Source organism: Medicago sativa, chromosome 6, assembly GCF_051527215.1.
Source record: "Medicago sativa cultivar Bolivia chromosome 6, Bolivia_mono, whole genome shotgun sequence".
Classification (NCBI taxonomy): domain Eukaryota; kingdom Viridiplantae; phylum Streptophyta; class Magnoliopsida; order Fabales; family Fabaceae; genus Medicago; species Medicago sativa.
In genome coordinates, this window is record NC_140754.1 from 26422011 (window position 1) to 26476915 (window position 54905).

The window sequence follows — 54905 nt, forward strand, 5'->3', positions numbered from 1 at the left end:
TATATATATATATATATATACATACATACATACATATATATATATATATATATATATATATAAGGAAAATTACAAAGACCTCCCCTTAGGTTTGGTTAAAAGACACATACCTCCCCTCTAGTTTCAAAAATACAATTACCTCCCCTCAATTTAACTCTGTTAACCATCCGTTAATTTAGACTTACAATACATAGTCTTGGTGCTATGAATTATCCCTCTCTATGATTGAATGCATCTACCGCTGCAACTAATTGAACCCAAAAATGTTAATCCAAATCTTTATTTCCATCTCTGTTATGACTTTCAAATTCATAAGCCCAGTAATAAATCAAGGTGTACTGTGCTAAAGCAATTAGACTCTATCGATCTTATGCCACTACTACCTGATATGGGTCCTTCTTTCTGCCATGATATAATTTTGACTAGCGGGCGAGCTCAAGTGAGTAATAACGGTTCAAATCCTTCCTTGTTTAGAGCACATTGTAATGCATATGGATGGCCATATCTCTGCCTTGGTTTATTGAAGTTATTTTCTACACCAAATCACAGTTTCCACTCCTGTTCTAAATAAATCTAAGTTGTGCATTTTCTATATATACACGACATTTACTCGATATGTTTAAGCCTCCTGCTATAGTCTGGTGTAACACCGCTTCCTTCAAGCATACTTTACATGTATCTAACATTTATTACAAGACAATAATTTTTACCATTACTCAGATAGGCTGTTAAACAAATATTGCAGTCAATGTATTTTGCATCTGTCCTATATCCTAGTTAGTAGTGTTGATGCCTTGACGTGTTTTAAGTGCATAGAAGCTGAATGGACTATCATGTCAATTTAAAATTATTCCTAACTATCTCTAAACTTTGTTAATGAACATCAACTTTCACACAAAAGAAATAAAATTTACGGTCCCCTCAAGTCAGGGCCGTTCCTAGCATTTTAGGGGCCTTAGGCATAGTTTGAGAAAAGGGCCCCTTACATAATACATCATAAACTTTTTTAGTTTCTTGTTATGATTTTATTAGCGCTTCATTTTGTTTTTTTTTCTTTGCTTTTCACTGCAAGATAAAAGTTTTTTTCAGGCAAACATCTTCAAATAAATTAAATACTCCATAGAAACCAAAACTAAACAAAATACCATAGAATTAGAGGACAATTTCTCTTGCGAAGTAGATTGAAATTTTTCTATTAGGCCCATTTTCTACTAAAATATAATTTGTTTAGTTGTGAAGATTCTCTCAATTTTCTAGATAATAAATATCACAAATATTTTTAATATTAGTAAGACACATTATTAGGAACAAAGGGCCCCAAAAAAATATCACAAATTTCTTGGCACATTATTAGGAACAAAGGGTCCAATTTTTTATTTGGGAGGGTGTAAATAGTAAGATTTGCTTTATATGGGGTATATATAACAAATTGTATCAAAAGGGCCAAAACAATAACAGACTTCAGCCCAGCCTTTAATGTCAATGTTTCTGGCCTGTCTGTAGATATATTTTACTATATAAACCCCCCTAAATCCAGTTCTTGCTATATATATACCCCAACGGATAAATTTTTTTTTTAGGGCCCCCTACAGGCATGGGCCCTAGGCCGTCACACTCCCGGCCTATGCCTAGGGCCGGCCCTGCCTCAAGTATTTATAGGGTTACCACCGATGGCTACCAATTAAGTTAGGGATTTATTTTTGATATGTTTTAGTTTTTTGTGTGTGTTTAAATTGGCTTGTATACCTCTACCGCATGGTGAAGGCGTGACGCTTTGTTTCATACCCACGGAAACATAATTGCCATGATGGAGAAGTTGCTTGGTTCGTTACCGTGACAGATATTGAACGGAATTAATTGGGAGTAGGGTATATTCAAAATAAGAAAAACACTTGAATGGTCAAAGATTGTGAATTTCAATTTTCAGCTTCAAGTCGATTTGCATTTTAACATAAAGATAACAGTGTTAAACAGAGAAGGGAGGTATCAATCTATTTAACGAAAATTTAAGGGAGCTTAGTGTTGATTTTAAAACTAGAGGGGATGTCTTTGTAATTTAAAGAAAACTTAAGGGAGGTGACTGTAATTTTCCCATATATATATATAATTTTTTTTGAATGAACCATATATATATATAATTAAAATGTAAAAAAATATAATTCTAAATCTAAGCTTCGAATAACAAAAATGTTTTTACAACCGTGTCTTAACTACCTCGTTTATGTTATTTTGTAGAGTATTAGTCCATGTGTCCAAATAATAACTACCATCGTTTTATATACAATGTATGTTTCGTTTTTTCAACTTGTTTACTTTGCTGAATGATACCTCATATAAATCAATGAGAAAATGACACTAAAATAATATAATTTTTCGTTTTTTTCTTCCCAAAATTTGGCTTAAAAGACTCTAACATAATAAAAAGAGCATAAAGACTAATACATGTTTGTCCGTCTTTTCTCTAGTATATATAAAAAGAGTGAAACAATGTACAAGAAAGAAGGATCATCATAAGTGACCCATAACATCCAAGAAAACAGAAAAAAAAACACATGCAACACCACGCAATCAAAAACTAAAACACTAACAACAACACTAACAAACACATAAGAAACCTCTCCCTCTTAATGCCCAAAAAAAACAAGAATAGATCAAGTCTACACCACCAGAAAGATGTGGCACATGGACCGAAGAAAACACACATAAAACCCCACTCAAAGGCACCCAAACAGACCCTTACACAAAAAAACTACCGACTCCAGCAAAGAACGGGTTTCACCATCCGCTCATAGTGTGAACAAGAGAAACCCGAGTGCACCCAAAAAACCAATATTACAAAAAGAATTGGATCTTATGGACCAATTCCTTAGCATCTAAAACCTTATCATAAAACACAAGATAACTCTTCAATGTGGTTCTGCAGACTGAAAATAAGACCAATATTCTTTTACAAGGTTTCCAAACAACGATCTTTCTCTCTTCATCAACTTCATTGACTCATCATACTCACCCAATTTTCCTGTAAACACAATCATACATTTATTTATTTTTTATAATAGAAAACACAAATAATCATGTTATTTTTTCCTATTGTTTATCTAATGAGTTTTTTTTGGATGGTGGCCGGGGTTTGAACCCTAGACCTTGCATATATTATGCATTGTCTCTCTCAACTGAGTTAAGCTCACGAGGACTTATCTTAAGAGTTTAAATCTGACATATAATGCTCACATTTTGTGCCAAAAAACTATTCTTTATGTAAGTATGATTACTTAATTATCCACATACTAGAAAAAGATTATGGAATAGTATGGAAAAACAGTCTATTCAATTAAATTACTAAATGCATTCAATTAATAAAAAATCAAATGAATACCTAAAAAACATATTATCAATCAAATTAATTCTTAATAATTGAAATTATGCTCAAAACTCTTGAATGTGTAGTTTGTAATTCACATTAATCTTCCCATTAGGTACCTCTAGGATTAATTTGACGATCTAAAAATGATAATTTTCATTCATTCAAGAACTTTGAACATTTTTTGAAAGAAAAATTATATGCATATATTTCTAATTACTCAAGAATGCAAAACTAAAATGCCAGTATTGTTTAAGGATTAATCATTACTCGACATTCAATAAAAACGTACCATCGCTAATGATAAGAACCATATTGCAATCCATCACAGTTGGTATCCTGTGTGCTACCGTGATCACAGTACAATCTGCAAACTCAGTTCTAATGGTTTTTTGAAGAATCATATCAGTTGAATTATCAATTGATGCAGTTGCTTCATCCAACACTAATATCCTACTTCGCCTCAAAAGAGCACGCCCCAAACAGAATAGTTGCCTTTGTCCGATGCTCCAATTTGATCCATCTTCAACAACTGCATAACATTTTAATACATACTCAAAAGATGTTCTTATGAAAAATTAAATCGTAGCATTGAAATGTTGAACAAGAAAACGGATCTGGATTGCATGCGATCAAAATTTCATCTGACGGTCTGATTTTCAACCGACGGTCACAAATCGTGTGATTGTAGGACTACATGCAATTCAGATCCTCTCAAAATATGTTCCTAACAAAATTAAGATGCAAAATTGAAATGTTGAAGTAGAAACATTATACCTGATGAATCTAAGCCTTCTTTATCTTTGACAATTTCTCGTAAATGACACTTTTGAAGAACCTTCACACGCAAGTTACAATGTCAAGCTCTTGCCATTAAACTGACACTTCATAGACTACTAATCCATATGAAAATCAAATATAACTAGAATGTAGAAGTTATAATTACCTCCCATATTTCTTGATCAGAATGTTGAGATAAAGGATCCAAGTTATATCTAACTGTCCCAATAAAAAGGGTAGGATCTTGAGGTATAATACTTAAACTTGACCTCAAGTCATGAAGACCAATAGACGATATGTTTATTCCATCAATTATAATTCTGCCTCCCTCCGGCTCCACAAGACGAAACAAAGCACCTATCAGAGTTGATTTCCCGCTGCCCGTTCTTCCAACAATACCAATCTTGTGCCCTCCTTCGAATGTGCAATTGATACCATGAAGTACAAGCGGTCCAGTAGGCCTATATCGTATCTGACATCGTATAAAAACAAACAAAATATTTGGTTCATTTTATCTCACATTTATTTCTAAACATGATGATGCAAATTTTAAAATACTAACAAATACCTGCAAGTCGTGTATTTCTACTTTGCCTATAGTTGGCCAATTAACCGGAGGACGATTTCCTTCAATCACTTGCTGGGCCTCACTTGGTATATGAGTGTATTGATTTATCCTCTCAACAGATACTATATAATTTGCTACAATGCATTGGCTTTGAATTGAGTATACTAAGGAACCGTTTAGTGAAAGGCCATAGGAAAGGACCATACCGATGAATCCTGAAAAGGTGAAGGTTGGAAATAAGAAACTTGCATAAGAGAGATAATCCTATTGTTTGAAGATAAAACCATACTATTTTTTGTACAAAAATAAATCATATTAAAATCCATTTGCGAGTTTCTTTTGTTTGAATGTTAATGTCTTACCAGATGTTAAAGTCCCAAAAGGAAGCATAGCAATGCAAAGTGCCGCAGAAGCAAGAACAACTGCATATGCTGTTTCTACCCATTGGATCAACCACTCATTTGATGCAAAACTGTGGAAGAAAGCACTCGCATTGACATCAATTAAATTAAGATTCTTGTTGAAAAAACGATCTTCTTCCTCGAAAGCCCTTATTGTAATAGCTCCAGCAGCACTTTCAGCTACATGATTAGCTATAGATGATTTTGTTGTGCCAATCAGCCGCACAAGTTCTTTTGCACACGCGTAGTAGTGTCTCTATTAAACAAAACAAACATTATTCACATGTTCACTTTCACTGTATACTCATGTTAAGAAATTTGATCCTTGGCACTTTTGAAAACTATTTTTTATAAAGAAAAACACATAGAATAATAGGTTTGTGTATTGTTCAAACTTAAGCTTTGGAAGATTGATTCATGACATAAACCAATAATATTATAAATTCTAAGTCCATTACCTGTAATTGTATAATAACATAAGCCATTGGTATAGAGACAAACAAGACTTGCCATTTGACCGATGTTAAAATTATGAGATCCATGTAGCAATTTATAGTTGATCCAACGGCATAAGCGAGATTAAATGAAACATCAAGATCCACAATGCTCATATCAGATGAAACCTAAATAAGGAAATTGATCGTTCATATATTCAAACTTATTTTATAAAAAGAATGATAACTTTATATTAAGGGTAAAAAATGTTTAATATGCTTACCCTACTAAGTATCCTTCCCAATGGTCTAGAGTCATAAAACGACATCGGTGCGCGAAAAAGGGAGTTCATTAATTGTGAAAATAAAGTCATAATATGCTTTTTGTTCTATCATAATAGTTTTATCACTTATTTTCTATATGACAAAATTTGAGTTGCTAATTGTAATTTGTGTTGGTGCGTTGTTTTACTCTTGTTCAACGCTGCAAATCTTATTACCTCCTGTATCCAAAACCTCTATTATATATTAGTAGAAGATAAGCTTCTAAGCAATTTATTTTTGTTGAATGCATTTGTCAAATTTTCATCTAGAACTGTTTATAACATAATGACATGTACTAATGTGAAGCAGTGATCTTGTATAACTTTGCCTGTTACCTAAATTACCTGTGTTTTCAGATCAATCATTTTTTTATCAATAGATTTTCTACAAAGTCTGTTGCGCACACTGGCAATATTTTTTGATAAGATCATTAGTTTATAGTTATTCTGATTTCCTAATTTGACCAATAATTTGATGAACATAATAGACCACGGATTGTCCTCTTGTAGTGATTTTCCCCTGGAACATTACCTTTTTGTTCTTTAGTAACTTCTGTTATCAACATGCTGCGTTTCTAATTGAGTTTGATTTAATGGGTAATGAAAAGGTCAATTTCATTTTTGAATAGTTGAATTGGCTCTCGTTGGCCACTATATTGTTGTTAACCATTTTGAAACTAACTTGGGCAACATGCCTGTTCTGTTTATACATAAAACCAAATTGAACCAAACTGAAATCAAAAAACAGTTTTGATGAAATGAACCTAACTGTTTTAAACTTATGAGAAGTGTTTTCTTTTCTCAATATATTTTGTGATGGCCTGAGCATAAGAATACATTTTGTGATGGTCTGAGCATAAGAATACATTTTGTCATGCTTTACTATAACTGTTTTTTTATTTTATGGTTAATTCAGGCAGAATTTATCGCAACACTTGGGTTTTCTTCGCCATTATTCTCGAAAGCCCGGTACCTACTATGAACATGAGGTAATTTTGAATAAGATTTCATATTTGTAGAATAAATTTTGAATTTTATTTTACAATTACTTATAATTGAATGGATAATCGAACAGGTGGATTGGCACCGTAGCGGAGCAATCACACCGGTGCTTGACCAGCGTCAGTTGGGTGGGTTATTTTTAAGTTTTACTTGCGTTTATAAATTTACAAGTGAAGCTACTATTTGTGCTTGTGACGTGTGTTTGGCACAATTTCTCTCTTCTGGCCTACTCCAACAAAATATGCCATTTCCAGTTTTTTACCCATCCAACAAAAGAATCAATTTCACGTCTCTCTCTCTCTCTCTCTCTCTCTCTCTCTCTCTCTCTCTCACTCTCTCTTTCTCTCTTTCTCTCTCTCTACAAATTGATTTATGAAGCTGCAGCTTCTGTTACAAATTCATAAGTTCCTTAAGCTGCAACTTCTATTAAATTGATTTTTAATCCTAGTGTTCGCACTGATTATGTTTTAGCGTTATGAGTGGTTTGTTCTTTTTGTGTGTGTATTGTTACTGGAAAAGCTTTAATTAGCTATTGCACAACAAGTTTGACTTTGTGGATATGTCAATTCTTTTGGGAAACAGGTATTTGCTATTCTGTTGCTTCCATTGGAACTGTTGAAGCGGCAAACAAGATTGCCACGGGAAAGCAGTTGACTTTGTCTTTACAGGAACCCATCGACTGTGACCGAGGCTTATCTGATATCCGCCATGGCTGTCACGTATCGGTGTTTAGATACGTAAAAAAGAATGGAGTAGCTCTTGCCAAATACTATCCATTGGTTTATAAGAAACAACATTGCTACTCAAAGATGATCCGTTATAAACCAAGGGTCTTCATCAACAAATTCAAGGTTTTGAAAGGGCTTGGACTTTTGGGTGAAGAGCAGCCCAAAAAGGCAATCTCTATGCGACCTGTGGTGGTCATTTTGAGGGTTGGATATGAGTTTGACAAGTATAAGGGGGTGAGTAATTTGATAGCATGTTTATTATAATTTGATTCTCTTAATATTTATATACACTTGATCATTATTTTTCATTTTTTCAGGGCATTTTTAGAACTGAAACGAAGGATCCCAAGTGGGAATATCATGCCTTGCAGGCAGTTGGGTATGGTTCGTCAAGTCAAGGTGGTTATTACCTTTTGAAGAATAGTTATGGTGCCAATTGGGGAATTAATGGATATATGCTGTTAGAGCGCAACAACGGTCTTCCTTTTGGTAGATGCGGTATCTTGGAAAGGGCAGCATATCCTATTATTGACTAGATATATTGATCTGTGTTGGAACTTATAAACCCTTAACTTATTCATGTCATTTACTGTAATGAATTCTGTTGAAACTTATTGAGAATTTTGTTTGAATGATTTTGTTCTAACCAATCTTGCTAAGTAATGTTTATTAACGAGTCTTTTGAATTTGGATTATCCTGATCTGAGAAATAGTTAGATTGTTGAGAACGAAACCACACCCTGGCAATATAACTACAGATCATAAAAGTATGTGTAGTTGTTTCAACTTAAGAGTTACACCTGTGACATAGCATGCGACAGTTTATCAAATAAACCCTTATTATATCATACTGGCTTATCAAATAGAAGATTGAGATCCCTCTTTATAAGTTTGAGATTGAATACGATAGACTATCCCATTACTTCTCTCTTATATTGGTCATCAAATCGGTAATGAGCAGTTATCAAAATAAAGGTATTTTGATACTATTTATCGATTTTTATTTTAGGAAGATACTATCTATCGATTTAATAACAGGTTTAAGTTTTGTTCAAAAAAAAAATATAACAGGTTTAAGTCCTTTCAATTGTTAAAATAATTAAGAAAACTATGTAAGTTTTTTTACTATTAAAATGCATTCAACTTTACAATTTATAAAAATTATAAATGAACTCCAATATATTTAAATGGTGACACCATTCATGCAATCCACACTCCATTTTTTTTCAACAATTGTTGAGAGATCAAAATTCCAAATCAAAGGTGTGACCAAAAAGGGTTTGAGTGTGCAATATAGTAAATGTGGTAGTGGAGATTTGCTATAAGAATTCCGTCAAGAATCTATCTATCTTTAATAAACGCTCAACACTACCGATTACCTTTCTCATTCTATTTGCTAGTAATTTTGCCAATATTTTATAAAGACTACTCTGTGTGCATGGTTGTGTGTGAAACCAGTGTTTGATTTATGAGGCTGAGTGCTTTCTATTTTGTTAGGGCGGTCTCTTGATCTTATGTTGACCAATTTGCCATCCGTTTCGCATGCAAAGTTCTGAATTGCAAATATAGCAGACCCATCAAAATCTCATTGATTTTTTTTTTCCCTCCCCTCAGGATCCAATGCAGCTGAATCTGACACCAGACTTAAACAAAACTTACATAACCATCGTGGGAAATACCGGTAAGATGGGATATCATAGTAATTTTTTATGTTAGAAATAATGTAAGGTATTATGTGTATTTATTTAGTAAATAAGGAAATTTTGACCTTTGGGTTTGCTGTGGTTATATATAGACTCAATCCTAAAAAAATAGGGAAATAACAAATAGTAATAATGAATAATATGAAAAATAATCCTAATAATCTAAGATTATTATATAATCCTAGAAGAGTAAAATACTCTAAAATTTTTAGTCCCTGCTAAAATAAATCTTGTTTAATTATCCTTAAACTCTTAAATTTTTTAACGATTCTTTTTATACAAGTTTAGAACACTATGAAAGGTTCATTTACTAAAATCTATAATTTTTTAACATGAAATAAATTAAATACGACTTTTTTAAAACGACAAAAGTTTAAGATATAAGTAACAAAAATATGGACGTAGAAATCAAATTTTTGCAATATTTTTTTCGGAGGACCTTTTAATAACGTTCTTAACACGCCTGTAAAAAATTGTTGAAAAACTTAAGAGTTTAAGCATAAATTAAACAAATTTGGATTGAGTAAGGACTAATATTGAGTGCATAAATTTTTTGTAGGGATTAAAAAAGCTATTAAAATTAAGTAAGGACTAAACTTACAAGGTCGCAATTTTGTAGGGATCAAAAACATAATAAACCCAATATTTTATCATAAACTCGTAAATGAAGCATTGGTTTGTTTGAGAAAAGGAGAGTCTCATCTTGATTAATTGAGTTGGTCGAATTTGGGGGAGTAGTCCACCATTAATCTCACCCTTAATGAGTGTAAAGCACAACATGGTATGGAGCTAGATAATCTAAGTGAAGGCCATTTTGAGATATCTAAAGAAATAGGAATATATGTAAGTCGGGTACATGGAAACTGGACTTGTTGTTCTTACTATGTTGTTGAATTTGCTTGCAATATTGAATGGAAACTTGTCAATTTCTGTACAATAACTATAAATAAAGTATACCAACAAGAGGCCTATAAATTTCTGCACAAAAGAACAACATGGATGCAGAAGTAATGTCTATATGGATACAAATTACTCCAAATTAAAGAGCAGGGGCATTTAGATCAACTAATGTCTATATGGCTGCAAAAGACCAACTAGCGTGAGTTAACTCACGCAGGGGCATTTTGATATTTTGAGTTGGGAGGGAGCAAGAATTCAAATTTTGATACTAAACCAAATTAAATCCAAACAAATGAATTGGAAATTGCTCCTTAAAAAAATTTATACTAAACCAAACTTTTAAAGAACCTTGGAAAGGTCATTCATAAATTTAGAAAGTCATAAAAAGCAAATACCTTAACTCCAAAAGTACTAGAGACATAAAATAGATTAAGAGTACTACAAAACTTAATTATTAAATATTGCCCACCAATAACTAAGACTTTGTTGTCCAACTCTTCACACAAGTTCTGCATCTGTGAAGTTCCTATGCTCACAGTTCTCTCCATAAGCTTTGCCGCAATCCCAGCATTTCTCACTACCATATGTGTATTGGATGTTCATGAGATCATTTTCAAAATCTTCTTCGGAAAAGTATACCTTCTTGGATATCTCCTCCTCTTTAAATGTGGCATCAAGATATCTTTGGTTGGTAATTCCAGATCTCTCCAAATGAAATGTATGCCAGGATGACTGAAAAAAGAAATATATATATGTATATATATATATATATCAAAGAGTGAGATATGGATTAATTCTTTGATTGAAGAACATTATGATATTTCACTATTTTACTATATCATTAATTCTTGATTGAAGGACATAGTTGGGTTGCGGAAGTGAGTTTAAACCAGCAACTTAATAGCAGACATAAAACTAATCTAAGGTTTTCATTCAATATGTGTTACAGATTGCGGATAGCGAAAAAACTGCTATGGAACATATAAAATTAACAAGAGTTGGGCAATTAAACAACATCAGCAATGTCATATTTCTATTTAAAACTGTGATGAGTACTTTGCAAATATCATATAATTATAATTTATCATTGGCAGGTGGGCAACAGCAAACATAATTTATCATTGGCAGGTGGGCAACAGCAAACACAATCAACATAACAAGCAAAAACATATCATCTGATTGTTCTATTCGACTTAACTATACTATGTAATTCCAGGGGCAGGGCTGGAAGCACATCAAATTGAATGGAAATCTTTAATCTTTTCCATTCATTTTTTTCTCCTTTATCAATCACTTCTTCCGTTATGTCTCTATGGGGTTTTATGAAGGATTTTGCAAAGAAGTTTTGAAATGAACACTGTGCTGATAATCAAGGGGTGAGAAATCGTGATGGGAAGTGAAAATCATAATTCAAATGAAGTATCAGATTTTTTCCCTTCCGCTATGTCTCTATGGGGTTTTATGAAAGTTTATTTGTATGAAAATTCATTCTGAAACCAAAACCCTACAGATCAGATCTGAAACCAAAACCATGTTAAACACAACATAAAATAAAAAATCAAATAAAACAACCAGACACGAATGAAAAACCTGTTTTCGTTGTTGTCGGTACTTTCTGTACTCAGCAAGCTTGTTGCATTGACGCATGACGCTTCTATGACTTGCTCTATACGAAGCAGATAAGATCATTCTCTCCTGATTCGCGGTGGAGCGAGCAAGAGCGAGGAGGGGATTTGCGGCGGATTTCAAAAGGTGTGAGAGACCCATCGTGTGATTGTGAAAGAGCAGCGACCAGACAACAAATATTTAATATTATATATAGAAAATGCCCCAACACAACGTGAGTTAGCTTGTTATACACCTGCGTGAGTTAATTCACGCTGCGGGTCCTTTTAAAGGTCCGACAACAACTTATTTCCTCTTTTTTTTTTATCTCAAATCTCCAAAAACTCTTTATGTTTATATCTCTCTTATTCCCCTCTAGCTAACCTCAACTCTAATTTTACCCTAATTTTTATCCTCCGTTTGCCACACACTAAATGCTCCTAAACTCACATCATCATCCATAATCACGTTTGACCTTCTCATTTAAAAGCAAATGTGTCTCTTAAATCAACATTAAAGCGTTTAATGCTGGGCTCCCACTCAATTTCATTTTTCCACCTTGACTCTTTATTTCTCCATACAAATTAAAACTCGCCTAAATGCACATCTCTAATTGCTTTCCCCTTCATACAGTAGGTGCATACCTGACATTTGATTCAACCATGGATGATCGTGTTGTAGAAGTCTTGTTCTCATATCACTGCCTAACCGGTATATATATTATTCAATATAGTTTCTCAGCTTGACACTTTATTTTGACGTTTTCTAACAGAATCTTTGTACTGTTTGCGTGTAGCACCATTGATCCGAACCCAATGAGGTTGAAGTATAGGACATACACAGTAGACTAAACTCTATTGGAATTGATGACGTCAAATTTGCACAAGCATCTGTTACGCAGCCAACAAAGATGGTGCGTGTGAAGATTAAACTTAAGGACAAGTAATCATGAGTCACCCAAGGAAAATGTTTTCATAAGTATTTTTGTTTCTATGTCTGATGTTTGGGAAATGTTTTGACGGCTACTTTTGCTTTGTCCTGTTATTAAGTGTTTTTTTTTTGTTTGGCTACTTTCAATAACGAATTGTTTACAGTCTCCTCTCAATATTCATAATGCAATGAAAAATCAGTGTTTTGTGTTGTCGTTAACTAAGATTATGTCGTTATTAGTTGTTTCAATCGTTTTTAGTCGTGATAATTTTGCACTTTACGTGATTGGTTGTTTGCTTCGATTGATTTTAAATAAGAAATTCAAAGGATTAGTGCCAGAAAAGAATGTAACAAACCATATTAAATTATATAATCCTCTAATAAGGCTTCCTTGGTCACCTCAGATCTCCCACACTCGGCCTGGAGCCAACGCCAACATCTTTCTTCCTTCCCTTATCCTTTCCATAAGGCTTCCTACGATCATTATCTCTACCTTTCTTCTCATTCACCGCCTTATAATGTTGGAACAAAATGTTTAACATTGTCACCTTAAGTTTTGATGATAACAAGGTATTAAAAGTTCAATTGAATATGCTAATATTTGTTCAAGTGTGCAGGATCATAGACTAAAATTTATAAATCTTAAAACAAGGTATTGGTTCTGGAAGAACAAATGAGAGCAATGGAATTTACAAAGGAATCTTATGTTGCAAGTCTAAGTCTGAAGACCATCAGTGTCTTGTTAGTTTTGTTACTAATTCAAGTTTAGTTTAGTGATAATCATGTTTAGGTGATTAATCACAGTTTGTTTTAGTTTGTTTTAAAATTTGTTACAAGTTTGTTAGAGTGTAGCCAATAAGAGGTTAGGGTTTGTTACATTGCTTGTGCTTCAAGCTACCTAACTAGTTGTGTATATAAGCTACAACTCATTGTACATATTTCAGATCAATCAATAAAAACTTTACTTTCATCAATTCATAATCTTTCTCTTCTCTCTATCTGTCTCTAACAAACTCACAAAACCCTTAAAACCAGAAACTGCTTCTGGTTACTGCTTCTGAAGTAGAAAACTGCTTCTGATAGAAAACTGCTTCTGATTTTCTGATTGCTTGTTCAACAAGCTTGCTGCGCTAACAAATTGGCATCAAGAGCCTGTGGTTTCGATCAAAGGGGTTAAAAAGGATCTTCAATCACGCAATTGCAGAAAGAAACGCTGAAGGAATCACCATGAACGGTAGCAGCAGTTTCAATACGCATCTTCCAATTCTTGAAGCACGTAATTGGGAACGATGGAGTGCAGTGATGAAGAATCTGTTTGGAGCACAAGATTTGCTTGAAATTGTGCAGAATGGTGTAGCTGATTTAGCAACGAATGCGACAGAAGTGCAAAGGAACGCACACAGAGATCTGAAGAAGAAAGATTGCAAGGCTCTGTTCTTGATTCAACAAAGTCTTGATGAAGCCAACTTTGAAAGAATCTCAAAAACGGTTAGTTTCAAGGAAGCTTCGGATATTCTTTCAAAGTACCATGAAGGTGATGAAAAAGTAAAGTTGATTAAGCTTCAATCACTGAGGAGAAAGTTTGAGTTGATGCAGATGGATGATGATCAGAAAATTTCTGAATACATCTCCAAACTCATCAATCTTGTGAATCAGATGAAGGCTTGTGGAGAAGTCATGACAGATCAACAGATTGTTGAGAAGATCATGAGGACTTTATCTCCAAGATTTGATTTCATTGTGGTGGCAATTCAGGAATCAAAAGATGTGAAGACATTGAAGATCGAGGAGTTGCAGAGTTCTTTAGAAGCTCATGAATTGATGGTTTCAGAAAGGAGCAATGAAAGATCAATTCAACAAGCCTTGCAAGTTCAAACTACCAAGAAGGATGAAAATGATAGAAATAATTCCAAGAAAGGGAGGAAAAATTCTAAGGGAGGAAATGGATCTAAAGGCAAGAACAATGGATCTGAAAAAGGTGAATCTTCAAAGGAAGGAAATTCTAATCAGAAGAAGAAAACTGATAAGAGGAAGATTCAATGCTTCAAATGTGAGAAATTTGGGCACTATGCTTCAGAGTGTTGGTTTGGTAAAGGAAAACAATCAAAGAATGATGAAGAGGAAGCAAAAATTGCACAAGATGATTCAGATTCAGAGTCATTATTCATGATGGTTACAACAACCAGTAATGAGAGCTGCAATTCAGAAAGTTGGTTCTTAGATACTGGTTGTTCTAATCACATGACTGGTAACAAGACATGGTTAAGACAAGTGGATCCTAGAAGGAATACAAAAGTGAAGCTTGCAGATCATAGAGTCTTGATTGCAGAAGGAATGGGGAATATTGCTATTGAAGGGAAGAATGGAAAAAGGGCAATAATTGAAGAAGTTCTCTATGTTCCTGGAATGCAGTGCAATTTACTGAGTGTTGGTCAATTCATTCAGAAGGGATACTCAGTGGTTATGAAGGACAACATCTTCAAGCTGTTTGATAAAGATCAAAGGCTAGTATTGAAGACCCCTCTTGCAAAGAATAGAACTTTTCAGACCAATATGAAAGCTGTGGAACTGAATTGCTTATCAGCTATGGTGAAAGATGAAGATAGCTGGCTCTGGCATTATAGGTATGGTCATCTCAATTTTAGAGGTCTTAATCATTTGGTTGATAAAGAAATGATACTTGGTGTACCTAAAATTGAAATACCAAACACTGTCTGTGATACTTGCTTATTGGGAAAGCAACCCAGAAATGCATTCAGTTCTAGTATGGCTAGTAGATCAAAGGAACCACTTAATGTTGTGTATTCAGATGTTTGTGGTCCTTTAGAGGTTCCTTCATTAGGAGGCAACAAATACTTCATCAGTTTTGTTGATGAGTTCAGCAGAAAACTCTGGTTATATCTGATCAAGGCCAAAAGTGAAGCATTTGAAATGTTTCAGAAGTTTAAAATCTTGGTAGAAAAGCAAAGTGGAAAGTCTGTTAAGATTTTAAGAACTAGTGGTGGTGGAGAGTATACCTCAAAAGTGTTTGAGAAGTTTTGTGAAGACAATGGTATTGTGAATGAAGTCACTACTCCATACACTCCACAACATAATGGCTTGGCTGAGAGAAGGAATAGAAGTCTGCTTGACATGACCAGAAGCATGCTCAAGCTGAAGAAGATGCCTAACACTTTCTGGGGAGAAGCAGTAAGAACTGCAGCTTACATCTTGAACAGATGCCCCACTAAGAGACTTGATCAGATTCCTGAAGAGATCTGGACTGGTTGCAAGCAGTCAGCAAAACACTTAAGAGTGTTTGGTTCATTATGCTATATGCATATCCCTGATGCAAAGAGAAGAAAGCTGGGGGACAAGAGTGAGCCTATGATATTGGTTGGTTATCATGAAACTGGTGCATACAGGTTATATCATCCTCTAAATCATTCAATAGTGATTAGAAGAGATGTTAAAATCTGTGAAAATGAAGCATGGGATTGGAATAGGAAAGAGAAGAATTCCAGTCATACAATTCCCACTGCAATTGTAGAAGATGATCAAGCTGAACAAGTTCAACTTGATACTGAAGTTCAACCTGAAGTGCAAGTTGAAGAAAATCCAGTCATCAGAACTTCAACTAGACAGAGATTTGCTTCAACTAGATTAGCTGGACATGAAGTCACTCCAGATAATTTAGTTAATGAAGAAGGGGAATTTGTATACTTTGCACTATTAGCAGATGCTGAACCAATCAATTATGAAGAGGCACTGAATGAAAATGTGTGGAAAGGTGCAATGATTGAAGAGTTGAATTCAATCAACAGAAACAACACATGGGAACTCACTGAACTGCCTGCAAGCAAGAAACCAATAGATGTGAAGTGGGTTTTCAAGTTGAAATTGAAGCCAAATGGTGAAGTAGCCAAGCACAAAGCAAGACTAGTGGCTAGGGGATTCATGCAGAAGGCTGGTATGGATTACTTTGAAGTATATGCTCCAGTAGCAAGACTGGAGACTGTGAGATTGATAGTTGCTATAGCTTGTGGCAAGAACTGGCCAATGCATCATCTTGATGTAAAATCTACTTTTCTAAATGGTCCCTTAGATGAATAAGTATATGTGACACAGCCCCCAGGTTTCAAAATCAAAGGGAAGGAGAATATGGTGTATAGATTACACAAGGCTCTCTATGGATTGAAACAGGCACCAAGAGCTTGGAACAAGAGAATTGACAGTTTTCTTGTGCAGCAAGAATTTGTCAAATACAAGTCTGAATATGGTGTTTATGTGAAGAAGGGAACTGAAGGTAATCAACTACTCATTTGTCTATAAGTTGATGACTTGATAGTGACTGGTAGTGATGTGAATGAGATAGAAGCATTCAAAACTCAGATGTGAATGAGTTTGAAATGTCAGATTTAGGAAAATTGACATATTTTCTAGGCATGGAATTTACTGAAGTTGAAGAGGGTCTGGTTATGCATCAAAAGAAATATGCTTCTGATATATTGAAAAGGTTCAATATGATTGACTGCAATCCATCATCATCACCTGCTGAGACAAATGTAAAGCTGGTAATGAATGAGGATGAAGAACTGGTGGATCCTACATTGTTCAAACAAATTGTAGGGTCATTGAGGTATCTATGCAATAGTAGGCCTGATATTGCATATGCAGTTGGTATAGTCAGTAGATTCATGAGTGAACCAAGAGTATCTCATCTGCTAGCAGCCAAAAGGGTAATGAGATACATCAAAGGAACACTACAGTATGGTATTCTATTTCCTAAGTGTTTGAATGAAAGTTCTATGGAACTGATAGCATATTCTGATGCTGACTGGTGTGGAGACAAGCAGGATAGAAAGAGCACTTCAGGGTACCTATTCAAGTTCTTAAATGCTCCAATTTCATGGTGTGCTAAGAAGCAACCAATTGTAGCATTGTCAACCTGTGAATCTGAGTACATTGCAGGATGTATGGCAGCATGTCAGGCAGTCTGGCTGGAGAATGTACTCCAGGAAATGGAGATAGAGGTTAGCAGACCTATATCATTGTTCATAGACAACAAATCTGCTATAAGCTTAGCAAGAAACCCAGTTCTGCATGGGAGAAGCAAGCATATAGAGGCTAAGTTCCATTTTCTAAGGGAGCAAGTAAACAAAGGAGCACTGCAGATTGTTCACTGCTCCACTAAGCTGCAGCTTGCAGACATATTCACTAAAGCTTTGAAGGTTGACAGATTCATCAAGCTCAGAAGCTTGATTGGAATGAAGGAAGTGGAAACTTGAATTAAGGGAGGATGTTAGTTTTGTTACTAATTCAAGTTTAGTTTAGTGATAATCTTGTTTAGATGATTAATCACAGTTTGTTTTAAAATTTGTTACAAGTTTGTTAGAGTGTAGCCAATAAGAGGTTAGGGTTTGTTACATTGCTTGTGCTTTAAGCTACCTAACTAGTTGTGTATATAAGCTACAACTCATTGTACATATTTCAGATCAATCAATAAAAACTTTACTTTCATCAATTCATAATCTTTCTCTTCTCTCTATCTGTCTCTAACAAACTCACAAAACCCTTAAAACCAGAAACTGCTTCTGGTTACTGCTTCTGAAGTAGAAAACTGCTTCTGATTTTCTGATTGCTTGTTCAACAAGCTTGCTGCGCTAACATGTCTGACGTCACCAAGAGTCTGAAGTTCATCAGAGTTTGAAGTTAAGAACCTGGAGTTAGTTAAATTTGGTTATTTGAAGACACATGATTGCAAAAGGAATAGAAGCCTGGAGCAATGACTATTTCAGAGGAATTAGAAGGCATTGGTGTTATACCCTAATTTTGGACCTAAAAATACTGGCTCAATTCTTTTATTCTTGCATAATAAACCATCCAAAATATTTTTTCTTGCATTTCAAGTCATTTGAATTTGTCCTTGATCAATTGCATCTTTCTCTGCATCTTATTTCAATGTTATTTGCAAAAGTCATGAAGAAGGGTATTTTAGTCATTTCCTGCATTCAAACTCATTTTAGTCCTTGAAAATTGGTTGTGTCTTTTCAATTGGTTTGTATAAGTCCTTGTTTCAATCTCATGTTAAAGTCCATTTCAAAAATTACATTTGAGTCATTTTGAGTCAGTTTAGCCCCTAGGGGCATTTTAGTCATTTCCAGTGTTAAAACTCTGTTTAATCTCTAAAAATTGTCTCTGAGTCTTTTCAATTGGTCTGAATAAACTCTTGCTTCTATTCCATGTTAAAATCCATTTCAAAGCTTGCATCTGAGTCATTTTGAGTCATTTTTGTCCCTAGGGGCATTTTGGTCATTTCACACAAAATTTTGACAGAGAGAGGTTACTTTGAAGTACCTCATTTATTTAATTGGTTCATTTTAGTCCATTTTGTGTTTTTTATTAGTTTCACTTTACGTTTTTTCCAATTTACCAATTTTATTTCAATTTTATTATTAATTGCATTTCAGTCCTTCAAGTTTTAAAAATTGCACTTAGGTCCTTTTCTTCCATTTTATTTTTTCTTTTAAAGACTTTTTCAATTTACATTTTAGTCCTTCAAGTCTCAATTTTTTGTTTTTAGTCCTTTTCCATAATTACAGTTTGGTCCTTTGAGTTTTCATAATTGCAGAAAGGTCCCTAAGTTCTCAAAACAGCAAGGCCGAGCCATTTTCAATCCAAGTCCAGGTGGCACTATCTCATTGGTACAGAATCACACATGGCAGCTTATAAATAGCCACAACAGTGCAATCCCATTCAGATTTCGCCACATCACAAACACATATCCATTCCCATTTTCCAGAAAAAACGAATCAAAGTCTCAAATTCACATGAATTTCATCAAGAACACATGAACCAGAAACCCTAACCGTTTCCAATTTCATCAATCTCGAACGAATTCATCACAAAAACACAACAATTCATAACAATTTTCACACTGATCCATCACAGAATAACCAAAAAACTCAGAATCAAACCAAGAACACGAAGAACAATCCAAAAACCTAGAATTCCAGAATGCAAAATCAAGATCAAATGCAACGAATCCAGGATGATTCTCAGTGATTCATTTACGAATCTTCATCATTGAATCATCTTTCCTGCAATTCCAGTGCGAATCCACCACTGGTAGTAGCGGATTCAAACACGATCACAGAAAATCAGAGAAGAAGAAGAAGAGGAATTAAATCAGTGAAGAAGAGAGAAGAGTATACCGATTTATTTTCGGTTCAACTTACCAGAAGCTTTCACGGATCCTTTCGTTCGAATCTCCAAATCAAATTCAGGTAAACACAAGAGACCTTCTCATTTTCATCGTAAAAGTTCACTGAAGGTCCACAAACGTAAATAAACGGTGAATCGAAGTAGATTAACAAGTCCTGAGACTTGTTCGTTTGAAAAAGATTGAAAAAGATTGAAAAAGTTTTGAAGTCGAACCCTAAGATGTAGATCTACGAAGATTCACCATTTATTCTTCAAATCTAAGTTCATATTTGAAATCAGCATGAAAAATAGAGTAGATTAGGGTTTCGATCCATGTAGATCGGAGAAAGTTAGGGTTCCGTCACCGAAATCTTCGCCGGCGGTGGTCAAACCCGCCGGAGAAGATGATCGGAAACTTTGAGAGAAGGGAGAGAAGTCTGAAGACTTAGAGAGAGAAACGAATGGGAGAAATGAAATGAACCGGTCTTCTTTCCTTTATATAAATGTTGTTGAACCGTCTGGTTCAGTTAAACCGTACCGGTTCATTCGTTTCACCCCTGGACCTTGAACCTCCACCGTTAGATCTAGGGTTAGCCTCTCTGGATCAATCCTACGTTCCACAAGCTCCCTTGTGATCCAGAATCCATATGTGTGTGGGCTTGGGCCTACTTTCTGTACTGGATTTCGTTTTTACCTATTTTCTTGCTACTTTAACACTGCATGTTGTTGTTTACACTACTGTTTCACTTGAAAATTTTGTTAAACTTCCTAAAAAAAATTCTAGTTGTTTTCTTGTATTTTTTTTTTATAATTCTTGATCTGTTTTACATTATAAATCTTGATTAAAAATATGTGTGATAATGTCTTGTGTTTTGTTTACTTTTTCTTCATAAATCTTGTGAAGTTTTACTATATCTTGATCAAGATATTATGCTATGTGGTATTGATGCTTAAGTCTTGATATTGTGATATGTTTACCTCTGAAAATGGCTAATGTCCTTTTGCTTTGGGTGTTTAATTTTTGCTTTCTTGTTTTGCAAGTAATGTGAGTATTCTTGTGAAAATAAAGTGTAAAATATGCCTAAAAATGTGCTATGAGGCTTGGCTTGATATTTCCTCATAATTCTTGTGTTGTGACTGAGATAAAACACATTGTGAAGTGGTCATGATATGGGAATTATAGGTCATGTGTTTGCCTTGTTGTTGTGGTGAACTTTTAGCCATATTTTGCCACTTGCTTTGCTAAGTTTTTGTCACTTTGTTGGCACTATTTTGCTTGCTTATAATTACTATTCTATTATGCCTTATATTACTAACCCTTTCATTTCATGTTTCATGCATTCCATAAGCTCATCTCATCTCATATTCTAGCTTAATTTTCTTGCAATTTATATTTCTTACAAAAGCTTAGCATGTATAACCTAGGATTTTTGTACTTTATCTTATGCAATTTCAATTTTTGCAAGACCATAGAATGTAAATTAGGGCATATGTAAAGGACAATGGACTCTAATGATGTACACCGACACAAGCACCGACACATGCACACACATCACATGGATACTTTAGATGTATGCTTAGGGAATGTATGCTTTAGATGTATGCTTAGGAATCACAATACTTAGAAAATTCTCTTTTCCAAAAAATATGAACAACATCACCCAAATGATTTTCTAAATAAACCTTGGGATCAAAATCCCATTGAATTTTCCCTTTATTTTCTTAAATAAAATCCTAATGAACCTTAACCATACTTAGACTCCTTTTGCAAAATAACTAATTCCACCTCATAGTTCACAATCTTATGCCCTTGAAGCCTCTCTCTCTCATTCTTCAAAATTCCATTTTCAAAATTAAAATCAACCAACAAAAACAAAAACATCGTTTGGAAGAGAACTACATGGAGTTTGATCCCTTAAAAGGGTATGTAGGCAAGAAGTCAAAACTTCTCCAAATCCAATAAAACAAAATTCAAACATCTTCTTCTTCCTCCAATTCTTCACTTAGTAAACTCTTAGGTGTAAATATCATTTTTCAAATAGCATTTAAGAATAAAGCGCGCGCGTAGAAAGTAAAGACGGTTCCTATAGGATACTATAGTCGTTATGGGTGCCTAACACCTTCCCGTAGCGAAAACAACTCCCGGACCTCGATTCTCAAGGGTTTTTTTTTCTTATTTTTTCCCTCCCAGGAAAAAATGAGATATCAAAGGTTAAAAAGGTTCAAACGTAATCAATGTTTGACACCCGAAAACCAAGATAAAACAATTGGATGCTTATCCACTGAAGAACGCAGGAAAAGGACAATAGTACCATTGTACAACCACTACTCCACAACTTCATTCTCTTGTCTGCATATAGTACTCCTACAGCTGTCTTTACGCTGATTAATTCTTCATACAAGGGATGGATTTCAAACGACTCTTTGATGTGCTGGCACTTATACAATGTATCTTTCACACCTCTATCTTAAGTGACGTCGTGTTAGTTAAGTAATGCATAGTTTTACACTTGTGTTAGTTAACTAACGCAAGGGTATTTTGGTCAGTTTGGCTGGGTGCGAGCAAAAAGTGTGTGTGTGTGTGTGTGTGGGGGGGGGGGGGGGGGGGGGGAAGAAATTTTACAATTGACACACATGGTGTTGTTTTTGGATTTCCAAACAGTTGTATTTGGATTTCCAAATTATATTATCCACCGAAGTTGTTGCTAGGTTGAGTCACGACCACACCGCTCTCTTTAAGACGTTTCGTGGCACTGCCAAAAATTGTGCAAGACAGACTATCAACCACGCCGCATCCAGGATAAAACAAGTTCAGCTACAACTGTTCGATTAACTACTGCACTGTAGAAAACCGTTCGAGAATTACACCTCCAAATATGGTACTAAGACCACTCTTTAATACTGAAACCACTTTAATATCATATTGTTACCAATCTGTTAAGGTGGTGAGACCACTCAAATATGGTGTTAACAGAATTCTAACTTTAAGTTATCCAAATTATCAATATGGTACTACGACCACTCAAATATGATGATACAACCATCTCTCCTTTTTAATTTCTCCTCAATTATAAAATTATTGAAAGAATATTTATACACCGTTAAGATCATTCTTAATTCCGACGGAACATTATTATTCCATAAAGAGAATATGATCTTAATAGTACTCTTTATTCTGAAGGGACTTATATTATCGAAGGGACTATGTTTTTAAGACCATTATTAATTCAGAAGGGACATTAAACCGAAAATGAACTATGGTCTTAAGAACACTCTTAATTCCGAAGGGACAGAAAAAGGAGATGAAGAGAATAAAGACTCGTCAACATAAGTCATGAAAGGGAGAAGAGAGAAAGAGTTCCCGACAACTCAATGAAACTCTTTGGTGTATTTTTGAAACTAGGCGAGCTCTCCTTTTATAGGGAGAGTTTCTAACTAATTACAATATTCACATCTATTATTACTTATCTATCTTTTTTTTTGAGAGGTATTATCTATCTATCTATCTATTCTATTATTATTAAATAGACCCTCAAGCCTTGGCAAAGACATGTCATCTATGATCTATCTACGTTCAATTTGCACCAAGTCATGTAATATTTGATGTGGCATTCTATTAACTTCATTAGTACCGTTTCTCATTCTCATTATATTAGCTTGACAGTTTCAATTCCAATTCTTCACTGTTTCTTCATTATGTCAGTTTTAATTCCAACTGTTCACAATTTATTAATCTCATTATTATATCAGTTTCATCCCAAATATTGAATTCATATCCAAATGCTTCACATTACATTTATCTTCCTTCAACAATCCAATCTTTAGTCGGCCTCTCCCAATAAGAAAATCACCAGCAATTGTTTCCTAGTGAAACTAATTTTTGTTAGTGTGAGTCAACCTAGCATATCTTCTTTTCTTTTTCTCTGTTTAGGGGCAATTGAAATATAGGTATTGGTAGTCTTGTATAAAAGGTGATAGTTCTTGGTATTTTTCATGATATATATATCCTTATGGAAAGCTTACTAAGTCTTTTCTTAAGTGGTGTCTAAATATTTATTTTGAAATTTGAATTTAGAAATTATAATTTTATAAATAAATAAATAACTAAGAATATTGTAGTCTGAATACCATAGAGATCAACAAGTTTATGGTATTTTGTTCAATCTCATCGTTTCTTTGACTATTTCTTTTATCTCCATCAGATTTAATATTTGGCCGGGTTTATGAATCAAGGAAGGATTTGTTGAGCGTTATTATTATCGGAGCAGAAAGGACTCCATCCCTTGATGGTATTATTTACTGTTTAGATCTTTACTTTTCGAGTAATTATTCCATTGTACCGCCGGTAAGTGGTTGAGGATACTATATCAGACTAACATTACGTTGTTGTCACTTTTTTTATGGCAGCAAGCCACTCTCGATCAAGAGTAAAGAGTCAAATAATTCAAAAATGCTCCTTGCCCCCCCTTGCGGCTGCGAGTGATCTTCACATTACATCATTGTCTCTTGTTGACACTTCCAAACCCATAGGTATGTATCTCTCTTTCTTCACTAGTAGTTCCAAATTTTATGTGTTTCCAACTTTAGATTGTTTATCCTTCGATAATGCACTTCATTTACATGCAATTTTTGTCAAAGTCTTATGAGATATTTTTTTAAAATCAAAAGAATAACGAGATTCATGATCCAAACATACTTTGGATTGTGAGTTCTTCTGCACCTGTTATGGGATCAATATTTTAGAATAATCCATTCAATTGATGAATTGATAAATATCATGAATTGAATTCTCTCTCGCTTTGATAAAGGTATGAATAAATTAAACCTCCAAAATACAAATTCTACATTCTTTGTTTTTGATTTTTTTCATTCGAGGCTTAGAAATAGAAATATCATTGTTTATAATTTAATTATATATATGGTATTGTTTATTTTGTTGTAGGCATATTGTTTTTACAATCGTGCCTTAACGACCTCGCTTATGTTATTTTGTAGAGTATTACTCCATGTGTTCGAATAATAATATCGTTTTATCTGCAATGTATGTTTTGCTTTTTTGACTTGTTTACTTCGCTTATAGATAGTTCAGATAAATCAATTGGAAAACGACACAAAAATATTATAATTTTCATTTTTTTTCTTCCCAAATTTTTGAGTAAATGAAATAACACGATGGTACGATTAAGAAGTGGTAAGGGGATAATACTTGTCACCATTCGGAAATTTTATTTGAAGAATGACATGGATTCTCCTTCTAATAAATGTAAATTGTACTGGGTTTTTCACCATATTATCATATTAAACTTGTCAACTTCCTAATCATATTATCATAAGGAGACAAGTTTCATATGATAATATGGTGAAAAAGCACAAAAGAATTTGCCTTTATCAAAAGGAGAATTCATGGATTCTTTAAATAAAACTTCCGAATGGTGACAAGTATTATCCCCTTCCACTTCTTAATCGTCACCATCATGTTATTTCTTTTAATCTAAAAATATAGCAAGGAAAAAAAAAGGAAAAATTATAATACTTATGTGCCATTTTCTCATTGATTTATTTTAGGTATCATTCATCAAAGTAAATAAGTGTAAAAAGATGAAACATACCTTGTATATAAAACGAAGGTCATTATTGTTCGGAGACATGGAATAATACTCTCGAAATAACATAAGCTATCATTGAGACACGATTCTAAAAACATCATGCTTACAACAAAATAAACAATACCATATATATAATTAAAATCTAAGCAAAGATAATTCTAAATTTAAAGCAGCCTTATGGAAAGCTTACTAAGTCTTTTCCTAAGTATTGTCTAAATATTTATTTTGAAATTGGAATTTAGAAATTATAAATTTATAAATAAATAAGAATATTGTAATCTGAATACCATAGAAATCAACAAATTTATGGTATTTTGTTCAATCTCATCGTTTCTTTGACTGTTTATTTTATCTCCATTAGATTTAACATTTGGTCGGGTTTATGAATCATGTATGGATTAGTTGATGGCTATTATTATCATAGCAGAAGGGACTCCATACCATGATGGTATTTATCGTTTAGATCTTTACTTTACGAGTAATTATCTCATTGCACCGCCGGTAAGTGGTTGAGGATACTATATCAGAATATCATTACGTTGTTGTCACTTTTCTTTATGGCAGCAAGCCGCTCTAGACCAAGAGTAGAGAGTCAAATAATTCAGCATGGTTATATATTCCTTAGTATACTTCACACTCATTGGGGTAATGCAACAGAAAAATGGATTCCATAACTCTACAGGTTCTAGTTTCCATACAAGGTCTAGGCTTAACGAGCAGGTATCTATACATTAAGATACCCTCTAAAGCTTTGTTTCAAGTTTTAGAGGACTTTGTTAGGAAACTCTAGAGCACTACTCTCTCTCTCTCTCTCTTCTCTCTCTCTCTCTCCCTCTCTCTCTCCCTCTCTCTCCCCTCACAGTTCACACAAACAAAAATGCTCACTGGCTCTCCCCCTTGCGGCTGCGCGTGATCTTCACATTTCATCACTCTCTCTTGTTGACACTTTCAAACCCATAGGTATGTATCTCTCTTTCTTCATTGGTACTTCCCAATTTTCTGTTTCTGTGATTCCAACTTTAGATTGATTATCCTTTGATAATGTACTTCATTTACATGCAATTTTTGTCAAAGTCTATATTTTTGTGTATATGTGAGATTTTTTAAAATTCAAAAGAATAACGAGATTTATGATCCAAGCATACTTTTGATTGTGAGTTCTTTTGCACTTGTTATGGCATATGATCGATATTTTAGAATAATCCATCCAACTGATGAATTGATTATTATCATGAATTGAATTCTCTCTCGCTTTGAAAAAGGTATGCATAAATCAAACTTCCAACATATTGCATTCTTTGTTTTAGAATTTTTTCATTCGATGCTTAGAGTTTGAAATATCTTTGTTTATGTTTTAATCATATATATTTGCTTTTACAATCGTTCCTTAACGACCTCGCTTATGTTATTTTGCACAATATTAATTCATGTGTCTGAATAATAATGATCATTGTTTTATCTGCAATGTATGTATCGCCTTTTTTTGACTTGTTTACTTTGTTTAATGTTACATCAATGAGAAAATAACAGTAAAATATTATAATTTTTCATTTTTTTTTCTTCCCAAATATTGTCTTAAAAGAAATAACATTATGGTACGATTAAGAAGTGGAAGAGGATAATACTTGTCACCATTCGAAAATTTTATAAGATGAATGACATGGATTCTCTTTCTCATAAATGTAAATTGTATTGTGCTTTTTCACCATATTATCATATTAAACTTGTTAAATATAATAATATGGTGAAAAAGCACAATACAATTTACCCCTATTATAAGGAGAATCCATGTCATTCTTCAAATAAAACTTTTGAATGGTGACAAGTATTATCCCCTTCCACTTCTTAATCGTCACCATCATGTTATTTCTTTTAATCTAAAATTTAGGAAGAAAAAAGAAGGACAAATTATAATATTTAAGTTTCATTTTCTCATTGATTTATCTGAGGTATCATTAAGCAAAGTAAATAAGTCAAAAAAGACGAAACATACCTTGCAGATGAAACAATGTTAATTATTGTTTGAAGACATTAACTAATACTCTGCGAAATAACATAAGCGAGGTCATTAAGACACAATGGTAAAAACAACATGCCTACAAAAAAATAAACAATATCATATATATAATTAAAACATAAACAAAGATAATTCTAAATCTAAGAACCAAATAAAAAAATTGAAAACAAAGAATGCAGAATAAGTATGTTGGAAGTTTGATATATGCATACCTTTATCAAAGCGAGAGGAAATTCAATTCATGATGAGGATTAGTTCATCAGCTGAATGAGTTATTTTAAAATATTGATCATAATATCGTAACATATGCAAATGAACTTACAATCTTAAGAATGTTTGGATCATGAATCTCATTATTATTTTGAAAGCAGCACAAGAGACGGTGACCAAATGTGAAGACCACACGCAGCCGCAAGGGGGAGAGGAAGGGGGTCTTTTTGTTTGTATGAACAGTGAAGAGAAGGAGTACCACTCTAGGGTTTCCAGTTCGCGACCATTTCGTTATCCGAGCTCATGATTGTGGATCATTTTGTCAGGCAAGCTCATGATATTTTGGGGGAATTCAAAGCATACATGGAATGCGCAGGAGTGAACAATGGGTTCTTCAGTAAAAAGTAGTGTTTAGGTTGTTGATAAAGGTGACAAAAGTTGCTCAAATGAAATTAATAAGAATTGGTTAAGTGCATGCAAGAAAAGCCTGGTTAAAGAGTTTGCAAGAATTGGAGTTAAGCATCGTGGGCAAATCCTTAGTTTTACAAGAATAAAACATAGCAAGTGAAATCCCAATTTTGAGACTTTCCTCGGAACTTTTAATTAATTAGCAACAACACAATTGCTAATGGATCTCATTTGCTTGTATTTTCATTCATATCAATCGCTATGTGACATTTTAGTTTTACAAGAATTGGTATGTGACACTTTGTTGAGTCATCATTTGCTTATGGATCTCATTCATATTCATTTTAGTTTTATGCATTATCATTAATTGTTGTTGTAAATGTTGAACATTGATATATTTCTAGACTGAGTCATGCTTTACGTCACTATCTTTAAGACATTTTGATGTTATTGGAATTTTGCAAAAGTCATCAGCTTTGTCATCCTCATAAGTATTCTCTGCATGGAAGAGAACTCAACAAACCTTTAGCCATACATGGATTTGTCATCCTCATAACTGAAGCTAGGAATGGCAAAGCGGGCCGGCCCGCCCCATTTAGGCCCGCCCCGTCTAAGCCCGCTACAAACGAGACGAGACGATCCGAGTCAAATATTGTGACCGAGTCCAAAATCTCACCCCCGCGCCGTTTAGTGGCGGGCTTGCGAGTTGGCGGGCCTGCCCGCCAAACAAAAACTTTTTTTTTACAACTTAATTGTTACAAAAAAGAAAACTATGTTGCTTTTATCGTAAAAAAATATAAAAGAATAGGTAGCAAGTAAATTTGTGAAAAACAAGATAATTATCGAATTGTCGAATTCAACATCATAACTAATAGCAAAATAAGGTAAATGCGCAACATAAAACAAATAATAAAATAAATCCAACAACCAAATTATAAAATAAGTTTCAAAATAAATAAACTCAACGACCAAGATAAATCCAAAAGCATAAAATAAGTATCAAAATATATCTAACAACCAAAATAAATCCAAAAACATAAAATAAGACTCAAAATAACAAATTGAAACACGAGTTAAGCGGGCCGCCCCGCCACGCCCCATGCCCGTCCCATTTCCAACGAGTTAAGCGGGTCGCCCCGCCCCGCCCCGTACCCACCCCGTATTTTAACGAGACAAGACGAGCCAACTATAGAAAGCGAGTTCAAAACTTCGACTCAACCCGCCAAAAATAGCGTGCCAAATGGGCCGGCCCGGCAGGTCAGACCCGTTTTGCCACCCCTAACTGAAGCAATCCTCCTTAAATTACTTCAAATCCTCTAATCCCGTTAATCCCTATATCATAACCTAATAATTGTCTATCTCTAGCTTAATTACTTAGGTTAAACATACCACCTAGTTCAGAGTTAAAAGCCAGGGTTAGTGGTCAATCAAGTTCTAAGATCAGTCTGCAAATTTATCAAGCTAGGGCTAGTAGTCAGTAATAAACATAAAAAAGCATTAAACACAAGATGATATGAATAAAAACAAGACTTGCATTGATATTCAAAGGAGTTCAACAAATTAGGGTTCCCATAAGATTACATCGGATTCATGTAAGTCTCAACACAAGGGAAATTTAGCTACACATGATGAAAGAAATAAACAACATAGTAAAGAAATTAAACCAATAAAGTTTCGTCGTTGTCGACGTTGCTCCTCAAATTAATTCCAATCGCTAATGAAGTTTTTCCATATCCATGTGCTCTCCTCTCTCGTGACACGTGAACAATTCTCCGGAAAAGTGAATCTCCTGTGCCCAAAAAACCTCCTTTCTCAATTGTGTGCGTGTTCCTTTTATATTTTCTTTTTTCTTAGAAATCGTGGGGATTTCCCCCACTTATAAACAAATTATCAGACCAACTCCTAACCTATGTGGGACTCTTAACACTTTTCAAGTGACCTAGCTCCTGTTTCTTTCTTCTTTCGGGACACATAATAAAGCCCAATTGATTTCCTGTTTCTTTCTTCTTTCGGGACACATAATAAAGCCCAATTGATTTCTTAATGCAAATACTTGAATTCTTTTCATTCACCACTCTTTCAATTATTATCACACTTTTGTAAATGGCACACTAATTGACCAATAGAACATTAGTTGACTCAATAAATTACTAACAACAATTTATTTAAAATTACCCTAAAATAAATATTAAACTAAAAGTGACTCTAAAAATAGTGCATGAGTGACTATCATCAACAATATTGTCAATATTATTTACCGAAGCAAAGTTAACTATTATCGTTAATCAACCAATGTTCAATACAAGAAGGACAAGAATAAAAAATACGGTGACTATCCCAAGAACAGTCCGCCCTAGCTAAAATATGAGCAACCATGTTCGCTTGTCTCCTAACAAACTTCACCTCAAAGTTGGAATGCAAAAAAAACTAATAAATAATACTAGAAACTGTAACACCCCGTTTTCCCAACATATAAAATACTACATAAAAATCAGAGTATTCGACTTAACAGGATGTCACACTTCTTTAAAAGATAAATAGAGTAAAATTACTATTTATTTAAACATCTTTTATCAATAATTCAAATTACATCACAACGGAAAAACATTTCATTATTCAACAAAATGGCACTACGGCCTCAAAATAAACAACTTCTTTAAATTCCATTTCAAATGGTTTATCAACATAAGTCATGATAATACGTAACAACATAAACAACAATCATCAAACAATGTTAATGTTTCACATAATTTCGACAACTTGACAACACGACGACAACAACATCGACAACTCAACATCAACGACAATTGCAATGACAACTTCATCAACTTGACAACACGACAACAACATCGACAACTTCATCAACTTGACAACTTAATTATGCATGTGTTACCAATCAGGGCATTAAGCCCCCAACGTATAGAGCGTAGGCTCTCAGGGCATCAAGCCCTCAACTTAATTGAGCAAAAGCTCCAGGGCATCAAACCCTCAACTTAATTGAGCAAAGGCTCCAAGGCATCAAGCCCTCAACTTAATTATGTATGGACTCAACAACTTAACAACTTAACAACTTGACATTTTCATAAGAACTTACAACTTTGACGACGTTGACGACAACAGCGGCAATGACAACAACAACGATTTCGCATCATAATTTCATAATTCATCAATCATGAACAACATCATATAAAATCATATTCATCACCTAACAATCATTCACATATCTTCATTAAACTCAATATTGATTTTGAGAAAGTTTCACGGTTCATAGAAAAAGTTGAGCTGAAATTCCATAAAAATTCACTGTGACCTACGTGCAGTAATTTGACCATAACCCAAGCTCTATAAATCCTTTTGAAGTCAAACCAACAGAATTAGAAAGCTAACATCCATACCTACAACTTTTGTGTGTACCCCTAAGACTAATTCTGCACCGATCAATACCAGATTTCAGTTGAATTTTGGGGCAGAGATGAAAAAGTCAGAAAAAAACATCCTATATTATTCAAACTTCACAACAACTCAATCCAACATCAACAACTTCATTCTTAATTCATACCCAAGCATTATCAACAACAATCAACAACAACCACAACTTATAATCATGTATTCAAGCACAATTCAACAACAACATAGCTCAATTTAACAATTAGAGCACAATTCACCAACAACAACATACTTAAACCAATTCTTCATAACAACTCAATTCTCACTACAAATCTGAAATTATAAACACCCAAGGTGTAAATCATCAACAACAACATCAATTAAACATGAATTCCACCACAATTAACAACAACATAACTCAATTTAACAATTAGAGCACAATTCACAAACAACAACATGTTAAACTCAATTTCAGAATTATACAACCTAAAATTAAAGAAAGTTAATCCCACCCTTACCTTAGATTGGCAAAATCCTAGCAAAACTTCAATCTCCCCTTTTTCTTCTCTATTCTTCTTTCTTCCTCTTCTTTTCTTCTTCTCTTTCTCTTCCCTCTTTTCTTTCACGGGTTTCTTTCTTTCTTTCTCTCCTCTTTCTCTTATTCTATTATTTCTTTTCTTTATTCTATTATAATATAGTCCACTCACAATAGGGCTACTCACTTAATGGTAAAATAATAATAATAATAATAACGGTCACTTACCGGCTCACAAATAATTAGAAAAATATTACTGCTCACTCAACTTAGTAAAATGTCTAATTATTACTCTTCTAACACCGAATTCTAATAATCCCAACCAAAAATACACACAGAGGCAATTAATCACATATGAGCACATATAACACATATAACACATCACAATAATTCAAATAATTATACAAAAAGATACTAAACTCGATAAAATAAATAATTAATAAAATAGGGCGTTACAGAAACAGTAGCATAGAAATCTGAATCACCATGGCCTGGAGACAATAGAGCTGCACTAGAGTATAAGAGTCAGACTCGAAGACAAACCGGTATCATCTGTTTGCATCCGCAAAGTGAAGGGCCTCGAGTAAGGCTACTTCCTCCCCCTCCAAAACTATCATATTTGTCCGCTGCCATTTCGTTTGAGCCCGAATAAATTGCATGCGGGTGTCTCTAACAGAATACGCAAAAGATGCAATATTGTTACGGTCAGGGAATGCGGAATCCACATTAAATTTCAACCATGTCTCGTTTGGTTTCTCCCAAACTGAGTTGTTACCTTTCACTCTATTCTGCCTGTGATACACAGTCATTGGTGAGGGTTGTTTATGAACCTCTTGTCATTCCTGCCATGTATCTAGTGCTATCATCCCATTGCTCATCGAAGTATGATGAGCGTCATTCCAAATGACATCATTACGTGCAGCCCAAATCTACTAACAATATATGAAAGTTGAAGTACAACAAAATTTCAAAATCGTCCTCTTTAAAACTCATGATTACCTTAATTTTATGTGCATATTGGTCATTTTGCAAAATTTAATTTAATTGTTTTTTAAAAAAAATTAAACTTAATTATGGATAGTGGTCATCACAATTGTAACAAATTTTCACAGATAACTATGAAATTAATTAATTTGTTAATAAAATTACGGATAATACTCTAACAAATTTTCACGGATAATTATAGAATTATTAAATCATTTTTTAAGAAATGACTTAAATAAAAACAAATAGTATGGAACTATCCACACATTAACAAATTTCCACACATATTTGTTTTTTAGGATGCAAAATTAATAAGTCTTTGGAATACTTTTAAAATATTATATTTTTTTAAATTAAAAACAAAAAGGTGTAGCCAATTTTTTCTCTACAAAAAACATTGTAACTAATTTGCATTTCCACATATAAAGTTGATATAACAAATTCTCTATTTTTTGCAAATAAAAAAAGTCAATTTGTGTCATCTTTCTTCTTCTTTAGTGGGTTTCATGGTAAATAACAAGAAAAATATAGTGCAGTATGCCATAAGTATAGAAAAATAGTTATTCTCATATATTTTAATCTCTTAATCTTAGTAATTTGCATATAATTTTTTTTAATAGAATCGATACATTAATGTTAATATTTTTAAAATAATTATTTGTTTTCAAAATTTAAGCATATCAACTTTCTCATATCGGTATACATAAAATTTGATTTTGGAGAGATATAAGCACAGAAGGTCTACAATGAGTGTGATGTAAATATTTAACAGTATTTTGGACAAACAATACAAGGATGTTGATATTTTGAAAATAGTCATCAGTTTTCCAAATTTTATCATATCGACTATAACATATCGTTAAATAAAAAATTTCTTCTGCATATATAAACATATAAAATCTTCAACGAGTGTGGTGGAAATATTTATCGATGTTTTAAATATAAATTTAATTTTATTTAATAGAAACACTACATTGATGTTGATATTTTAAAAATAGTTATTAGTTTCCAAAATTTTATCATATCGATTTTCTCATATATGTAAATAAAAATTTATTTATGCATATATAAGCACGTAAAATGTGCAATTGGTGTGGTTCAAACATTGGACAATGTTTTGCATATAAAATAAAAAGTTATTCAATAAAAACACTATATTAATGTTTATATTTTGACAATATTGTTGAGTTTCCATAATTTTATTATATCAACTTTCTCATATATTTACATAAAACTTTGTTTCTGCAGATATAACACATAAAATCTGCAACAGGTGTAGTGTAAATAGTGAACGGTGTATTGCATATAAAATAAAAAATTATTGGCTTAAATGCAGCTTTTCCCCCCCTATTTTGACTCAAACTGGATTTTACCCCCCCCCCCCCCCCCCCCCCCCCCCCAATTTTAGAACTCGGAATTTCACCCTCCCAGTTTAATGTTTTTCGGAGTTTTGCCCCCCCAATTTTAAAAATCGGAATTTTACCCCCCAGTTTAATATTTTTCAGCACCCACCTATTTAAATTAGTTATATTAAATATTCTGAATTTTACCCCCCAGTTTAATAATAATAATAATAATAATCATTTTGCTTATATTTCCTTCAAAAAATCATTTTGCTTATACGCACACACCAAAATCCAAAATCCAAAAAATACCATAAAATGCATAAAAAAATCTGGAAAAAAAAGCAGGAATTATAAAACTAGAAGGAGAAAAAAGCAGTAAAAATACTAGAAAATAGAGATAAAAGGTAGGAAAAAAAATCAGGATAAACAAAAAACAAATCCCATTAAAAATACATGGAAGGAAATGTAAGCAAAATGATTTGTTGGATTTTGGTGTGTGCGTAAATCAGAATAAACAAAATAAAATCTCATTAAAAATACATGGAAGGAAATACAAGCAAAATGATTTTTCAGATTTTGGATTTTGGTGTGTGTGTATAAGCAAAATGATTTTTTGAAGAAAATATAAGCAAATGATTATCTTTATTTATTAATTTTGTTACGTCTGCAGCAATTTAACCTAATTTTTTCCCGCTCATTTGTTTTATTAGGTTTGCAATTATTCAACCTAACAAATTCCATCTAAAAAAAATGCATCGCACCAATTTCATTCCTATCCTCTTGCCTTTTTTTTTAAGAAAATATTTTCTACACTTATTTGATGCTGCACGTTTGTTCTAGAAACTATGAGCATATCAATGAGCACGTTTGATGCCTTCTATTTTATACTTTTTTTCGGCTACCCTAATTTCCATGTAAACTTGGTTATATATACCTGAATTATTGATAGAATTACCGAATTTTCTTTTATAATATTTTCAGATGTCATACATTTTATGAAGTGTTTTATTTTGTCTACTATGGATTATCACGTATTATTTTTTCACTGTTACCTATTATATATTGTAGGGGGGGTAAAATCCAGTTTAAGTCAAAATAGGGGGGGTAAAACTGCACTTAAGCCAAAATTATTTAATAGAAACACTACAATGATATAGATATTTTTAAAATAGTCATGAGTTTCCAAAATTTTATCATATCGATTTTCTCATATATGTACATAAAAATTTATTTATGCATATATAAGCACATAAAATCTGCAACGGGTGTGATACAAACATTGAACAATGTTTTGCATATAAAATAAAAATTTATTTAATAGAAACACTATTATGTTTTTACTTTGACAATATTAATGAGTTTCCACTATTTTCTCATATCAACTTTCTCATATATTTACATAAAACTTTGTTTCTGCACATAAAACACATACAATCTGCAACGGGCGCTGTTAAAACATTGAACGGTGTTTTGCATATAAAATAAAAAATTATCTAATAAAAACACTACCCGTGATGTTGATATTTTGAAAATAGTCATGAGTTTTAAAAAGTTATTTAATCGATTTTCTTATATAGGTATATAAATAATTGTATCGGCGTACATAAGAAAATAAAATCCACAAAATACGCGATTCAGATATTTAATATATTTTTTTTATAAATAATATATGAAAAAAAAACATTCGATAGTATTAACAAGGTTGTACTCCAACCAATTTGTAACGCCTAAATTTGAAAGTGTCTAGAATAATCAAATAAGCGTTAAACTGATATTGGATACATTAATTATACAAATACAAGACACGACATCAAGTCGGAAGTTCGGTTACAACACCATCCAAAGCTTCTATGTTACATTATTACACCAAAAGGTTTAACATACATCGGGTAAATACAAAACCCATAAATACACATCTTATAATATAACATATACATCTCTAATTCACAACAAAGCGATTCCATGAAGTCACGATCAATCCAAGACTTTTTCTTTACCTTTTCCTTGCGCAACCTGTGAACCTGAACAAATAAGGAGTTGGGTGAGACATAATGTCTCAGTGAGTTCTTTCTAGACCTAGGCTAGTGATAACCTCGGGGATAACCTATGGTTATCACGTGTCTACTTTACAACCTGGCGGTTGATTATACGTGTGTGGACTTGTACCTTTGACGGTCGTGCATGCTATATCCGTCTTAGGTCTTTCCTATTTGTTATAGGCTTGCTAACAACATACGTGCCATGGCGGTTAAGGGTTCCTAGAACCGCTTTGCTAAGATACACTAAATGTATCGAAGCCTAAACATGAATTAAATCATGGCACAACCTATACCGGACGAATAGGGTAACCTAGGATCGTCCTTGGCAATCCTTAATAACTTGCTCATATCTATCATCATATCATAATCATGCATGAATACATTCATTATATCATTATGTTAGGGTTCAACAATCAAACATAATCTTGGTTCATTTTACGGAGAGTCCCGGGTGGAGTAACCCCGAGTACACTCCCATACATGACCGATGTAATACCCCGCATGTAAAATTTAGTATCAGTTATTCTATACCTTAGGGGACGGAATTTTTAAGAGAAGGACATAATGGTAAATGTGCATAAAACTTTTAAGGATCGAATTATATTATTATAACGGACTACAGGGAACGAAATATCTCGCTTAAAACTTTTACTACATTTTTATCGGATATTTTGCTTGAGGAAGAGTGTAGAAAGAAAAGGGGTAAAAAGGTCTTTTCCACTTATGGATATTTTTTATACAAGACAAAACTCTTCCTTCTCTCCTCATTTTTCTCTTTTCTCCTAAGGTACAGAACCTTCTTTCCCCTTCTCTCTCCTTCCTCCCTCCCCACGTGTTCCTTCCTTCCTTCTCCAATTTTGCACACATAAACCTCCCATGTCAATATGAAGCTTTGTGAATTGTTATTAAGTCCTTGGAATCAATAAAATTCATGGTGAGTTCCAACTCTTCCTCCTTCCTGTCTTGGTCGTACCTCTACTCCTCAATTACTATGTGTGAAATTTTTGTTTTCAAAGCTTAATTGGTGATTGATTGTGTACTTATTCTGATGTAAAATGGTTTGTTTTGGTGATTAGAAGCAAGAAGTAGAATTTAAGCACAAAATGAAACTTGGGTATAGGAGGGTTGAATTCAAGTGTGGCAATAAGCTGTTTTCAGAAGCTAAAAGGTGAGTTATCTATTAAGCTCGAATTTGATGTTAGTGTTGGAATTGATTGTAAGGATTATGGCTGAATTTTATTGGAATATTAGTTGAATTTCGTATGGTTTCTGGCTCATTTATGCTGCTGTGTAACCCAAAACTGAGTAATTATTGAATTTTTGGATTCTGCACGTAATTCCCTTCATATTGGATATAAATTTCGTGTGATTTGGATTAGAAACGAACTCAGAAAACACAATTGAAGTTTGGTAAATCTTGCAGGAAAATGCTTACGGGTTTAATAGAAGATTTTGCCGAATAAGCTAAATTGCGAGTTTTAGTTAACGAATGGGTCCAGAACTGAATGTATATGTTTAGTAGACATAATAAGAGTTTGGTTCGAAGTCTGGGCTGAAATTGGAGCGTACAGAAGCCATAAGCTGCAGTTAAGCTGTTTTGGCGAAAAGTGCTTATGGGGCATATCAGGAGCTGAAATGGGACTTAAGCAGCGTCGGGACTTCAGAAAAAAAAATGTTAAGGTGAGTTCCTTTAGTTAGTAAACCTCCCTTTGGGTAGTGAATTATATCATTAGAATGCTATTGTGAGATTTTGAACCATTAGAACATAGTTAGCATAATTATGACATGCTAGATTTCCCATTACTTTGTTCTAAAATTTTCTTAAGTTAATGTGTAATATTAATTTTAGTCCTAATGTTGGAGGATATGGTTTAAAAATTGAAGTTTGATATGCATATACACATAAACATAGTTTGAAAAATTGAATTGTCACATGTTTTGATTACTAGTTTATTCTAAATCTTCTTTTACGTTATGAATATGTTTATGTTAGTGTAGATGTTGGAGGAAAATGTTAGACAAGGCAAATATCATATTTACTCGTATAAATGGTTGAGAAAAATGTTGGAATTTAACATTTGCCTTGGTTACTAGAAATGGTTACATTTTCTTAAATAATTTTACAAGAAAGTTTATCATGCATAAATATAGCCATTGTTCGGCTAGAATTCGAAACATTCATTTTTATTCAATTATGTAACCAGGAATGTTTTAAGATACTCCAACATGGATAGTAACATAAACATGTTCAAATTGACATTAATGCATATTTTCTTACTATGTGACAGAATATTTAATAATCCTCCAACTTAGGTGCCATTACATAATTATTGCACATTGACATAAAAGATGTATTTAGAACGAGTATGTCATGTAAACAATTCATGGGTAGATTTCCAATCATTAGAAGTAAAGAATCCTAGTTATGGAAGTTCGGCTTAATTAGTCGAATTTAGTTTATCAGGATATGGAGGAAATTTTATGACCTTTTAGGAATGGCATATGACAACGATATGCCTAGAACCTGAATAGGTTAGTATCAAGATTAATTTCAGAATAAAGACGAAATTACTACGTCTTTATTATTAGACTCAGGAAAATTATCATTATAAGAAAATCAGTTAAGATAAGTTTTTCCTCTCTAGCTCCTCGTCAGTAGTGGAGTTGAGGATTAACTCAGTTATCAGAGAATCAGTTCAGTTTATAATATTAAATAATTTATAAGTCATGGCTTTCGCTATTCCCGCCAGTTGGATACGAAAGGTTCCCGCCAGTTGGAACGGGCACTATCCGTAAGGATGACCCCATGACAATAAGAGGAGTCCGGTATCCCCGTCAGTTGGGTTCCCGCCAGTTGGAAATTATTACCGGTCAGAGTGGAATAAATTCCGGGGTTACTCCACCTGGGTTTATTCCGTAAAATCAACTCAGATAATATTGTTTGTTCAACGCTAACATTTCTAACATAATATGACAGACATTATGATTATAATTATGATTATGAGTTGAGTATGTATTAGGATTATATCAGTCTTTTAGACAGCGATCCTAGTTATCCCCCGATCGCTCAGTTATGCATGATAAAAATTGCATAAACCCAAAAATGGTTGAGTTTAGAGACAAATGGCGATCCTAGGTTCCCTGAGATTGCCTACAGCCTAGGATAGGTGGAACTCACTGAGACATCCCGTCTCACCCCAATCCCTTTTTTTTATTTCAGAGGCACGGGTGGATCGCAAGCAGGGCAGTTCGTGATGAAGTAGAAGAAGAAGCTGGACAATTATATTTACTTGTCAATGCATGTATGTTGTACGCGTCAGTGGCACTATTTTAAATGTATAGACAAGTAGTTTTATGATATGTTCGGAAGAAATTTTATTATTGTAATTTTAATGTATCCAATGCCAAGTTTAACGAGCATACTAGATATCCTAGGTAATTTCTAGTATGGGTGTTACAATTTGGTATCAGAGCAGGTCGATTCAGACCGTGCCTTGGGTCATTAGAATTCAATAAAATGCAGTGGGACCATTGGGTTCCGGATATTTATTCTAAATGTCGTATCTAGCTGAGCCTGATCAACTCAAACTAGTATATGACAGTTAGAACAAATGTCTGAGAGCTGAATAGGACCTAGGAGGAATGAAGCGCATGAAGAAGGAAAGTCAGGTTTTATAACGAATCTTGATAAAGAAGTATTTAATGCCAAAAGGTGGCTGGTGATTTGTGAAGATGGAAATTCCTCAGGAATGGATAGAAAATGTTATGAGTAAGACGGAGTACTTTGATATTATTAAACTGCACTTCGTATATGGATACAAGAGAAGGAAGAGACTCAGGGATGATTGTAACCTTAACAAGAGTCGCAATATGAGAAGTATGATGTAAGGTATGAAAAAATTGTCAGATGATTAATGGAATCCAAAAGCTCTCGGTGGATGTAGAGTATGCAAGAAGTGAAGGACTTGAATGCCGAAACGAGCTGGATTTTGATGCTTGAACTGTTAAGTGAACTAATTAAGGAATACGTAAATTATTTTGGAGCAGACAAGGAAATCCCCTCAATGCGAGCATTGAATGGACAACGTAAGTCAGATAAACTATGTTCGATTAGTCGCACCTCCCGAAATCTAAAGTGCTAGATTTATGAATCAGTAAAGTGAAGATGTTATGCAACATAAGAGTCAAGGAGGATGAATAAATAGTAGTGGGAAGATCCTTACGGATTAGAACATGATTTGGATGTATTTTTTTATTAGCAAGGAATTGCAGGAAAGTTAAACTAATAAGAATTGTACGCTAAGGAAATTGAATATGACCCCTTGCATTTATCATGATATTAAGTTGTTCTTCGAACTAAGAAATACAAGGATAACAGTAAGTGGAAAGAGATCCCGGTAATGGTCAGAGACAAGATGTAACTTCTAATTGGAAAAAAAAAAAAATGAAGACTGAATAAGAAGTTGCCAAACTACAGTGAACTAATGGACGAATGATGTCAAGCTCTATCAAGAGCACAAGAATGTATTAACGCATGAATACAATAGGTTGATGTGATAAGGATTAATCAAGATTTTTGAATTTGAGAATTTATTTTAAGGTTCCGTTATATGGAAGGTTGTTGTTAGTGCGAAAGTGTTAAGAATGAAGTAAAGTATTAAGGAATCAAATATTTTCTTTTGATGATTTTTCTCACGTAATTGTTCTAAAAACTAAAAGAACGACTTGGTTGATTAGAATGGATTTTGAGAATTGAAGTTATCTCAAGAGAGCTGGTAAGTATAATTATCAGCACGACATGAATGAAATAGAATGGAAATAAGCCGCGAATTTTCAAGTATGTTTTATTTCATAAATAATATGAATGTGAGAATCATTCAAGTAACACTTTGCGAGAACAAGTATGTAGTGCATGTTTAAAGAAAAAAAAAAAAATTTGCAGTATTTGAAAATGACTCGTCAGTGATCATAAGTCGGTGCTCGAAATAGCAAGAAGTGTAAATTTAGCCCCATGTTCATAACATGTAGTAATGAGATGGAGAAATTTACAGTATGGTTGGAGCAGTACGCCTAAGCGAAGTGAACTAATAAATCAGAGTAGCGCAGCGAGATATTAATCAGCAAGAAGTAACATAATGTGCAAAAGTTTAAGACTTTGAATGAGATATTCATGGGAAATCTTAAGAGACGAATTAAACAATTTTCCAAACCGCATGATTCACAGATATAAAAAGTTCAAGTAGTAAGAGTAGGATGAAGGTGTTCCTACCTTATTAAATATAGGAAATTGGAATCACCTATAGTATGTAACCCGGTTAATCGACGCCATGATTTCGAAGAATGACTTAGAAGTATCAGATTAGTTAAAAGGAGTCATGTATGAGGCAAAGATATAAATGTTGTATCTTGAAGATTTTATTTATATTTTGGTTTGAGATACTATCATGGAATATCAGGTATATTAACATGTATTTGAGGGAACAGATACTACTCAGAATATGAATGCAAATGCTTGAATGCAATTTTAGTCGTGAAGTTCAGGAATCTAAACTCCATATTTTGAGGTAAAGAAAAGATTGATATCACACAAGTTAGAAAATTATGTGATCTACGGTATGAGACTACGCATGTTCAGGTTATGAGTATGGAATTAAGAAAAAGATGATAAGACATTCCCTAGAGTAACAGCTATAACAATATTGTTCAAGAATGAAATGTATATTTTGAACATATAAGTTCAAGAGAAGATCTATGATGATACTTTTTACTCATCCTAATATGATCAAGGTGTATCGTGATTGATTTAAATTCTGGTATAGAAGAAGCAAAGTTGAATGACTACAAATATATGTTATGTATTAAGCTATCAGTTGTACTACCTCGTGTATTGTGTACTCGCCAGTCAGTGCACCATTCTCATATAAGATTTATATATTTAATGTACTCGCCAGTTAGTACACTATGTATTTAAATCTGATTTATGGACTGTACTCGTCAGTTAGTACTTCCAACAGATGTTAGAGGTAGCACAATGTTGAGTTTATTCAGATAAAACATAACAGACATCAGAAGTAACATTTACCTATTTATGTATTAATTAACGGAGAAAGTTGGAACAATTCTTACTTTCGTTGGAATAAACCTTATGTCAGATATTGTTCCGAGTATGGACGATCTTATAAGAAGTATGGTATGATTATTATTATAAGACCTCGTTAGGTGAGGCATAGTCCAGAAACAAAATTTTATTTGAGCCAGTCGAAGTATGGTGGATCATTCAAAGGTTGGATTCGTTCAAGAAAAGATAAGGTCGATGAAGTCGACGAAAGTGTTATTTAGATAAGCGTATGAGAATTGTCGGAATTCAGTAAAAGATGAACAAGTATTAGTAACCTAAGTCGGATTTATAAGAAGTATGTGGAACAAGGAAATTGACTCAAAGGATATCAGACACATCAGCTCAGCGAGCCTTGCCTTCCATCATGTCCGAAATGTATAATGTATTCCACGACTCACAGTTAAGGAAGTTATTATCGAATCCTTTTAATCCATGGAATTGGAAATCATGATTTTGAAATCACTCTTGATCTATCTGCTCAAGTCAAATTGTACTGATGGTTATTATGTAAGAACCTTGTGTAGCAATGAGAAATCGATAATTTAGCCGATCAAAAAGAATCAGTTAGTAACGGATGTATGCTGGAGTCTAAAGTCGGAATTATTTATGCTTATTAGCAAATAAATCCCTAAAATTTCGAGGACGAAATTTCTTTAAGGGGGGTAGAGTGTAATACCCCGCATGTAAAATTTAGTATCAGTTATTCTATACCTTAGGGGACGGAATTTTTAAGAGAAGGACATAATGGTAAATGTGCATAAAACTTTTAAGGATCGAATTATATTATTATAACGGACTACAGGGAACGAAATATCTCGCTTAAAACTTTTACTACATTTTTATCGGATATTTTGCTTGAGGAAGAGTGTAGAAAGAAAAGGGGTAAAAAGGTCTTTTCCACTTATGGATATTTTTTATACAAGACAAAACTCTTCCTTCTCTCCTCATTTTTCTCTTTTCTCCTAAGGTACAGAACCTTCTTTCCCCTTCTCTCTCCTTCCTCCCTCCCCACGTGTTCCTTCCTTCCTTCTCCAATTTTGCACACATAAACCTCCCATGTCAATATGAAGCTTTGTGAATTGTTATTAAGTCCTTGGAATCAATAAAATTCATAGTTAGTTCCAACTTTTCCTCCTTCCTGTCTTGGTCGTACCTCTACTCCTCAATTACTATGTGTGAAATTTTTGTTTTCAAAGCTTAATTGGTGATTGATTGTGTACTTATTCTGATGTAAAATGGTTTGTTTTGGTGATTAGAAGCAAGAAGTAGAATTTAAGCACAAAATGAAACTTGGGTATAGGAGGGTTGAATTCAAGTGTGGCAATAAGCTGTTTTCAGAAGCTAAAAGGTGAGTTATCTATTAAGCTCGAATTTGATGTTAGTGTTGGAATTGATTGTAAGGATTATGGCTGAATTTTATTGGAATATTAGTTGAATTTCGTATGGTTTCTGGCTCATTTATGCTGCTGTGTAACCCAAAACTGAGTAATTATTGAATTTTTGGATTCTGCACGTAATTCCCTTCATATTGGATATAAATTTCGTGTGATTTGGATTAGAAACGAACTCAGAAAACACAATTGAAGTTTGGTAAATCTTGCAGGAAAATGCTTACGGGTTTAATAGAAGATTTTGCCGAATAAGCTAAATTGCGAGTTTTAGTTAACGAATGGGTCCAGAACTGAATGTATATGTTTAGTAGACATAATAAGAGTTTGGTTCGAAGTCTGGGCTGAAATTGGAGCGTACAGAAGCCATAAGCTGCAGTTAAGCTGTTTTGGCGAAAAGTGCTTATGGGGCATATCAGGAGCTGAAATGGGACTTAAGCAGCGTCGGGACTTCAGAAAAAAAAATGTTAAGGTGAGTTCCTTTAGTTAGTAAACCTCCCTTTGGGTAGTGAATTATATCATTAGAATGCTATTGTGAGATTTTGAACCATTAGAACATAGTTAGCATAATTATGACATGCTAGATTTCCCATTACTTTGTTCTAAAATTTTCTTAAGTTAATGTGTAATATTAATTTTAGTCCTAATGTTGGAGGATATGGTTTAAAAATTGAAGTTTGATATGCATATACACATAAACATAGTTTGAAAAATTGAATTGTCACATGTTTTGATTACTAGTTTATTCTAAATCTTCTTTTACGTTATGAATATGTTTATGTTAGTGTAGATGTTGGAGGAAAATGTTAGACAAGGCAAATATCATATTTACTCGTATAAATGGTTGAGAAAAATGTTGGAATTTAACATTTGCCTTGGTTACTAGAAATGGTTACATTTTCTTAAATAATTTTACAAGAAAGTTTATCATGCATAAATATAGCCATTGTTCGGCTAGAATTCGAAACATTCATTTTTATTCAATTATGTAACCAGGAATGTTTTAAGATACTCCAACATGGATAGTAACATAAACATGTTCAAATTGACATTAATGCATATTTTCTTACTATGTGACAGAATATTTAATAATCCTCCAACTTAGGTGCCATTACATAATTATTGCACATTGACATAAAAGATGTATTTAGAACGAGTATGTCATGTAAACAATTCATGGGTAGATTTCCAATCATTAGAAGTAAAGAATCCTAGTTATGGAAGTTCGGCTTAATTAGTCGAATTTAGTTTATCAGGATATGGAGGAAATTTTATGACCTTTTAGGAATGGCATATGACAACGATATGCCTAGAACCTGAATAGGTTAGTATCAGGATTAATTTCAGAATAAAGACGAAATTACTACGTCTTTATTATTAGACTCAGGAAAATTATCATTATAAGAAAATCAGTTAAGATAAGTTTTTCCTCTCTAGCTCCTCGTCAGTAGTGGAGTTGAGGATTAACTCAGTTATCAGAGAATCAGTTCAGTTTATAATATTAAATAATTTATAAGTCATGGCTTTCGCTATTCCCGCCAGTTGGATACGAAAGGTTCCCGCCAGTTGGAACGGGCACTATCCGTAAGGATGACCCCATGACAATAAGAGGAGTCCGGTATCCCCGTCAGTTGGGTTCCCGCCAGTTGGAAATTATTACCGGTCAGAGTGGAATAAATTCCGGGGTTACTCCACCTGGGTTTATTCCGTAAAATCAACTCAGATAATATTGTTTGTTCAACGCTAACATTTCTAACATAATATGACAGACATTATGATTATAATTATGATTATGAGTTGAGTATGTATTAGGATTATATCAGTCTTTTAGACAGCGATCCTAGTTATCCCCCGATCGCTCAGTTATGCATGATAAAAATTGCATAAACCCAAAAATGGTTGAGTTTAGAGACAAATGGCGATCCTAGGTTCCCTGAGATTGCCTACAGCCTAGGATAGGTGGAACTCACTGAGACATCCCGTCTCACCCCAATCCCTTTTTTTTATTTCAGAGGCACGGGTGGATCGCAAGCAGGGCAGTTCGTGATGAAGTAGAAGAAGAAGCTGGACAATTATATTTACTTGTCAATGCATGTATGTTGTACGCGTCAGTGGCACTATTTTAAATGTATAGACAAGTAGTTTTATGATATGTTCGGAAGAAATTTTATTATTGTAATTTTAATGTATCCAATGCCAAGTTTAACGAGCATACTAGATATCCTAGGTAATTTCTAGTATGGGTGTTACAACCGATGTACGTACATCGGACTCCCTCGGTGTCGTGCGGGTCCCTTGCGGCTTGAACCGTTCCCCTTAGGTCGAGAACCTCTCGTATCCCCCTAACATGGATAGCGAGAGACACGAACACCTACATCTTGTATTAGTCATAATCTTATGCATACATGAATGATTAATCTATAACCACTTGAGTTAAATTCCTTTAACTCGGATCCTTGATCGATCCTTAGGGTAATACATATAAGTTCATAAGCATAAAAGACATTCATTACCCTTAACATAATTAATCATGATCTACATCCTAGTTCTCAACATCTACGTCGAGGCTCTAGTTCCATTTCCCTCATTCACTATTACATAATGCCCATTCAACTTATCTAATAAACTCCCTCGTATGCCATGCTCATTTATGCATAATGAATACTTGCTTAACATTCAAGAAACATTCTTTTGGAAACTATGCCTTGGTGTCTTGAATTGAGGGGTTACCGTTTCAAGATTTGCTCTAAGAAAACCGCCCGCGAAACGCCCAAACCACCCATGACGAGCAAAACAAGGAGTCTCCCCCATTGTCTGCTCGCCATGGCGAGTAAAATGGTGTGGGAGGCGAGTAGTTACTCGCCTAGGCGAGTTGGGGGCGAGTGGAACCCCCCATTCGCACTTCTAGCTCGCCGTGGCGAGTAATAGCTCGCCGTGGCGAGTTATGTCAGTTCAGAACATGTAAAAATGACATTTTGAACCCAAAAACCTCAAAGCAAGGCATCCCAAGACATACCATAGTACTAGAAGTCATATAGAACCTGTAAAACAGCTATTATGCAAGTATTCACAAGTATAAAGATGCATGGCATAAAAGGGGTAACTTTCCTATACATTAACCCTAGAAAGAAAATATATAGTTTTCTTGCAAGCTTTAACACTCATCCCATGGAATGGAACTACCCTAGAACTCACCTTGGTTTAACCTGAGAATATGCACACAACTCCAAGTTCTTGACAACAAACCCTAAGCTCAAACCCTAGTTGAAAGAGGGATGTTGGTGAAGCTTGCTTCCAACTTGTCACCAACAAGTTCCAACCCTAATCTAACTTAGATTCTTGTTTCTTGAAGGATTAAGAAGAAGATTGAGCAAAGATTATGAATAGAGGGGAAAAGAAAAGATTTCTTCATCACTTCCCTAACCAACACCATAAACCCTAGCCATCTTTGTCTTTAATTTCATGAGGAAAGATGAAAATCAAAGATTGTGTAGAGTGAGAGAAGGAGGGAACCGATTTTTCCTAGAGAGAAGGGAGAGAAGAATTGAATCTTTACCCTAGAGAGAGAAAATGGTGAGAATTATGAAATTATTGAGCCAAAAATCCTTAAATAGCCCCTCCATGAAAAATTACCATTTTACCCTTAGTCTTAACCGCGTTTAATCTATCGTTAACAAGTAATTCTTCATATCATAAAAGTGGGATATTACATCCTACCCCCCTTAAAAAAATTTCGTCCTCGAAATTTGAAATTTACCTGAAAACAAATGCGGATACTGACTCCACATCTCTTATTCAAGTTCCCATGTTGCTTCACCATCTAGAGATCCTTTCCATACAACCTTGACTACGGGAATCTCTTTGTTCCTGAGAGATTTGACGTCACGATCTACTATACCCTCTGGTTCTGGCTGAAATGTCAAATCTGATCTTAACTCTATAGAGTCTAATTCAACTGGCTGAAAGAGATCTGGAACATACTTCTTCAGCTGCGACACATGGAATACATCATGCAAACCCGACATAGCTGGAGGTAAGGCCAACTGATAAGCTACTGGTCCGATACGCTTGAGTATCAAAAACAGTCCCACATATCTAGGACTTAATTTCTTGGTTCTAAAAACACCTCTCAAACCCAGCTTAGGCGTAACTCTTAGAAACACATGATCACCTTCATTAAACTCCAAAGGTCTCCGCCTCTGATCCGCATAGCTTTTCTGACGACTTTGAGCTATCTTCATTTTCTCTTGAATTGACTTAATCTTCAAAGTCGTTTCTTGAATGATCTCCGGTCCAAGGATGCTCTTGTCTCCAACCTCAGCCCAACACAATGGGGTCCTACACTTCCTACCATACAAAGCTTCATATGGTGCCATTCCGATACTTGCATGATAGCTATTGTTGTAGGAAAATTCTATCAAAGGTAGATGATGGTTCCAACTTCCTCCATCTTCCAAAACACAAGCACGTAACATATCTTCTAAGGTTTGGATAGTCCTTTCTGATTGACCATCGGTTTGCGGATGATGTGACGTGCTTAGTTTCAATTTAGTCCCTAAGGCTTTATTAAAAGCCCTCCAAAAATGAGAAGTGAAGATTGGATCCCTATCTGATACGATACTCACAGGAACACCGTGTAGCTTGACAATCTCGGAAATAAACAAATCTGCATATTGTGATGTCTTGTAGGGAGACCTTACCGGTAAGAAATGAGCTGATTTGGTTAGCCTATCTACTATTACCCAAATTGAATCATGACCTCTTTGAGTACGGGGTAAACCTCCTACGAAATCCATGGTAATGTGCTCCCATTTCCATTGAGGAATCTCTAATGGTTGCAACATACCAGCTGGTCTCTGATGCTCTATCTTGACTTGCTGACATACAACACGCCGTGCTACAAGTTCAGCAATATCCTTTTTCATGCCGGCCCACCAATACTCTTTCTTTAAATCTTGATACATCTTAGTTGTACCAGGGTGAATTGAAAAACTGCTTTTATGAGCTTCTTCCAAAATCAATCTTCTAAGCTCTTGATCATTTGGAACACATATTCTTCCTTCATACAAAATTGCTCCATCTGCAGCCATAGAGAATTCTGGGTAACCACTTCGTTTCCGAAGTTCCAAATCATCACTTTGTTCTTGTACGATTCTTGATCGCAAGTCACACGAGACTTCCAAATTATACAAACAAATACCATCACCGACATCAGTAACTCCAAGGTTAAGATCACGAACCTTTTCATACATCTTACAAGTGTGCATCATAACTTCGGCTTGAACTAAGGCCTTACGACTCAAAGCATCCGCTACAACATTGGCCTTTCCTGGATGATATTTCAAATCAAAGTCGAAGTCCTTAAGGTATTCCATCCAACGCTTATGCCTCATATTCAAATCCCTCTGATCAAATAAATATTTCAGACTCTTGTGATCACTAAACAGTTCAAAATGCGTTCCATAAAGGTGATGCCTCCATATCTTCAAAACGAAGATTATAGTAGCCAACTCTAAATCATGGGCGGGATAATTTGCTTCATGCGTCTTGAGTTGTCTAGATGCATAAGCTACTACATTGTTTTCTTGCAAAAGTACTCCTCCGAGTCCCTTAGACGATGCATCACAAAATACCACATATTTCTTTTCTGGATCTGGAATTGTCAACACAGGAGCTTGAGTCAACTTCTTCTTCAGGGTCCTAAAACTCTTTTCACATTCCTCATCCCACACAAAAGGTACCTCTTTCCTCGTGAGTCGAGTTAAAGGCAAAGCGATTTGAGAAAACTTCATGATGAACCGTCGGTAATATCCTACTAGTCCCAAAAAGCTCCGAACTTCATAAACATTCTTCGGCCTTGCCCAACTTTGAACAACCTCAACCTTGGATTGATCAACTGCTACACCACCTTGAGAAATAACGTGGCCCAGAAATTTGACTTCCGATAACCAAAACTCGCACTTACTGAACTTTGCAAACAATTGCTTCTCCCGAAGGATATCCAACACTATTCTTAGATGCTGAGCATGCTCTTGTGGATTCTTAGAATAAATCAGAATGTCATCAATGAAAATAATAACAAACTGATCTAGATAAGGTTGGAAAATCCGGTTCATATAATCCATGAAGACTGCTGGTGCGTTGGATACTCCAAAAGGCACAACTAGGAATTCATAGTGTCCGTAACGAGTTCTGAAAGCCGTCTTGGACACGTCAGAGGATTTGATGCGTATCTGATGATAACCCGACCTAAGATCAAATTTCGAGAACACACACGCTCCCTTAAGTTGATCAAGGAGATCATCAATCCTTGGCAAAGGATACTTGTTCTTGATAGTTACCTTATTAAGCCGACGATAATCAATACACAGCCTCATGCTGCCATCTTTCCTCTTGACCAACAATACCGATGCACCCCATAGAGACACAATGGGTCTAATGAAATGCTTCTGAATAAGATCTTCTAATTACGATTTCAGTTCCTTAAGTTCCAAAGGAGACATTCGATAAGGTGCTACCGACACAGGTTCGGCTCCCGGAATCAAATCAATTGAAAACTCAATCTCCCTTTCCGGTGGCAAGCTAGTAATATCGGGTGGAAAAACATCCAAATACTCACTAACTATTGGAATATCACTGGGGCTTAAGTTTGATTCTGGAGTCACCGTGAGCATTACATAAAAACCTTTATCTTGTGCACAAATAAACTGAGCCATCTGATACGTGTGCTTAATCAGTTCTGACAACGCTACACCTTCCACCGTATTACTAGTTGGCATGTAAATAGTCCTTTATGCACACCCAATATACACATGATTGGCTGACAACCAGTCCATACCTAATATAACATCAAGTTGCTTCATCGGAAGACACACTAAATCTATATAGTACGTCTTACTAGATACGGTGATGGGGCAATTTTCACAAACATAATTCGCGACAATACTTCCGTCAGTGGCCGTGGTTACTTTCATAGGGGGATTTAATAATGAAGTAGACAACTGAAGAGCTTCAACACATTGAAATGAAATGAAAGAACATGATGCACCACAATCAAATAAAACATTAACAGGATTCTGACCAAGAAAACACGTACCACCAATCAAGTCTTCATTTGCCTGTGCCTTCTTACCATCAAGGGAATACACTCTACCTTTACTCATTGTAGTACTCACACCCTTGCCCTTATTCCCTCTGTTTGGACAATCAGCCACATAGTGCCCCGACTGACCGCATGCAAAACAATTATTAGAACCTGATCTACATTCTCCTTGATGAGCCTTGCCACACTTCCTGCAAGTTGGATAAGTTTTAGGCGGACCTGTGTACTTTCCTCTAGTTGGAGAACCCTTGGGTTTCAGCTTCTCATGATACTTGTCGACAAAGTTACCTCGATTTCTTCCACCTGCCCCAGAACCTTCTCTAGCTGCCTTGTCAAAACCTCTTTCAGCCTCCAAGCTGTTATGCACCAACTCATCATAATCTGTTACCCTTTGCTGACTCACTACAGCATAGAGTTCTCCCCTCAAAGCATGCTTATATTGATTGACCTTCCACATCTCATTACCCGCATACTCATTGTGAGTAGAGTAATAAGATAATTCCTCAAATTTCTTCGTAAAATCTGTCACCGACATATGACCTTGCCTCAGATGGAGAAATTCTTCCTCCTTCCTGACCTTGTATGACAAAGGAATGTACTTCTCGTTCATCACTTGCTTGAAATTCTCCCAGTTCAACTCCAACCCATTATTCTCCATTCTACGCCGAGCAGTTTCCCACCAATCAAGCGCTGCACCTCAGAATTGATTCGTTGCAAAAACCACTTTATCTTCCTCGGTACAGTGAACCATCAGAAAAATCTTTTCCATCTGCTTGATCCACCTCTTAGCTTCAGGTGGCTCACCGCTACCATCGAACTCCGGGGGATGGTTCCGATTAAATTCTCGAAAGATTGGATTTCCCACAACTGAAGGTGGTGGAGGGGGCTGATGACAAACACCCGAACCTTGCTGCATATGTGCAGCCCACTGCTGCTGAGCCTGAGCGTTCTGCTGCATCTGCTGCTGCATCATATGCATCATCTGTTGGTTTTGTTGCAACAACTGTGCCCACATCTGAGCTTCAGGGTTAACATTCTCCTCCACATACGGATTACCTCTTGGCCGGCCTCGTCCCCTTCGGGCTCCAGACATTTTCGCTCTAACTGTCATATTTAAGTCAAAGTGATCAATTTTAACCAATATAACAATGAGGACAAATATCTTACACACCAAAAAGAACGACTACTTGAATTGTATTATTAATGACCCAAGGCACGATCTGGAAAGACCTGCTCTAATACCAAATTGTAACGCCTAAATTTGAAAGTGTCTGGAATAATCAAATAAGCGTTAAACTGATATTGGATACATTAATTATACAAATACAAGACATGACATCAAGTCGAAAGTTCGGTTACAACACCATCCAAAGCTTCTACCAAAAGGAGTTGGGTGAGACATAATGTCTCAGTGAGTTCTTTCTAGTCCTAGGCTAGTGATAAACTCGGGGATAACCTATGGTTATCACGTGTCTACTTTACAACCTGGCGGTTGATTATACGTGTGTGGACTTGTACCTTTGACGGTCGTGCATGCTATATCCGTCTTAGGTCTTTCCTATTTGTTATAGGCTTGCTAACAACATACGTGCCATGGCGGTTAAGGGTTCCTAGAACCGCTTTGCTAAGATACACTAAATGTATCGAAGCCTAAACATGAATTAAATCATGGCACAACCTATACCGGGCGAATAGGGTAACCTAGGATCGTCCTTGGCAATCCTTAATAACTTGCTCATATCTATCATCATATCATAATCATGCATGAATACATTCATTATATCATTATGTTAGGGTTGAACAATCAAACATAATCTTGGTTCATTTTACGGAGAGTCCTGGGTGGAGTAACCCCGAGTACACTCCCATACATGACCGATGTACGTACATCGGACTCCCTCGGTGTCGTGCGGGTCCCTTGCGGCTTGAACCGTTCCCCTTAGGTCGAGAACCTCTCGTATCCCCCTAACGTGGATAGCGAGAGACACGAACACCTACATCTTTTATTAGTCATAATCTTATGCATACATGAATGATTAATCTATAACCGCTTGAGTTATATTCCTTTAACTCGGATCCTTGATCGATCCTTAGGGTAATACATATTAGTTCATAAGCATAAAAGACATTCATTACCCTTAACATAATTAATCATGATCTACATCCTAGTTCTCAACATCTACGTCGAGGCTCTAGTTCCATTTCCCTCCTTCACTATTACATAATGCCCATTCAACTTATCTAATAAACTCCCTCGTATGCCATGCTCATTTATGCATAATGAATACTTGCTTAACATTCAAGAAACATTCTTTTGGAAACTATGCCTTGGTGTCTTGAATTGAGGGGTTACCGTTTCAAGATTTGCTCTAAGAAAACCGCCCGCAAAACGCCCAAACCACCCATGACGAGCAAAACAAGGAGTCTCCCCTATTGTCTGCTCGCCATGGCGAGTAAAATGGTGTGGGAGGCGAGTAGTTACTCGCCTAGGCGAGTTGGGGGCGAGTGGAACCCCCCATTCGCACTTCTAGCTCGCCGTGGCGAGTAATAGCTCGCCGTGGCGAGTTATGTCAGTTCAGAACATGTAAAAATGACATTTTGAACCCAAAAAGCTCAAAGCAAGGCATCCCAAGGCATACCATAGTACTAGAAGTCATATAGAACCTGTAAAATAGCTATTATGCAAGTATTCACAAGTATAAAGATGCATGGCATAAAAGGGGTAACTTTCCTATACATTAACCCTAGAAAGAAAATATATAGTTTTCTTGCAAGCTTTAACACTCATCCCATGGAATGGAACTACCCTAGAACTCACCTTGCTTTAACCTGAGAATATGCACACAACTCCAAGTTCTTGACAACAAACCCTAAGCTCAAACCCTAGTTGAAAGAGGGATGTTGGTGAAGCTTGCTTCCAACTTGTCACCAACAAGTTCCAACCCTAATCTAACTTAGATTCTTGTTTCTTGAAGGATTAAGAAGAAGATTGAGCAAAGATTATGAATAGAGGGGAAAAGAGAAGATTTCTTCATCACTTCCCTAACCAACACCATAAACCCTAGCCATCTTTGTCTTTAATTTCATGAGGAAAGATGAAAATCAAAGATTGTGTAGTGAGAGAAGGAGGGAACCGATTTTTCCTAGTGAGAAGGGAGAGAAGAATTGAATCTTTACCCTAGAGAGAGAAAATGGTGAGAATTATGAAATTATTGAGCCAAAAATCCTTAAATAGCCCCTCCATGAAAAATTACCATTTTACCCTTAGTATTAACCGCGTTTAATCTATCGTTAACAAGTAATTCATCATATCATAAAAGTGGGATATTACACAATTCATACCAGGTATTGGTTCTCTACATAACAATCAACAATAAGTACAACTTAAATACAGTACAAAACTGTAATACGACACAACGCGACTCAACTACTTGGCCGGACGGACCGACCTGCTCTGATACCAATTGTCACACCCCGTTTTCCTAACATAAAAATTTCATATTAAATCAGAGTATTTAAATCATAAACGGAATGTCACATACTACTTGAAAGTCATAAAATGGATAATTAACATTATCCTTCAAAATTCAACATCATAAAATTTGAAACTTTGCAGCGGAAAATAGTTCAACATAAATAAAATCTTGGCACGCAGGCCTTATCAGAAAATCTCATAGTTTTGGTTCAATACTTATTCATAAAAAAAGTTCATAAAAGACACGTAAGGAATAGAAGTAAGCAAGCCCCATCCCGTTACGTATCAGAGCACCTAGACACAATGTGAGGAGTCCACTCATGAACGCCTCTAGTCTTTGTTACCTGCAAGTTACCCTTACGAAGGGCAACAT

The 54905-nt window shown here is 34.7% G+C and overlaps 2 protein-coding genes and 3 long non-coding RNA genes across 6 annotated transcripts; 2 read left to right on the forward strand and 3 right to left on the reverse strand.

The window, feature by feature from the left end:
* Positions 1–2906: 2906 nt before the first annotated feature.
* Positions 2907–5907, reverse strand: LOC146914204 (ABC transporter C family member 10-like). Its single transcript, XM_085721018.1, has 8 exons — positions 5829–5907; positions 5569–5733; positions 5072–5366; positions 4710–4924; positions 4308–4613; positions 4139–4199; positions 3654–3893; positions 2907–3019 (listed from the first exon to the last, which is right to left on the reverse strand). Exons 1-8 carry the CDS (start codon positions 5895–5897, stop codon positions 2907–2909), a joined length of 1464 nt encoding a protein of 487 aa, XP_085577144.1. The 5' UTR covers positions 5898–5907.
* A 553-nt stretch (positions 5908–6460) lies between these two features.
* On the forward strand, positions 6461–8133 carry LOC146914205 (papaya proteinase 4-like). The gene is made up of 6 exons (XM_085721019.1): positions 6461–6464; positions 6784–6831; positions 6965–6997; positions 7452–7831; positions 7915–7959; positions 8017–8133. The coding sequence occupies exons 1-6, from the start codon at positions 6461–6463 to the stop codon at positions 8131–8133; spliced, it is 627 nt and encodes a 208-aa protein (XP_085577145.1).
* A 2404-nt stretch (positions 8134–10537) lies between these two features.
* On the reverse strand, positions 10538–12510 carry LOC146914206 (uncharacterized). The gene is made up of 2 exons (XR_015016480.1): positions 11791–12510; positions 10538–10932 (listed from the first exon to the last, which is right to left on the reverse strand). It is a non-coding gene; the product is annotated as an uncharacterized LOC146914206 (long non-coding RNA).
* Positions 12511–29672: 17162 nt separating this feature from the next.
* LOC146914207 (uncharacterized) lies at positions 29673–32174 on the reverse strand. Its single transcript, XR_015014036.1, has 2 exons — positions 32064–32174; positions 29673–30269 (listed from the first exon to the last, which is right to left on the reverse strand). It is a non-coding gene; the product is annotated as an uncharacterized LOC146914207 (long non-coding RNA).
* Positions 32175–36996: 4822 nt separating this feature from the next.
* LOC146914208 (uncharacterized) lies at positions 36997–46167 on the forward strand. 2 transcript variants are annotated; one of them, XR_015014037.1, is made up of 6 exons: positions 36997–37383; positions 37526–37617; positions 37873–38129; positions 43824–43915; positions 44171–44427; positions 45968–46167. It is a non-coding gene; the product is annotated as an uncharacterized LOC146914208 (long non-coding RNA). The 2 variants fall into 2 exon arrangements; XR_015014038.1 differs by lacking the exons at positions 43824–43915; positions 44171–44427; positions 45968–46167 and adding an exon at positions 39670–39869 and having other exon boundaries at positions 37005–37383.
* Positions 46168–54905: the final 8738 nt, after the last annotated feature.

Coding starts and splice junctions, on each gene's coding strand:
- LOC146914204 (XM_085721018.1), bottom strand. CDS start 5,897: ATGAACTCCCTTTTTCGCGCACCGATGTCGTTTTATGACTCTAGACCA. Junction 4,614..4,709: donor TAGAAATACACGACTTGCAG/GTATTTGTTAGT, acceptor ATACGATGTCAG/ATACGATATAGGCCTACTGG. Junction 3,894..4,138: donor AGAAGGCTTAGATTCATCAG/GTATAATGTTTC, acceptor AATGTTATGCAG/TTGTTGAAGATGGATCAAAT.
- LOC146914205 (XM_085721019.1), top strand. Junction 7,832..7,914: donor AGTTTGACAAGTATAAGGGG/GTGAGTAATTTG, acceptor TCATTTTTTCAG/GGCATTTTTAGAACTGAAAC. Junction 7,960..8,016: donor ATCCCAAGTGGGAATATCAT/GCCTTGCAGGCA, acceptor TACCTTTTGAAG/AATAGTTATGGTGCCAATTG.